This window comes from Quercus lobata, chromosome 5, assembly GCF_001633185.2.
Source record: "Quercus lobata isolate SW786 chromosome 5, ValleyOak3.0 Primary Assembly, whole genome shotgun sequence".
In the NCBI taxonomy this organism is placed as follows: Eukaryota; Viridiplantae; Streptophyta; class Magnoliopsida; order Fagales; family Fagaceae; genus Quercus; species Quercus lobata.
This window is the reverse complement of record NC_044908.1, coordinates 1,113,958-1,176,193: the sequence shown is the minus strand read 5'-3', so window position 1 is coordinate 1,176,193 and position 62,236 is coordinate 1,113,958. Positions and strand designations below refer to the sequence as shown.

Here is a 62,236-nt window from a genome sequence, read left to right as displayed (position 1 = left end):
CGGTGTCCTATTCAATCTTAGTAAATGGGGAACCCAAAGGCGATATTTCTCCTACTAGGGGAATCCGCCAGGGGGACCCATTGTCACCATATCTTTTCTTATTGTGCTCGGAAGGATTGAATAGAATGTTACAACAAGCTGCAAGGGATGATCTGATTCAGGGCTTTTCTTTATGCAAAAATGGACCAAAGATTACTCACCTATTTTTTGCAGATGATAGCTTATTATTTTGCCGAGCAAGGATGGAGGATTTGCAAGCTATCCAACACATTTTATCACTTTATGAAGGGGCATCCGGTCAACAAATAAACCGTGGAAAGACAACTCTCTTTTTTAGCAGAGCAGTGATGGAGAACAAGAAGAAGGAGATTCTAAATTTCTTAGGGGTTCCAGAAATTAAGGAGTATGAAAAATACCTTGGGTTGCCGGCTGTTGTGGGAAAAAAGAAGAAGGAGAGCCTCAATTTTATTAAGGAAAGGGTGTGGGCCAAGCTCCAAGGTTGGAAAGAAAAAATCCTATCTCAAGCGGGGAGAGAGATCTTGCTCAAGGCGGTGGTTCAAGCAATCCCTACATTTGCAATGAGTTGTTTCAAATTGCCAGTGGGTTTGTGCAAGGAAATAGAGATGCAAATTAGAAAATTTTGGTGGGGTGAACGTGGTAGTCAAAGAAAAATCCATTGGAAGAGTTGGGAAGTTTTATGCAGACCGAAGTTAGAAGGCGGAATGGGTTTTAAAGATTTGGTGAGATTTAATGACGCTATGCTTGCTAAACAAGTGTGGAAGCTACAAACAGACCAAACTTCTCTATTGTATAAAGTTTTTAGCACAAAATACTTCCCCACAGGCTCAGTGTTTGAAGCAAGAAGCAAGAAGGGATCATTCGCTTGGCAGAGCATTCTCAAAGCAAGGCATGTTATCGAGAAAGGGATGTTGTGGAGAGTGGGTGATGGGTCCAAGATTAAGGTGTTCCATGACAACTGGATTCCTGGGTATTTTCCAGCAAAGGCAGTTCCACATACACAAGGCATTGAAGATGATTTAACTGTTTACTCACTCATTGATCAGACAACAAAAGAATGGAATAAGCAAATGATTGACCAAAAAATTGCTCCATTTATAACTCACAGAATCAAGGCCATCCCTTTATGCAGAACGGTGCAGAGTGATTGCCTGGTATGGTCGCGGACTCGAGATGGCTGTTACTCGGTAAAAACAGGTTATCAGCTGCTTAGTGAAGTGGAGAATAGTGGGGCTGCATCGGGGTCAAACAGAAATGAGTTGAAGAATTTCTGGAAGGGAGTTTAGAGTTTGCGAATTCCGAATAAAGTGAAGCATTTCAGCTGGAGAGCTTGCACGGAGTCCCTCCCAACCTTAGCAAATTTATATCGGCGGAAAGTTGTTGACTCACCTTTGTGTAGCAGCTGTGGGAGAGTAAACGAAACGGTCATTCATGCTATTTGGGAGTGTGATAACGTAAGACAGTGCTGGGATCTCGGTTTTAAGAAGTTAAGGGACCAACACCTTCCGTTCAGCTCATTTGCAGACTTGATGTTCTTCGTAAGGCAGCAAGAGGAGAATGTTGAACTGGTCACGGTATTAGCGTGGTTCATCTGGGGCAGAAGAAACAAATGCCATTTTAATGAGCCTAGCTTGCCACCTGAGAAGCTTTATGAAGCAGCAGCAGCTGTACTAGCAGAATTTCAAGGAAGAACTGAAGCGAAACCAGGGAGGAAAAAAATACAACCTCAGCGCTGGACACCACCTGAACAGGGCGTTTACAAGGCGAACTACGACGGAGCATATTTTGTAGAAGAGGAAAAGGCTGGGATTGGAGTTGTGATAAGAAACGAGTTGGGCCAGGTAATGGGCTCACTAGCAGAAAAAATTGAAATGCCTTCAACAGTGGAAGTTCTTGAGGCGTTGGCTGCACGAAGAGCAATGATTTTTATGGAGGAGCTGGGCTTGAGACAGGCCATTTTTGAAGGAGATTCGGAACTCGTCGTCAAAGCCTTAGTGGGTGATGTTTCAGTCCGGTCCAGCATTGGACATATTGTAAAAGACTGCAAGTCTTTAATGGGTTTGTTTCAAACCTGCACTTTCTCTCATGTTAGGCGGCAGAGCAATGGTGTAGCTCATGCTTTAGCTCAGAGAGCGAGAAATTCTTCCCCATTATCGGTTTGGATGGAATCTGTTCCACCGGACATTTCCTACTTAGTTTATGTTGATGTAACTTCTTAATTTTTCATTGATCAATAAAGTGGTTCTATATTTCTTCTCAAAAAAAAAGAGATAAGTATAGAATATATTAAATAAAGGATAATAAATGAGATCAATTACAATATTTACATTAATGAAGGTCTTTTTTTAACCATTGGATTTACTTAAATCCAATGGTCTAAAAAAGGTGTAACTCTTTAGAGTTACACTGGTGTAACTTGAAACCTTCTTTGATTCAAGTTACAGCTAGTGTAACTCTAAACAACGTTATACCACCCAATAATTTCTTATAAAATTCAAAATTTGAAAATTTCACCATTGAATTGCATGTTTAATATATTCTTAACATTCATGTCAATTAGATGTTATTTAACATTCGATCCATAAACTCATCTTTTATGCAATATTTTAAACTACAAAAACTTGAATTTAAACAATTGATTGATAACATGACTATTAATCTTTGTTCACCTTAAAATTTTGTAAGCATGAAGAATATATGAAAATAATGTAATCTAACGATGGATTTGGCAAAATTCACGTCTAATTAAAAAAATATTGAGTGGTGTAATATTATTTAGAGTTACACTAGGTGTAACTTGAACCCAACCATATATATATATATATATATATTTATATATCATTGGAAACTCCTTTGGTGAGGTATCCAAAACATCTTATGATATGTTTTGATTTTTGAAATTCACATATCTTTGAGGAAATGTTATACTAGGCCTACTTAATTAAATACGATAACCCTGCTTAATGTTACATTGATTAATGCACATGACTATTATTCTTTGTTCACCTTGAAATTTTGCAAGTATGAAGAATATATGAAAATAATGTAATCTAATGATGAATTTATCAAAATTCACGTCTAATTAAAAAATATTGAGTGGTGTAATATTATTTAGAGTTATACTAGGTGTAACTTGAACCCAACTATATATATATATATATATATATATATTTATATATCATTGGAAACTCCTTTGTTGAGGTAGCCAAAACATCTTATGATATGTTTTGATTTTTGAAATTCACATATCTTTGAGGAAATGTTATACATACTTGAACCCAACCATATATATAAATATATATATATATATATATATATATATATTTATATATCATTGGAAACTCCTTTGTTGAGGTAGCCAAAACATCTTATGATATGTTTTGATTTTTGAAATTCACATATCTTCTGACTCTGGAATCTTGCTCATCATATCCCCATATGGGTTAAAGATCATCAAAGGACTGTCTTCTTGAAATAACCTTCACCAGAGTCCCTCAAGTCCTGTCTCTGGAATTGGTTCTCTGACAAAGTTTGATTTGGCTTTGAAATAGTTCTTAAATATAACACTTTTTTTTTTGGTTTAGAGATAGATAGATATAAAATATAATAAATGAAGTATAATTAATGTGATTCTAATCAAAATATTAGTATTAATGATGGTTTTTTTTTTTTTTTTTACCGTTAGATCTACTTATATCTAATGGTTTAAAAAATGTGCAACTCGAATCCATCTATATATATATATATATAACATTGGAAACTCCTTTGTTGAGGTAGCCAAAACACCTTATGATATGTTTTGATTTTTGAAATTCACATATCTTTGAGGAAATGTTATATTAGGCCTACTTAATTAAATACGATAACCCTACTTAATACTACATTGATTAAATTATGAATGCATACACATGGCTACATTTAACTAGAAAACTAAGCATTTAAGGAATTTTACCTAAATTTTGGGCATTCTCTTATAGTTGCAACTTGTTCGTTTTTATTTTTTGCCTGATTGCAAGTTAATTTTATGTAAGTCCAAATAATTCATTCAATTAATAACAATTGAGACTGACATTCTATCTCTTCCCTCTCCCAGTCTTACAATAAAAAGAAAAATAAGAAAGAGAATAGAAACTAGTCTACACACATAACTTGCGTTGAAGTTTTGAGATTCACTTTCTCTAAGAAAACTCCCCAATTTTTTGTGCTGAAGATGACAATAATATTCATTTAAAAAACTCTTACTAATCAACTTCATTTCCAAGTGAGCAATGCCGCACAAGACTCTAGCTCAAGTCTTAACTAGTATGTAGAAGATTTATAAGCCAAGAGAGAAAGGAAAACCAGTTGAACCTAACCAACTACTTCCAGCAATGAAGTTCCCAGAAGTGAAAGATTGAGCATCGGAAGCACCCATCACTTTGAAACCACCCCATTTCACCCTTTTAGCGGTTCCAGCACCAGCCCCAGTGTTGAGATACTCCCCATAATACAAAGTTTTAAGTGCAAAGTCCCCACTCCAAATGTGCCATCCCTCAGGGTGAATCACGTCACTTATAGATGTTTGCATGATAACAGTCCTAGAGTATGCTTTCCATGGTCTACCAAGATATGTTGGGAAGCGACTTTGTACTGGTTTCAAATCATTTGTGGCTCCAATCCTGCATTTTTGGATTACAATTCCAGTGTTTTGATTTGGGTCAAGACGACCTTGGGCTGTGACCATGTTCTTTTGGCCCGCATTTGGACGCCTTGCATGGATGTCACAATCTTGGAACACAGCTGCAGCATTGCCAAAGATGAAATCAACAGTACCTGCTACTAGGCATTTCACGTAAAATTGACGGTTGGAGTGTACATAAAGGGTGTCTTGGTGCGCAAGCACGTCACATTGGTAAAATGCTGAGAGGTCAGAACCTACACGGAGAGCTACAGCTTGGTGCTTTGAGGAACCTGCTGTGTTTTCGAAGGTTAAGTCCCGAGCTAGAAACCGTTCTCCAACCACGGCTGCAAAACCAAATGGAAAAATTACTTTATGTCAACCAATCTATATAAATTTAAGTTATTGACACAAAATAAAAATATTGAACACCTCCTATTGGTCTAATTGGTTTAGGAGATGCAAAATACAAATCCTTCATACTGCCTTTTGTACTCGTTTTTATATTCCACCAATCATAACTTATTATGCCTTTTTTTTTCCTAATAAAATTACTGAAATTTAAAATGGGAAAAAATCAAATCTAATAAGTAATAAACAGGAATGTTATAATATAAATAAAAAAATTTCACAACTATTTAAAGTGAAAATTTATTATTAAAACAAAATTATTTTAACATAAGTTTTATTATTAATTAATACAATTTTTATAATGAATCAATTACAATGTAAAAACTTTTTATGTTATCCACAATTTATCGCTACGTGAAAGTCAGAAAATCTATATAAATATATATATATATATATATATATATATATATATATATCTAAATGCAAATAAATATTTCTATTAAATAGAAGAAAGTTCAGCCTGTGGCCCATACTACGTACTTTAAATATGCTACCAGTTTAATTAATACTCCAAAAACCGAGAGTACAATATATGGTTGGCTTGGTTAAAAAAGCTTAGAGACTTTTCTACTTTTATTTTAGAAGCTTTGATTGCAAGTTGCAACCCCTTGTGAGCTGTGACCCAAGACCAGGACCAAAAACCACGTGCATCTAGTAGAATGGGTTGGGTTGGCCTGGCCTAAACCTAATAATTTGATTTTCGTATTGAAAAAGAGGTAAGAGTAAGAGTGAGAGAGAAAGCAAAAGACAACTAAAGTAAAAGGTTGCGGGCGCTGGAAGGAGAGAGATCTAGAGTAATTAATTAATCTGCACAATGACTTGTTGCCTTTTGGACCCCCCCTCTGCCTCTGCCTCTGCCTGGGGTTACCTTACTAAATAAAATTAAAAGATGCAATTAAAACGGGTAGGACCTTTACGGATATGGAGATTTCCTGCAACATCGGCATCTCATCTATGACTATGACTATATATATGATGTTGACATATCTTTTAAATTGGGCCATTGGGATTACTGTACGTCTTATTTATTTTGAGATGAGATGAGATGAGAGTAGTAACAGTGTGATTCTCACAATTATATATATGTTACATATATGTTGATTTCTCAAACTACGAAAATAATGTGAAAATGATCGGGCTGTTTGGCAGTCCTACTCAAACACAAAATTATATATTTTAAATAATATAACACATATTTTTACACATTTTTCTACCCACACATATATCAAAAATACTCTATTATCAAATATGCAATTTGCTCGTAACTTTAAAAATTGAAGAAAACAAATACTTGCGTACACCGTAGAAAAAGGTATATATGGCCAAAAAAACCAAAACGATAAAAAGTAAAATCTAATAATAGAAGGAAACATCCCGGAAGGAAGCTTCCTACTTTTTAGTTTTGGAAACTGAAAGCAGGGAACAAATTTTAAGGACACGTGAAAGTAGTACGAAAAATCAAAGTGTATGTACGTTCCTAATAAAAAAAATAATGTGAAAAAGACCAATCACTAAGAGCATCTCTATGGCTTTTTTTAAGCCAATTTTAGAGCATAAACATCTCAAAAATCCATTCCAATAGTTTGTCAATCTCTATTTTTTAGAGTAGAGTTGCTAAAGTGCTTCCCTACTATAATTTTTAGTATTCATCCTTCAAATATTTTTTTCTATTATAATAATTAAAAATTGAATAAAAAAATGTTGAAAGATGTGTAATTGTTAAAAAAATAAATAAATAATGAATAAAGTATTAATAAAGAAATAATATTTAAATAAAATAGAGAATGAGATAAAGAATCGGTTGAAAAATGCATTTAAAAAAGTAAGTAGTTAAAAAATAAAAATCACTGTTCATTCTCGTACAAAAATTTGAAAAATTTACTGAAGATGCCCTAATGTCCAGTTGTAAACCACACTTTTTTACTCAAAAAAGAAAAAAGAAAAAAAAGCAAGCTGTAAACCAAACTTTTTGTATTTATCTTATATGATGAATAGAAGAGCTAATAATAATAACAATAATAGTATACTTCGGCAAGATTCTTTTATTTTGAATGGTATATTATAAAGTATGAAGTTGATACTTATCAAAATAATAATAATAATAAAAGTATAAAGTTGATAGTTGAAGACTTGAAGTGAAGTCTTCAGAGGCATTAATAAATTTATTATTATTAAAATTAGTAAGTAAAAGAATTGAGTGTTTTTGTCTGTTTCTTTCTAATCTCGTGCTATACATACTTTTCTATGTTTCATACTACGACTACGTGACTTTTCTTCTACTGTGCAAATTATTGTATTATGTTCCGCAATTAATGTGGTAAAAAACGAAAGGCCATGACTCGGGAAGTTGGTGGTAGGTCCCATCATCTATAAGTTGATTTTGTTACATGTTTGACAACTTGACATGAACCATAATTTCAGTTTGAAAAAATGACTAACTTCATTATAATCATATACGTATATGGAAATTGGAAATGACTTTAAAACGCTGTTTACTTCTTAGTTAGGGCATAGAGACAAAGAGCATGCATGTGGATGTGGTCTCAAATTTCCAAATGAGAATTTAATCATCCATCATGAAAAGTCTATAAAAGATTAACAAAGATATATGATATGGACGCCTTAGCTATATAGTAGTAGTTAGAATCAGATTCATACTAGTCTATATATCCTCCTCCCTTTGTCTACTTGATTGGTTTGGGTGGGTCTCCGCAACCTGCGATTCTCTGTACTAAACACAAGCATATATAGAGGAGCACAGCTAGCTGTGGGCTGGAGCACTTGATCAAATTAAACGTTTTTTTGTTTGTTGTTGGAATTGTAAACACTACTCCAATTCTATCTCTAACTATACCGGAGGCTATATTATTAAGGGATCATGCCTATATTAACTCACAGCTGGGACACAAATTAAAGACATCTTTTAGTTTATCTTCCAAGCACAAGATATACGAATACATATATTAATTATTTATCTATTCTAACAGTTTTACTTTGGTCAGGCCAACAGATATGTTTCTTTAACCTTCCAAGTTTATACCTTGTTCTGCCATTAATGACCTTTTTTTTTTTGGCACTGACCCGATTCCATTGTCAGCAAACAAATGCATCTCAAGTTGCCTCCTTTCTCTACCATGTGCATCAACTAAAGCATGTGCAATTACCAACTCTAACCTAACATATAAATCGATGCAAGCCTCAACCCATCAGTCCATCACCACGACCTTTCCCAATTAGCTACAGTCTACAGAGTACAGTAGTTAAAGACACATATGTCCCAGTCCCTCACACTGGCTTAATTATATAATTAATATATCCGAATATGCTAACAGGATTTTTAATAAACTTAAAAATTATCAATTTTTTTATAAATAATTTCCACCTGATATTAATAAAATGTGGTAATCACCTCAATATGATATTTTAACAAATGAATATATAAATTATCATTTCTGATTTATGATAAATCAGATTTATAATAACTAAAATTTATAGTATAATTAATAAGAATAAGAGAATGGCTAAGCTAAAGAAAAGGAACATGGACTTACCCACTGTGGCAGATTTGAAGGTGGTGCTTCCATCAACCACATTCTTATTACCCGTAATGATGGTGTTAGATCTCCCATCTCCCAAAAACATGATAAACTTCTTCTTCTTTGTCACCTCCACATTTTCCCTATACACACCAGCTTTGATCTTGATTATGTATCTTGTTTTACTATTATCTGGTGCAGCCGCCACTGCTGCCGACACAGTCTTGTAGTTACCACTGCCATCAGCAGCGACCACCACATTTGGTGTCAAAGAAGAAGATTGCAAAAGCCTCCTATCCCCAGCTGACAACCACTCTGGCCACTTAATACTTTCATCCACACTATCCTCCTCCTCCTTCAGTTTCCGATTCTGCATTTTCATTCTCTGGATGGCCATATCAGTATCAGTCATGTTCTTGATCATGGCCAACGCATTACTACACATACGCTCCACATGCGTCTGTTACATTGACACAGTTAAATGATTAAATTAATCATTTCCGAATAAGTTAAATTTCTATATAAAAAAACATGATATCAAGAAATAATTTTGAGTTTGAATATTATTTACATTTGATCTTATATTTATAAAGTTAAAAACTTTAGAGAGAATTAGTAAATTTATAGGTACCTGCCCAGCTAGCAAGGCCTGGCGGACGCTTTTATCACCACCATCGTGAGAGAAGCCGTCTAGGCAAGTTTCTTGGTTGGTAATTGCTGAGCTTATTAAGGTTTTGAGGTCATCAGCATGTTGGGACAAAGATTTCTTTGTTGGGTACAAGTGGAGATCTTCCACAGCATCGTGAAGCTCGTCTAAGGTTTCATCAATGGTCTCAAGGCAATCATGGAGAGCAACCTTTCCACGCTTGGTGAGATGCTTTGTTTTTATGAGCTTGTTAATGGCTATGAAGTTTTGTTCGACAGCTTTGGTTGTGAGGTTCAAGGACTTTTCTATGACATCCTTTTTGCTGGCCAATTGAGCGGTGGCTCCAGGAACAGTGGCAATAGCTGAGTAACATAAATCAGGGTACAATGTGCTGCTACATGAGTTTTTGAGTATGGCATGGGCAGCAGCTGAGATTTCATTATGGGAGCTGTTGTTGTGGGACTTGGTAACTCCGGCAACAATGCCAATAACTGCCGCAACAACCAACAGAGTGGCAAAGAGAGCCAAGAACAGCTTCTTCTTTTTCTTGGAGATGGAAATGTGTTTGGTAGTGGATTCAAATTTTGTGGCCAAGAATTCCTTCAGGTGAGTCATTTTAATTTGTTGGTGGATAAATCAACAAGGGGTTAAAGAAAAAAGACTAGTCACTAGTGTATATACGAGTGTTGTCCGCTAAGTGTGAGTGAGTGGTGATATTTATAGACTTATAGCCATAGTGCCAGGCTGCTCAGATCATCAAACAGGATTCAGATGACCTGATCCAATTGGTATGGATGGTTGAGATTTAAAGTTGAAGTAACTTTAAATCTCAACCATTTAATATAAAAATGAGTAAAAGTAAAAAAAAATAAAGGTAAAAAAGTAAAAAAAAATAAAAATAAAAAATTGTGAAGGAATTGGGTGAATTGCACGGAATGCAATTACACCGATTCCAATTCCAACTTCAACTGCCATGATTTGTACAAAAATTCTTCCACCCCGTAATAAACCACAGATGTTATGTTGTGTTTAAATACGGTATTTCGGTGAAATTAAAAAATTATTGTTGAAAATATTGTAAATAAAGGTAAAAGTTAGTTGAAATAGTATAGTGGAATTATAAATAGTGTCAAAATGTGTCATCCATAAATTGTAGTAAAAATAAACTGAATAATAAAATAATTTTCATTTTTCATTCTAACCCAAATGCACTCTTACTACAAGTAACAAAGGAAAAAGTAATAGGTCTAAATGAAAATAATTAATTTGCAGTTAATTTTACACTACCGCATAAGATAGTTGTGATAAACATAGTAATTTTTTTAGGTGAGTACTATAATTTTGTTATTTTATTTTTTTGTCTTTACTTTTTGCTTTTTTTTACTTTTAATTTTTCCTTAACTTATTTTATTGCAGCAAATCATAGAAGCAGCCAAGCATGGGCTCCCTTACTACCGTATGCTTTTTTCTATCCATTTTTTATTATTACTTTTTCCTTTTTTAATATTTTAAAAACAACTTTATTTAATTTCTTAAACTCTGCAACTTGTAAAATTTTAATGGAAATAATGTGGGGACGCGATATGTGATATGTTTTGTCTTTTATTTACATGCAATTATTTCGTAAATTATCATTATATTTCACATATAACCTGTCACGCTACATGTTGCTTCTTTTGATAACACACGCATTCAAAATAACACGCCAACCCTAAAACTGTTAGCAACAATGGGAGACACAGAGCTGGTTATAAACACACACACCATGCATCACACATGTTGCTTCTTTTTTGTTCGTAATTAAATAAATAAAGCTAGTTCACAAGTTGCTTTTTTTTCGTAATTAAATAAAAAAGCTAATTGTTTTTTAGGGGAATAAATAAAGCTAATTATAAATTATAAGAGTAATGTTATTATTAAGAGTGATATAAATTTATCATTTATATCACTTTTTACTCACTAATAATTAATTATTTGTGAAATAATTTATAGGTCTAATATTTTTCAAATTATAATAACTCTTAATTTTTAATATACTCTGACATCCCGTGAGTCATGTCCACTTGTAAAGTCGCAAGTTGTTGAATGAGAGCTTATAGTACTAAACTATCAGTCTTATTAATTTTAAGATTTTTTTAAAAAAAAGTAGGATAAACTTTATTTACACTCACGCCACGCCAATGCCAATTAGGTTCAATAATTTTTAAAACTAACTAATTTGATCCTTAAAGTTAGTTTAGTACCTAAAATAATTGAGACTAACTATTCAAGGATTAAGTTGGCTTTAAGGACAAAATTGACTAATTTTGAAAAAATTTGGACCTAATTGACATTAGTCAAAACCTAAAAATATATTAGTGGAATATACCCAAATAAGTATACATCACATGATTTTAATGTTCCCTAATCAAGTACTTATTATCCTAATGAACTTTCTCTCCCAAGTAGGAGTTTCTCTCTCTGGACCGTGTGGCTCCAGCTTTTCTCTAGAGAGTTCTGTCTCTCCTTTCTCTCTGGACTGTTGAAGTTCCAGTTTTCCCTCTCGACGCAAGTCTTGGCCGGATCACTAGCAGAAGCTCGAGTCTTGTGGGTGAGTTCCGATTCCACTGTCAGCCCATCAATACCCCTTCGTGGGTCTAGTTCTGGTACTGGTTGGATTCCAAGTGGCTATTCTTAGCCATTTTTAGCATCTGTGGAGATTTTGTGGGTGAGATCCGAATTCACCCCTTCGTGGGTCTTGTTCTGGTACTGTTTTAAAGTCGCCAGAAGTTCATTTTGTGGGAAGATTTTCCGACAAGTGAGGGCTCCTCTTGATCAGGTGTGATTCGGCCAAAGGTGGGCTTTTCCAAACCGATATTAGTTGTTGTTGTTGAATAAATGCACCTCAGTTGAGAATCTAAGGAACCCAGAAGTGAGTAGTTTATTTGATTTAGTTTTTCCATATTTTGATAATTGGGGTTTAGAATTTGGGAGTGTTTTCTTCTGCTTTGGTTTGCTTGCTTCTTTGTTTGTACCCTTGAATCTTATTATTCCCTTTTGGATATGAACTGCTTAAGTTGGAACTGTCGGGGATTTGGGAACTCCCGGACAGTTCGAGCGCTACACAACCTTGTGCAGCAATATAATCCCAATATGGTCTTCTTAATGGAGACAAAGGTAGGTGCTAAAAGAATGGTGAATGTAAAGGAAAAAATTGGTTTGCCAAATGGTCTAATAATCCCAAGTGAAGGTAAAAGTGGGGGAATGACCCTTCTATGGGTCAGGGACTTAGATGTTGAAATTAAAAGCTTTTCAAGACACCACATTGATGCAATTGTAATAGATCCTAAGGTGGGATTTAAATGGAGAATGATGGGTTTTTACGGAAACTCGGAAACAAGTTTGAGAAAGGAATATTGGAGTCTTCTTCAGTTTCTCAAATCTCAATATCAAATGCCATGGATGTGCCTGGTAGATTTCAATGAAATTGTGTCGGCAACAAAGAAATCGGGAGGCCCGAATAGAGCCAAACAGTAAATGGAAGGTTTCAGAGAGGCAATAAATTTTTGTGGTTTCCAAGATATGGGGTATGAAGGACCGAAGTTTACCTGGTGCAATCAAAGACTAAATGAAGGAAGAATTCAATTAAGGTTGGATAGAGTGCTTGCTACAGTAGAGTGGGCAGAGTATTACCAAAATGCTAGAGTTTTCCATATTGTAGAACCAACCTCTGATTACTGTGCTATTCTATTGACAGACCGGAAACATCCACCAACTCAAAGGGGGAGAAAATTCCACTTTGAAAAGGCATGGACTAAATATGAGAAGTGTAAGGAAGTTATCCAAGAAGCGTGGACAAACTTCTCGGGTATACAATCAATGGTTGGGTGGGTTAAAGGTCTAAAGGAGTGTACAACTGAGTTAACCAGATGGAACCGAACTGATTTTGGTTACTTTCCTAGGAAAATCCAAGAAAAAAGGAAATCACTCCAAGCTCTTGTTCAAGAGGATAGAAAGGGCAGCAGAGGAGCAAAAATAAATGAACTCTGGAAAGAAATTAATGAGCTTCTGGAAGAGGAAGAAATGAGATGGCACCAAAGATCAAGAGTTCAATGGTACCAACAGGGCGATAGAAACACCCAATACTTCCACCACAAAGCGTCGCAAAGAAGAAAGAAAAATGAGATTAGAGGTTTATGGGACAAGGATGGGAAATGGTGTGAAGATGTGGAAGGCATAGTAAGCATAGCAATAGAGTACTTTAATGAGTTGTTCTCAACCTCCTGCCCATCCGGAAGTGAGGAAGTGGCCAATTTGATTCCAAGAAGTGTTACCCCAAAGATGAATGAGTAGCTCACAAAGGAATTCCAAAGGGAAGAGGTTGTTCAAGCTATCCACTCTATGCACCCAACAAAAGCCCCGGGCCCTGACGGTATGTCTGCAATTTTTTACCAAAAATATTGGGATGTTATTGGCAATGATATTATTAATACTGTTTTGAATGTCCTAAACTCAAATGCTTCAGTAGTACCCCTAAACCAAACAAATATTGCTCTCATACCAAAAACAAATAGCCAAACCAAAATGACTGAATTCCGGCCTATCAGTCTGTGCAATGTGTCTTACAAAATTATATCTAAAGTCCTAGCGAATAGATTGAAACCAATCCTGTCCACCATCATTTCAGAAAATCAAGGTGCATTTGTCCCTGGCCGCCTAAAAACAGATAATGTCCTAGTTGCTTTTGAAATTATGCATTACTTAAAAAAGAAGGAAGGAAAAGAAAGCTATATGGCCATTAAACTTGATATGAGTAAGACCTATGACCGGGTGGAATGGTGTTTTTTAAAGAAAATCATGGAGAGAATGGGCTTTAATGAAAAATGGATTAGCTTGATTATGAATTGCATAACTACTGTGTCTTACTCTGTGCTTATTAATGGGGTTGCTCATGGCTGTATCACCCCCACAAGGGGCCTACGCTAAGGAGACCCAATATCTCCATATTTATTCCTTCTTTGTTCATAGGGTTTTACAGGTCTAATTTTGGAAGCAACTAGAAATAATAAACTCTCTGGAATCTCAATTTGCAGAAATTGCCCTACTGTTACACATCTCCTTTTTGCCGATGATAGCATCATATATTGCAAAGCATTGGCTATGGAAAAGGGTGCTATCCTAGCTGTGGAGTTGGACTTGGAGAATGTCATTTTGGAAGGGGATTCTATGCAAACGGTCCAAGCAGTAAAAGACAAAGATTGTAAAGGTTTGGCTGGCAACATCATTTCTGGTATAATCCTTGAAATGTCCAATTTTAGGATGGCAGAAGTTAGGCACATAAGTAGGAATGGAAACAAGATAGCCCATGAACTTGCTCAACACCAGATATTGTAGCTGATCTTCTTGGTATAGATAAGTTCAACTAATGGAATTTGTTTTGTGGGCTGGTCTGCTTGTGGTCTGTCTTTTTCTTTTCTCTGCTGTCTTGATCTGTCAGTTCTGAGCTTTGTATTGGCTGTTTTTCCTTCCTCTTGTTTGAAATATTTGTTTCAGTTTCAAAAAAAAAAATTATCCTAATGAACTCAGTACCATGTGAAATAGTAAAATACTGCTATTAAAGTTTCTTCTTTTGGGGGGTATGCAAGATTCCTGTAAAGGCTGTAATTATAATTTGTCCCTAAGAACAACCTTTTCTAGAGGTTCAAAAACTCCAATGCATTATTGGCTTTTGCTAATTTTAAATTGTGTGTGTATAAATAGCAAGACAATTTAAGATATTGCAACAATATATATCATTCAATTTGAAGTTAATTCTAGATCATCTTGTTTTATTTTTGTTGCAGTTTCATCATTTCAAATATCACTTTTGAAATGAACAAACTTACAACAACAGAAGAAAGATTCGATTGGGTCCTTCCTTGTTAAAAGCTTTTCCATCCCATTGACCTGGAGTAAGTAAGAAACTGTTACCCTATAGCATCACCTTGAATGTTATATTTGGTATAACTATGTTTTTATTTATTTATTTTTAATTGTGAAAATTGTTTTTCATGTATAAGAGCACTCACAGCAGTGGAGTTAAATAGCTATATAATTATTTTAGCTCCACCAAAACACAAAAAACCGCCATCCAATAGTGGAGCTTTAGCTATTTTTTTAAGCTTCATTGCTACAGTGCACATCTATTTATAAATGTGTACTGTAGCTGAAAGCTAAAAAAAAAAAAAAAAAAAATTATTAAGTTTTTCTCTCCTCTTTCATTTAAAAAATGTTTTCTCTTTCTTTCTTTTTCTCTCTCCGGCTTCTCTTCTTTCTTACTTTTTCTTTCTTATTTTTTTTTCTCTCCCTCATCTACTTTCTGCTTTGCCGATTTGCTTCACCGCTGCCAGCCCACCCCCACACTACCGACCCACGCCACTGACCCATGCCACCGACCCACGCCACCAACCCATTTCGCCCTTACTTGGTTGTTTTTTTTTTTTTTTTCCCTTGCTATGGGCTGTGGTGTGGTGGTGGTTGTGGTTGTGTGGGTAGATCAGCGTCGATGGGTGGCTAGGTGGCTGGGCTGTGGGTGGGTTTGTGGGTAGATCGGTGTGTTCGTGGTGGTGGCTCGGGTGGATTTCGTGGTGGTGGGTGTGGGTGTTGCCTAGTGTGTCTAGTGGGTGTGGGCTTGGTTGATTTTTTTTTTCTTTGTTGTGGGCTGTGGTTGTAGTTGTGGCTATGATAGTTGTATGTAGTGAATATATTATTTTATTGTAGTAAGATAGATTATTTTATTGTAGTAGATATATTATTTTATTGTGATGTTTATATCATTTTATTATGTTGAAAGCTAAAATAGATCCACTGATATAGTATGTGTGTAGGTAAAATAGATAAAGTAACTTTTTGTGAAGTTAAATAGCTAAATTTTTAGCTCTCTTGGTGTGGATGCCTAAGTCAATGTATTTTGAAGTTAAAGGTAAGATGGCCTTTTGCCCCGTTCTTTATAGGCAAAACAAAAGGGAGGGATGACCTTTTTCTTTATTATGCAAGCTTCGGATACCAAAACAAGTAAAACCATATATTAAAATAAGATAAAGATAGACAAGCTTAAATACAGCCGCCCCACCATTAAATCATCTCCAGCTCTGCTTTATACGATAGGCTAGCTAAAGAAGAAAATCAATATCCAAGATTGGGGAATGGTTCTTATTGATTCTTTCAACTTAAAAAATAGCTAGCTCGTATGCTTTTTTGTTAGTAACTTGGTCACTTTGTCCCTACAATTTCAGAAAAGCTTTGCTTCACACCCTTTGGGCTTTGGCACGTTGTATTGCCAAATAATAATGATTCACCTTTCTTCTTTTTTTTTGAGAAAGCATTCATTCATTCCTTGCTTTCCACTAATCACACAAAAGTAAATTTAAACAAAGATGCTAAACCTTATTAAGAAAAACAATGAACATGTTGTTCCACAGAATTAAAAACAATGACAGATTAGAGTGTCGGCAGTCTTCCTTTTTGTGGGTTCGGGTACACGTACAAGGACTAGTAGTATTAATAGAACTATAATACATGTTATTGTCAATGAAAATAGTAAGGACCAGATAGTCTTTGTAGAAGGTAGAACCGGACAACAGGAGTTTTAGAGTAATGTTGAAATTTATATATTCTTAAATTATTCGATCTGTTTTTTTTTTTTTTTATAAATAATTTAAAAGTTTACACTTTTATAGCGAGCTACTCCGTTAATGAATGCAGATGTGTCTTCAGATGATGAGAGCCATGATGTGTTGGATAAGAATGAAGTTTGAAACGCAAGCCATGTGGGTGGTGCAATGATAAAAATGAATGTGCATAGATATGGATTGGTCAAACACGACGTGCTATTGCTATACCGACTTTTATTCCATCCGTGATCAGTAATTATCAATGGAAGGTTTAGCCTCGGTCAAAGACTTTGAGCTGCCAAAATCAACCCACACCATGCACCAATTTCCGCAAATTGTTTGTCGGTTTATATAACAACCTATAATATAAAAATGTTTAATTTTTACTATTATAAAAGTTTATAAATTATTTTAGGCTCTTATTATTAAAAGTGTAAATTAAACACCACGTAGGGTACCGATAATTGCGGTGTGCGTGTTTGTTTGTTGCGATGCATATTATGTAAAAAGGGAATGTGGATCTGTGGGAGATAGATTGATTGATTAATTATTATGAATCCAACAACCCAAAGTGGAAGTGTATAAGTATAACCCACCCCATGCTACTGCTTTGGTGTGGGGTGACCCCATACTACTGTCAATTTCAGATTGCCATGCCCATGCGGTACTTTATATTGACATTTCATTTACAAAGTCATGAATGCCACTTCAATTCTCTTTGTGCCGGCACTTCAATTCTCTTTCTCTTTGTGCCAGCACAAAATGTTTAGGTAAAGTAGTACAACTACAGGGGCGGCTTTTTCTAAAATAGATCCTTGAGATAAGATAGTAGATTATAGATTGAAAGACAAACAATTTGTACTACTTGATAATTGATATATACTTGATCATTGAAACCGTTCCCCGATGTTTTTTTATTAGGACAAATTACAACTTACTTATTTATAGTTTGAAATTTGACACTTTACTCACCTGATGTTAGTTCAATTAGAGTTCTGTAACTCACCTTTGTTAACAATTAGGCTAAATATGTATTTTTGCTCCACTTTTATGTCTCTCTCTTTCCAACACACCAAAAAAAAAAAAAAATTACAAAATACAAAATACAAAATACAAAAACAAGACAAAACAAAATAAAGAATGGAGTGTTTTGTAAAAATTAATATTTGGAACCTATATTCAAAACTCCTAACAACAATAAATTTGAGCACTTAGCAAACTCTGAATCCTTCTCAAACCTCCTCACTGCCCGCCTGTCCTTATTTAGAAGTCCCCAAGTAGTTCAAAATGAATAAACTAGAATAGAGTGAATTTCTGATTGCGATTAAGGACAAGACTCAGAAAGTTAATAATGCCACTAATTGATGCAAGAGGCAGGGACCATGAATTTATGATTGCCATTGATGATTGAATACAAAGTTCCAAAAGTTATTAATGTCACTAATTGAAATGACATTAATAAGTTTTGGAACTTACTAAACGGCCCTAGCCATGAGCTGCCATTATTTTGCAATGTTAGGAATATCTTACACCTCATCATCTCCCATGTGATCCTTATGCAAAGGCATGGGGAAAACCTTGATAATATTTGAATCTTATCTTAAATGGACATCTTTTTCTTTTGCATTTTGTTTGTTAGATTTTTTTTTTTTTTTTTTCGTTTGCCCCTTTTTCCCCTAGACATTTAGGAGCTTAACAGAATATACTCAAATTCGAGTGGAAAGGATGCTATAGCCTATCACATGCATTGCCTCCTTCTTCTGTAATATAATTATCACATTGATCTGTAATACTAATACTTTAAAACTCATTTTATAATTGCTCTTTAATTATGGAAGTTTTTAATATGTGACTATTGTTCTTTGGAATCTTAATGTTCTTGAAATTTTCCAGGCCCATTTCAGATCATAACCAAGGCAAACCACCCGTGGTCATTTCATGTGTTTGTCTTTATAGTTATTAGACTCATGCAGGCAAAAAAATTGTGTAAATAAGCAGTGGCAGTTTCAGGAATTTTTCTTAGAGTGTTCCTTAAGAAGCTTAGATTATACAATCTAATAAAAAGATAAATTCATATATTGACAACAACAACAATGAAAAAATACGCAAATACATAAAGTTTACAATTACCTTCTACGAATTTTCATATTTTGAAATCGTTGCATGATAATCTCATTATCAGTACTACAAGTTACATCTCTTTCAATGTACACAACCAAGCAATCATTCATCCACTGAATGTAGAACAAATTATGGAGAAAATTTTAATTTTATTGGTATAAAAAAAAACTAAGAGTGTTCCCAAATTTTTTTTGAAGGGTAGACAAATAAAAAAAATTTAGATTATTATATATAAAAATAAAATTCCAGGTCAAGGTGGTTCTGGGACCACCCTGGCCTTAACGTGGCGCCGCCCCTGTAGATAAGGTTGAACAAGAAGAACATATACTCAGAAAAATAAAATCCGATTCAACTCCACAAATCTATATTATCCTTTTCTCTCTTTTTGCTTTAAGGGTTTTTTTTTTCTTTTTCTTTTTTTCTTTTTTCTTTGTTTGAGGTTCTGGGTTGTGGGTTGATCTGATTTGAGGTCCTTTGTTTGAGGTTCATTAGCAACTTTTGACTAAACCATTACTTTATCTCCCCTTTGTTTAATTTTGGTGGGTTTTGTGTGCATTTATTTGTTTTTTTTTTTTTTAATTTTAATTTGGAGTGAAAGGCTTGGCAGTGGATGAACAATGCTTGTAGAAAGATTCATCTCTACCAAAAGCAAAGAAGTTCTTTTGGCTGGAGTTTGATGAATGAGATGTGGAGGAGAAGAGATTACGATGGTTCTTAATTTCTACAAAACCCTCCCTTTTTGATCTTGTTTTCTCTCTTCTTTTTTTTTAATGTGTTTTTTGTTTTGGGAAGATAGATAAATAAAAGTAGAACAAAAATAAAACTTTAGTCTTATTTTTAACAAAAGTGGGTTACAGAACTCTAATCGAACTAACTTCTTGTAAATAAGTGTCAAATTTTGAATCACATATAGATAAGTTATAATTTGCCATTTTTATTAACTTTCTCCTCTTTTCCATTTATTATTGATTCAATGCCCATAAAAAGTAGGGAAGTTTCCTACCATTTTCCTTTTAACAAAAAAGAAAAGGAAAAAGAAAAAAAAGAGCCATCATTGGATGGAATCTCCATAAAATGAGATTTGACTGTCCCTCACCACCTGACAAATACTATTCTCTCTAAATGTTGTTCATATGCTTAACTACAAAATATATTTTATTTTATTTTAAATCACTTGAAACTTTTGTAATAGAATTTCAATTTATTTTTTTAAGATAGTTATAATATGTTGCTACTAATCTCTTAATTCAAATATTTTTTTTCCTTAGACCCTCGAGTACTTTGTGCATGAGGAAACACCAATTAATTTATAAACCCATCACAGAATTTCAATTCAGGTATAATTTTTTAAATTCAATTTCTCGAAACTTAGGTAATAAAGTTTGTTGAGGGGAAAATTTTAATATTTCCAAATAAAATATGGGGTAGCCAAGCTGAAACTCGACGATGGGCCCTTGAAATAAAACCTAAAGGCTTTTGGTGTTGTGTAAGTCCACCCAAGTAAGAGATAGACCCTAACAAGAAGACAACAATAAAGCACAATAAACACATTACTGTTGTTAGTTTGTTATATTATTAGTCCTTTTATAGCATCATAGTTCAAATCAGTCTTCTAGTGGGATGGTATTATCTCTAGCGATAGGATAATTCTAGGTTAATAAGTGTGTTTACATGGTAAAAATCATATGTTTTCCTTATTATTATTAAGTCAACATAAGGGAAAACTTTCACAGTATCCAGAACATTATGGCCTTCATCATAATAATAATAAATAAGGATTAAAAACTCCATAGTTACAAATAAAAGAGGAAAAATAGGATGGAATAAAGGAAGAGAGAGATCCCAGCTCAATGCAGCAAATATTAAACTAAGATTTTGGTGAGTGTGTGTGCATAAGGCATGAATGAGGTAATGCATGCTGTTTTGAGTGAGTGGAATGAGATTAACATTGAGGTTAAGGCTTTTTGTGAGTGGTGGGCTGTTTATAATCAGTTGAGAGACATTTATAGGCTATGATTGTGTGAAAGGAGGAAAAGAGTATCTGAAATCAAATGAGTGTGGGCTAAAGATGATGAATGGTAAGCTTGAGGAAAGTTAAACCATGAGCAAAGTAGTAAACAAATCAAGAGTTTCAGAGAGGGTAGCTGTTTAAGAGGAATAAGTGGTGAGCTTAAGGAGAGCTAAACCACAAACAAAATGGCAAACCAATCAAGAGTTTCAGAGGGAGTGGCCGTCCTCCAGTGGGCTGAGGTGTTTATGTTTTTATAATGGAGTTTTAGAGAAGTATTAATTAACAAGAATCCAAAAAAAAAAAAACGTAGGACTAATCAGAGATAGTGAATCAAGGTTAATCTTCCTGGGATTTTTGGTCAGAAGTAGGAGATTTACTTTAGGGACTATCTTGCTTCTTTGGGTAATGATGAGATTTTGGAGTGTTTGGGGTAATCTTGCATTAAATGCTAAAATTGTTAAGATTGTGTTCAGCCAATGAGATTAAGGCAAGTATTAAGGAAGAATTCTAGTGTTACAACTGAGATTTGAACCCTAGGAAGTAGGATTCAACACCCCAAGTCAGGTGTCAAAGTTTAAGTCCACTTCAGAGGTTTTCACTGGAGATCTCTTTATGCCCTCCAAACCACATGTTCCCAAATTTTCCTCTTTAGGATTCATGGGCTTGGCACATGAATCATGTCTTGAACATTTTTTACATTTATAGCATCAATTTGTTTAAGGTTTGGATAACTTGGTTTCAGCTCTCCTTCTGTTGGAGGTACAATCTTAAGGAAGATGATGCAATTCCATCATCCTTCAGACTTCAGTTGATATGATAGTCCTCGGGTACTGTTCACGTCAGGTAAAGGGTGGCAGAAAATTGATAGGACAGCCCCTAGTTCATCCTCAAAGACTTGGTTCTCTTGTAGGGGTCTCTAGTTATTCTTTGGTTAGGGATAAATAAGGGCTAGTTGCCCACTTTCAAGCCTCTTGCTGGGACCTTTTTGGGTTGGAAATTTGCTCCATTTCAGCACTTTTAGTTGGGCCATATGGCCCTTTTGTTTGTTTGGGCTTGTTCCCTACTCCATGAGATTCTTGGGCCTACAAAATGGGCATTAAAGACATGCTTTGCCATGAGTTTTTTACTCCTCGTGGGTTTTAGTTGTTAGTAGAAATAAAATGAATTCATGAGTTTTAATAAATATTTATGATAGATTTTGGATATTAATTCTCATGGGTTTTAAATAACAACTTGTATAGTTTCTCATAATTTTTACTATGGATTACTTTGTAAATGATATTTTCTTTGGAGCTTTTTTAAATAATGACCTCCAATATTTTATTGAGAATAATATTTATCATGGTTTTGGAAATAAATATTATGAATGTCGTGATGTAAGATAGATAGTGAATATGAGTTTATAATATGATATGAAATAAATAAATGTCATGGGTCTAAGATAAATAATCATAATTTTCCATGGGCTTTTATAAGATGATTGCCATGGGTTTTGAGAAAAGATAATTTATAAAATCCATGAGCTTGTAATATTACAGTAATATGTTTAAGAATCTAAAGTATTGTTCATTATTGGACTTTTAAGTGAAATAACTATGATATAATATTTTTGTCAAGTATTAATAACCTTGGACTTTTGATAAAATAGTGCCAAAAAATGAGAATTGGGTTTTGATATTACCAATAAGAATTGGGTTTTGATATTGCCAATGAGAATTAGGTTTTGATGTTGCTAATAAGAACTGGACTTTGATGTAACCAATGAGAATTGGGTTTTGATATTGCCAATGAGAATTGAGTTTTAAATATTGCCAGCAAGAACTAGACTTTGATATTACCAATGAGAATTGTGTTTTGATATTGTCAATGGAAATTGTGCTTTAAATATTGCCAGCGAGAACTGGGTTTTGATATTACCAATGAGAATTGGGCTTTGATGTTGTTAATGTGAATTGGGTTTTAGATAAATAAATTGTCATGGGTTTAAATCATGGGCTTTGATTATAAATTTGAATTCCATTGATAAAATTGTTTTGCTATGGATTTGAATCACGAGCTTTTCAAATATTACCAAGCATAAGTATTCTTGGGCTTTAAATAGAATATGATGGGTTTATTGGGTTCATAGGGCCGGTTTTAAGTTTAGCTAAATAATGATAATAAAATTGGATAAAATATGAGTTTTTGGACTTTTTGTGATATTTTATATCATAACCCAATTTAGATAATGAGATATGAAACATTTGTAATTAACATAATAATAGAGCAAAAAATATTTGGGAAAACTCAATAACATATTAGCGGTATTTGAAAATAAATAGGTAGTACTTAAATAGAATTAGGTGTAAAAAAAAGTACCCTAACAGAGTTTAATATAAGGCAAACTATCTTAATATATAATAATAATAGTTAATGAGATAGTATGCACTTGTAGAGAATACAACTATTTAGTGTAACCTAAGACCCAACTTTTAATAATAGGTAGTGTTAACGGGCATCGTAAGGTGCCCGTTAAGAAACACCTTGATTATAAATTGGGTTTTAGATAAATAAATTGTCATGGGTTTAAATCATGGGCTTTGATTATAAATTTGAATTCCATTGATAAAATTATTTTGCTATGGATTTGAATCACGAGCTTTTCAAATATTACCAAGCATAAGTATTCTTGGGCTTTAAATAGAATATGATGGGTTTATTGGGTTCATAGGGCCGGTTTTAAGTTTAGCTAAACTAGTCGCTAACCCGTGCGATGCACGGGATAGTTAAATTTAAAATTACATATATTTATAAAAAACAAATAAAGAAACCTATATGAAAAAACTATTAATTAAAAGTTAATAGAAAAATTATTTTATAATTTAAAATAGTTTCCCATAGGTATTGTATGGGTATTAATCAAGTAGGATGCATTATTTAAATAAATAAATAAATGGCTGCTTTTGTTTTATTATTTATCCCAAAAAAAAAAAATGATAGTATATGAACAAATAAATTGTTGTAAAATTTGAATAGTTTCACATAGGTACCAACAAAGTAGGATGCATATTTTAAATAAATAAAAAAGACAAAATTTTGTCTTCTAACTCCTACATGCACCAACGCTACACTACCACCATATGTATAGAGGTTATCACATGTCCTTGTTTAGTTTCTTATCAATGTGAATTGCCACTTTTAATATGAATAATATACATCCTTACTCCATATTATTCTACTAATCAATCTAAGATTCCAAAATCTAGTAGGAAACATCTAAACCATTCCCATATGGACTATACTTCTCCTTAAAATTAATTTTAAAAAAAAAAAAAAAAAAAAAAAACCTATGGACTATATCACAACATTAATATAAAATTGATTATTGATGACAGGAAAATTGTGATTTTGATGGTCAGGAATAAGCTCTTCTTCTTGTTATTGATGACAATTTTTTTATAGAGTAGTTTTTTCAAGATCATATGAGGGTTTTATATATAAAATACATAGTAGTACAAATTACACCAAACTATTCTTGCACTCAGCAAAAAAAAAAACACAAAACTGCTCTTGCACTCGGCCCAAAAAAAAAAACACAAAACTACTGTAACAATTCCTTGCAAGAGTATTGTAATCACGTCAGTAGATTAATATCTATATCAGTTTTTAATCTGTGAACTTTTCTTTTCTATTCTTTTCTTTTCTTTTTTTCCTTGAACGAAACCAAGTATTGAGCAATATATTATATGTCTATATCATTCACTAAAAAAATAAACCCAGAAAAGAAAATTATCCAAAAGTATTTTAAGCGAGAGAGAGAGATCATACCTATAATGAAGCAGCAAAGTTAACTGTTTTTATTTGATACCAACTCTGTTTAACACACGACTATGTTGTAAAATAAAAGCTTTATATACGAAACAAACTATATCAGTTTTTAATCTGTGAACTTTTCTTTTCTTTTTTTCCTTGAATGAAACCAAGTATTGAGCAATATATTATATGTCTATATCATTCACTAAAAAAAAAAACCCAGAAAAGAAAATTATCCAAAAGTATTTTAAGCGAGAGAGAGAGATCATACCTATAATGAAGCAGCAAAGTGATCTGTTTTTCTTTGATACCAACTCTATTTAACACACATGACTATGTTGTAAAATAAAAGCTTTATATATGAAACAGAGTTATAGTTGAAGATGAAGAACGGAACCGACTTTACAGATTCAAATGGGCCAAGCTCAACATCATAAGGGCCCACCAGTCTGACTATAAAACCTAAAATAAAAAGAATCTAAAATAAAAAGAAAAAGAAAATAATGGTGACGTGGAAAATTGTGGGAGCTTCAGAGGCTTCCGTTTTATATATATATATATATAGATAATGATAATAAAATTAGATAAAATATGAGTTTTTGGACTTTTTGTGATATTTTATATCATAACCCAATTTAGATAATGAGATATGAAACATTTGTAATTAACATAATAATAGAGCAAAAAATATTTGGGAAAACTCAATAACATATTAGCGGTGTTTGAAAATAAATAGGTAGTACTTAAATAGAATTAGGTGTAAAAAAAAGTACCCTAACAGAGTTTAATATAAGGCAAACTATCTTAATATATAATAATAATAGTTAATGAGATAGTATGCACTTGTAGAGAATACAACTATTTAGTGTAACCTAAGACCCAACTTTTAATAATAGGTAGTGTTAACGGGCATCGTAAGGTGCCCGTTAAGAAACACCTTGATGTCAGTTCAGTACTATTTTCAGTTATTTTATCAATTTATACCAATTTTTTATTAGATGGATCCCAAAAGGTGCCCATTAACATTTCCCTATAATAATTTTCATTTTTTTGTCTTTACTATGATATGTAACATAATTGAAGTTAATTTTATAATGCATATTTATTTTACAACACATTTTTCACAAGCCCGATTCAATTAAACTAGACTTTTTTGTGAGTTCAATTTATGTATTATATTATATGTTATTCTTTTATGTATAGCCATGCAACATACTGGGCGAAACTAGGACAAGAAAACAAACATCTTGGATATTAATATTAGTACCCTCTTCAAAAAAAAAAAAATTTTATATATATATTAGTACCAAAAAATCAAGCTAAATCACAAACAACCCCACAACCACAAGTAGCCCCTCCAAAAAAAAGAAAAAAAAAACCACAAGTAAAACAAAAAGAAAAAGGTAACAATCAGCTCATCAAGCCCATTACAAAATCAGAATTAATATACCCAGATAATTATTCAAGCAGTAAACAACACCTAGAATAAGAAAACAAAAACCCAAAATCAAAAATCGTGAAGAAAGTCAGAAACAACTCAAAGTGTCAAAATCAAAATCAAAAGCTACTCTACAGTGTAAAGAAAATAGCAAATGGGTTTTCGAAAAAATTACCGCTACGGAGATTTAGAGAGCTTGGCTGCACATAGAGACAGAGAAGGAAGGTGAGAGAGGGAGAGAGAGTTGAAGGCGGTGTCATCCGCTGGGCTGGGCCAATCTTCTTGGGCTTAGTTGCATTTTTTACTATTGTGAAGAGGCTCAACTTTAACAACAGGCCCAAATGGCCCAACTATAGCTTGTTCCACTTGGCCCACTTTCTTTAAAACCACAAAATGAATTACTAGTTTTTTTTGGGCTTGTTTTATGGCAAAAATGGCCCATTACCATCAATTTTGGAAATAATTTGCTCAGAAACACTGTTTCCGAACTATATAGCAATCTACCACTTTTTCGGACCTATAGCGGCGTTTTCCTGAAAAAAATTTTTATAAGTCCCATAACAAGTTCAAGGGGCCCTATAGTGGCGTTTTTAAGCCCTATAGTGACGTTTTTGGGCCCTATAGCGGCGTTTTCCTGCAAAATTTATAACAGGTTCAAGGGGCCCCTATAGTGGCGTTTTTTAAGCCCTATAGTGACGTTTTCGGGCCCTATAGCGGCGTTTTCGGAAAAAGTGGTATTTCCCTAATTATTTCCGAAACAGTGCTCTGTTGCTAAATATTTCAAAAATTAATGCTAATGGGCCATTTTTGCCCTTGTTTTATGGCATATCTAGCACGATAGAAATACGAATGTCTTTTTTTGTTTCAATGTTATCAATTTTTTTTTTATATAAAAAAATAGTCATTTAAAAGAAACATTTTAAAAAAAATTATATCATTTTCCTGTATTTGATAATAACCTTAAAAATGAATTATAAAATGTTTTTTTTGGTGTTTGGTAGGCACAAAAAAAGAAATTATTAACATTCTTAGTATAATTCAAAACATGTATAACATTTATATGCGTACACCAACTAAAGTAATCAATATATTGAAAGAAAAGGTATGCATTTCATTTTCCAACTAAAATTTTGAAAGAAAGTTTATTGTTCTTCTTTTTTTTAATATACAAAAAGTTTATTATTCTAATGCTGTAATAAATTTGTAAAATTTAATCAAATTTAGTTGTCCAATATTATTGTGTAGACTCCTACTAGTTATTCAAATTTACAGCCACGGGCGTTATTCATGATCTTCATCTTCATTTCCACGGGCGTTATTCATGGAAATGAAATCAATTGTTGTTTTAACTAAAAATCAATTGTAGGTATCAAAAGGTTATGAGTCTATGATTCTAGTCACTTTATTTTGTTTATCGTTTACAATTTTTATGCTTTTATATATATATATATAGAGAGAGAGAGAGATCTTGCCACTTTTTTTTTTTCAATTTTTACGCTTCATATCTCTCTTTGTCCAGCTATTTTTTCTTTTCTTTTTTTTCATTTACAATGTTTGAAGTTAACTAATAATTAAATTGAGTGATAGAAAGAGTTACATGGCTAAACCCGTATAGCTCCTGGCTTCGTTTCAATAATTTCACATATTAATATATTATTTTTGGCATCTTTTATTTAGTGTGGTGTGAAATAGAGTTGTTTTTTGAAAAAATTTAGTGAAAAAAAAAGTAATACATTTAAAAGGGTATCTTATTGACCAAATATAGCTTTCATAAGACCTATTTTTCCTGATGTTACCAAATAAAGAAAAATGTATAAAACTCTTTTCACATAAGTTCTTCCATCAAAATAAACGGATCGTATAGTTACATTTGTTTCACCTCAAAATATAAGAGCCCTGTAATTTAGTAATATTTTTTCGATTTTTTTTATAAGGAGAAACAAAGTTTAAATCCTATGCCTTGACTTTTTGTAATAATTATATAAAAAATAAATAAAATAGCACACAATTTTACACCTCAATGAGTGTATTATGGACTAATTTTATCTATTAACTAGTTGTTAGCCCGTGCTCCACATGGTTTTTGTAAGGACACAATTCTCTAGCGGCCCAATAAGGATGTTGGGCTCGCGCATGAAAGATCCCTCACAATATGATTTGTAGAGAGTGGGCTTGAAAAGCTAGCCGTTGGTCACGGGGCGGTGCCCGGTCCTGGTTTTAGAGGAGTTCGTGTAGAAAAAGAATTTGGGCTTGAACGTTTAAGCTCTACGGCATCGCATCCTAGGGGATGGGCCTCCTCGGACTTGATCCGAGGACCATTGGGGTCTTACCCCGGTTACCCGACGATGGGTTTTTTCTGTAATCTCAGGTGTTGTTGAGATGTTCTCACCCAGATCCTCTCCCTCCCTTGGAGGTGGGATCCAGCGTCCCCTTCTAGGTTCACTTACTTTTTCTTTTATACTAGTTTACGTCCGCTATCTTTCGTCCACGTGTAGGGTCAGTCTTTACAAACACTGACATTTGTCCCATCAGTCCAATCCCGGAATTGTTGGGGATGGTTTGATAAAGCTGCAGAGTACGGCTCTGTCAGGCGCTGGGTCTTATCTGGAAGGGTAGTAAGGATAACCTCCCCAAGGTATCTTAGATCTCCTTACGAATTCGTCTCTATACCAGTTTCACCCCTTTGTTCTGGTGGGATTATGGATCTGCCGAGGACTACACTGTCCTCGGCTGCCTCCCAAAATTCTTTTGTGCTCTGCGTTGTAGAGCTTAGGCCACAGCTCTCCTCGGATTGGGCCTTCGGACTCTCTAAGGGCAAATGGGCCTGGTCCACGAATTGTTGGGCCCCACAATTTTTTTTTTTTTGTAAATATTATAAATAGATATGTTTAAGAAAGTATGAATTTTTGTTAATAATATTGTTTATTATTACATAGAGTTTTATATTATTACTATTATTTTTTGTTGTTCTATTTTATGCTAAAATTTTTTAGAAAGTGTTTTTTTCTTACAGGTAATATTTGTTAGAAAGCTTTATCCTCCATGAAAGGATAAGTTGTAAATATCATAATGCATGAAATTATTATTTGTTAGTAGCCTTAGAGCATCCTTATCAGATGTTGCAACAAAAATGTCATTTTAACACATCAAAAGCCTACTTTATTATTTTACCACATCATTTTACAACATCTCATTTATCAGATGTTTTATCATTCAATTCTATACATTAAAATAATATTTACTACACATTAAAATAATATATTATCTCCTCTCTGTCATCACCATCAACAACATCAACAACAAACTATGAATAAAAAACTTTTTTTTTTAGCATTCTTGGCCGTACCATTGCAAAATGCAACGGTACTGTTCATATGTGGCAAAAGTTATAAGATTTAGAACATTTGATAAATAGGGTTTTTTGGTATTTGGTGTGCCAAATGTGCCAAATATTTGGCATTTGGCACATTTAGCACATCTAGTGTGGATGCTCTTATTAAATAAAAGTCTATACCAAGGCCAATTCAAAATTTAATGTTTATAAGAAAGTATTAATTTTTGTTAACAGTACTCTTTATTATTTTAAAGAGCTCTTTATTGACTATTATTTTTTGTTATTCCATTTTAGACTAAAATTTGTTAGAAAGTTATTTATTTATATGGGTAAAATTTGCAAGAAAATTTCATCCCATTTGAAAGGATGAGTTGTAAATATCATAATGCGAAAAATTATTTGGTGCACTTGAGGATCAAGTTTTTTTTTTTTTTTTTTTTTGGGGGGGGGGGTGTTGTGCACCTGAGGATCAAGTTAGTAGTGTTCAATGATTTTTTCTGCTCAAAAATATGAAGTATGTCAATACTGTACTAAAGATTGTTTTAAAATTTGGCTCAGAAATGAAATAATTTTTGGTATCAGTATATATTGGTATACTAATTTGATATATATATCAAATTAATACCAAGGCGAATAATATTTTGGTCCAAGTTGACCACTTAATCAAAGCTGGCCATGAACAAGAAAAACAATTTCTAAACAACAATAGTTTTTATTTTTATTTTTATGAATTAAACAACGATAGTTAGTAATAGTAAATTTCAAGAGAGAGATCTTTAGCTACAAAATGATCATTCAACTTGAAATTTCATATACAAATAAAACAATCTATAAAACACAAAACATTAGAACAAATCAAAGATCAAGACTATAATAAAAACAAAGGGTTATGCTAACGAGTGCCCTAAGGGCACTGGTTAAGAATCCAGTTAAAGAAAGTTTTTATGGGAAAAGAAAAAAAAAACAATTAATGTTTTACTAATTTTTTTCATTTCCCATAAAAATGATGTCAAAACTTTCTTTAATTGGATTCTTAACTAGTACCCTAAGGGCACTCGTTAGTATTTCCCCAAAAGAAATCTATAAAACAACCTTTTTTTTTTAAAGGTTGAGTGTTTTTTTTTTTCATTTATGAGTGGCACATGAGAAATATATTAAATGTATTGACACATGTCAAAAGTGTTATATCATGGACAAATTGTTGCTTGCCATACGACATTATTTTTCCATTCTCTCTCCATTTTCAATCCCCCACTTTTTCATTCATTTAACCAAACAGGCCCTAAACTCTATAATAATATCCTATCAAATTCTATCATGTTATCTAGTCTAAAATATGTTTTTTTTTTTTTTTTTTTTGGCAAATATGTGGATATACTTGCACATAGTCAAAAGTTTTTTTTTATTTTTTATTTTTTATTTAATACAATATAGTACCAACTTATAATGTTTGCTCTATGATAATTGCTCTTTATCACAAGATCAAAACACCAATCAATTTTTTACGTAGGTGGGATTCAAACCCCAAATCTCTTATTTGATGACCAAATGTTTTACCAATTGAACTAATGAAACCATCACATAGTCAAAAGTTGAGTTGTCAATTAATTGTCAAATCATAATTTAGTCTTGGTTAGAGTTCTAGTCTTTGATAATATTTACTGATAAACCGCATTTTCTAGTGGTCATAGGCTCATTCCTAAGGCTTCGTTTGGGAGTTCATAAGGGAATGGAATGAAATGATCATAAGAGAATGAAAATGAATGGAATGTATTTAAGCAAGAGAAAAGAATGAAATAGAATATAATTAAATAACCTTGATTGAATATTTTAAAATAAGCAAATAAAAAGAAATAAAAATGAATGGAATGTAAATAATCTTGTTTGAGAGTAACATAGAGGGAATGAAATGAAATCATTTTATGACAATATTACTATTAGAACCCTATTTAAAAATAAATGGTTGAATATATAGAGGTATTTTGGGAGTTTTAGTTACAAATTCATTAAATCTAAATCCAATTCCTCCCATTTTTCCCAATTTCAGGAGGAATGAAAATTTGTGGTTTTAAGGGAATAGTAAGGAATGAGTGTTTCCTCCTACCCATTCCATTCCCTTGCACTTAAACTCCTAAATAAGGGAATGAATTTTTCATTCTCTCCATTAAAACTCCCAAAAAATGAAAATGAATAATATTCTAATTTTATTTTTTTCATTCATTTCCATTCCCTCCTCCCAAACGAGAGCTAAGGGTTTGGAAGGTGGAGGTCCCAGGTTTGAATTGCGCAATGAGAAGCGCTTGAAAAATAACTCCATACTCTTGGCTCATGCTCACTAGTGTCCTCGATGGGGCTGTATGCATAACTATAACTCATTTGGATCTAGGATTGTCCAGAAGACTCGGCAACCCGCTCAACCCGGCCAACGTGCCCGCATCCGACCCGCTGCCACCCGATCCGACGACTCCGGCGGTCGAACGCGAGTTCCAGCGAAGCTAACCCGACCCCACACGGGTCGGTTGTCGGTTTTTAGTTTCTAAACCCGTGACACTCGACCTGAACCGAATCCTTATCCTTTCCGGCAAAGTATTAAGATTTTCCGACTAGATCCGGCGAGATCTCGCCGTTATCCGATGAAATCTAGGCCAGATCTCGACGAATCCGGCCAGATTTCTATCCGATCTCGACGGATCCAGCCAAATTTTGGCCAGATCTTGATGGATCCGGCCAGATTTCGTCCCTAGTGATAAACCCGATACCGACCCGAATCAACCTGAAACCGACGAGACCCAAACTGAAAAATCTGACCAAGTCTCTGGGTCGGTTTTAGGTCAACTTTTTATTCACCCGCCCCAGTCGGGTCGAGTCTGGGTTGGGCACAAACCCGACCCATGGACACCCCTATTTGGATCCCTTGCTCCTATTGGCCTGAGTCCAATGGGTAGAGTGTCATCATACCCATGCCCAAGTAGAAAATGATAACTTAAGTGACCCCCTACCCATTTTTTTTTTCATAAAAGAAAAAAAATAGTCTAATTCACAGAAGTGGATTAACAATTAGTAAATTTTGCTAAACTCTGGTATCAAAGGTAGTATTAATTAGGATTGAAAATTAAACCAAAAAAAATTGCTTGAATCAAATCTAATTTTTCCATTTCTTTTTCAGTCTGGTTTCAATTTGAATTTTTGAAAAATAAATTTTTTAAGTTTGGTCTCAAATTTAGAACATATTAATTCGAACCAAATCAAAACCGTTCAATATGTATTAAATATTAACATGTACAAAATAGCCTTTATCTCAAGTTTTTGTTTTTGGAGAAATTTATCCTAAGTTTGAGTCAACAAAACTTAGGTACAATACGTTTAATTCCCCAATTAAATTATTCTATGTGTTCACTTAATCCACATTAGCATTAACAGTGTCAAACACCTAACGTGATGGTCATTTAAAAAAAAAAAAAAACCCAGTAGCACTATAGCCATGAGAACCCAACCATCACACGACAGTGCCAAAACACCACACCGGCGGCATCAAAACCACCTCACCAGTGGCACCAAAACCATCACACGGTGTTGTTGTTTTTTTTTTTTTTTTTTTTTATAAATTAATTAATTAATTTTTTTCCCCTGATTTCTTTTAAAAATAAACACACACAATTTTTTGTTTTTTTTTCTTCCCCTCTTGTCGTTTTGGGTTTCTCTTCTTATATCAAATTAAACCTACGTCGTTTTGGGTTTCTCTTGTTATATATCAAAACTACGTCGTTGCCGTCCTCGCTTCTCTCTTTCATTCGCTTCAGCCGTTGTTGTTCTCCCAAGACTCTTCTCTTCTCTCTCTCTCTCTCTCTCTCTCACGCGGACGCCGCTGCTTCTCTTCATTGTTGCTGGCTTTCTCGACCTCTCTCTTTATTTTGGGTATGTTCTCTTTTTTACTTAATTGAGAGTTATTTGTTTGCTGAAAATACATGATTTTGAGTTTATTTTTCTTGTGTTTGGGTGCTGAGAAAATATGGCAAAACCAGACAAATTTCGATTTCTTTGTATTTCATTTATATTATACTATTGTCCCATATTGATTATTTGTGATAATGTTTATTAATAGCACTTTAAAGGTTGCGTCTTTTTTCTGTTTCTCTGCTTATTTGTGATACTTGAGCTAAATATGGTTTCTGGGGTTTCTTATTTCCTTTTATTATTATTGTCATTTGGAACAATGGAGCATGTATTTATATAAATATTGCGTCTTGAGCTTGTGTTTTATAGTTTGTTGCAATTGAGTGAGCTGCAGTGATGTGGGTCCTTGTTTGTTGCTCAGTTTATTTACTTTGTTAGTGATGTTGTACTAATCAGCGATCACTATCTGAGTGAAAATAGTTTTGTTGGCTTGTTTTATAGGTAAAATTTAGTTACAATTTCTTAAGTGTGGAACCTTTGATATCCCGATTAAATTCAACTGTGTGGTATTTAACTATTTATTTTTGAACCCCAAATATGCGGTCTAGGAAGCTTTAACTATACACAAGGAACTGCATTGGCCAATAAGTCATATGGTTGAATTTAATAGGAGAATTTAAGATAAAGCACCTAAAGAACTTTACTGAAGTTTTCTTCTTGTTTTATTAGGTCCTAATCTGATGACTTATCAAATGTTTAAAAAGATTCGTGTGTGTCTGTAATAACTCTCACTTTTTATATTATTTTCAGAAACTAAGCTGAGCAAATATTGACCTCCTTTTGTTATAATTGCAGTATTAAAAAAATAAAAATAAAAATCTAGGTCTGTAGCATCAGTTTGTTACAATGCCGAAAAAAACTTATTCTAAAAAGGCTAGGCAAGTGCAAGAAAATAATAATGCTGTGGAAGAAGAAAAACCCTCTCCGGTGACAAAGAAGAGTTCTTCCAAAAAGGCTAAGCAAATGCAAGAAAATAATAATGCTGTGGAAGAAGAAAATCCCTCTCCGGTGACAAAAAAGAGTTCTTCCAAAAAGGCTAAACAAATGCAAGAAAGTAATAATGCTGTGGAAGAAGAAAAACTCTCTTCGGTGCAGAAAAAGGCTGTTAGTGAAATCGATGAAATCTTTGCAGGAAAGAAAAGGAAGAAGTCTGAATCTGAAAAGCCTAATGAAGAAGCAACTGGAAATCCTAAGAAGACTAAGAAAAAGAAGAAGGATAAAGGTTCTAATGATAGTGAGTTCGCTGAGCCACCTTCCCGGCCTAGAAAAAGAACAAATGATGGGTTTACTGTTTACACAGAAGAGGAGTTGGGTATTAATAAGTCTGATGCTGGATGTACCCCATTATGTCCATTTGATTGTTCTTGTTGTTTTTGAGGATACATGCAAAAATCTGTTGGGTGTAGTTGCTTCCTTTGATCCAGTGAATCTCTGAGATTTTCATGCAGTCTTGTACCTTTTCATTTGCTGTTTTGTTGCTATAATTTGAGGGTTTTGGAGCACAGCTTTCTTCTGCCTTGTACACTAGAACTAGATTACATTACTTTTTATCTTATTCAATCAATTTTGAGCTTATGATTAAGTATGACTTCTTTGAATCCAAGATATGAATCATTGTAAATTTCAAGGAAGAATTCAACGCTGATAGAGCCATGTAGTCTATCTGTTAGTCAAACTAATTCTCTTACACTTTCTTTTTTTTTTGGCTGAATATTCTCTTAAACATTTAAAGTAGAACATTATATAATTATTACATTTTTGCAGTCCTGAATTCATAGTGATAATACAGATATAGATATGGATTTTCATATAACTCATTTACTCGGTTCTTATAGTTTCATTTACTTGTGTAAATTGTGTGATGCACTCATTTTATTGCTTGGCATCCGAAAGCCTTTTTTACATTCTTCCAAAGTTGATCTTGGAAATGTCTCGCAACAACTAATATATAACACTGTTGTACATTTGGCTGATACAGGGTTCAATATCATATACTTGTTATTATTGTTGTTGTTTGTAATTAAAATGGTAGTAGCTTAAATCTCTGTTTGGGTTATTGGATAATTTTCTATAAGAAAAAGACAGCCCCTGAATGAAAAGGGTTTCTGTACCAAAAAAAAAAAAGTGTTTAGGATATTTTTTTCCCTTGTATTTTTGGGGTCTCTTCAACAGCCCATTTGGACCAGAGGGTCAAATTTTGCTCCAAAAGGGTCTAGTGTTATTGGGTTTCCACAACAAGGAAGGCTCAATTTGATGAAACCTTGTAAATCTTCTAATGTTGAAGGAAGTTTGGTTATTGGGAGGCCGCCTTCTTCTGCCTCTGTTCCTGTGCCTGAAATTGGAGGTATCAACTTTACATTGATTGATTGGTTGTTTCTGTTGCCTTGAGTTCTTATCTGGATGGTAGTGAATTCCTCATGTCTCAGTGCTTAGTGTCGTATTTTTTGCTCACATCTGGTCTGAAACCTGGAAAAGTGGAAGTTTTGTGCATTAGGTATGACCTTTTATCTGGTCCCAAGTCCGGACAAATGAGGGTTGCGGTGGGTTTATGGCCAGCATAAAATCTAGTTACTTTTCATGAATTGATCCTATATATACAGTAGTTGACCCTCATTAGTCTGTTGAGGATCCATGGTTGACCCCAAAAGTTTTGGGACTAAGGCCTTGTTGTTGTATTGGGATGGTAGTGACTTTATACTATCTTTTTCACATGGGAAGTATTTTTGTATGTATGTGCATGTGTTTTGAGTTGTTGGAAAGTGGCTCAAGCCCATTAAAATGCTTTGTTAGGTGTCAAGGTTTGGAATTTAAGTTTGTATTCATCTAACAGTGACATTATACCATCTGTAGAAGTAGTGTTTAGCGTGGACATTTCTTTGCCTTGATTGCTATTGGTATCTTCAATACGATTTACTAATGATGTGTACTTATTTGTCTGTATCTTTTCCAAGTTTTATGTTACCAATGAGTATTGAACCTTTGTGATAGACTCAATATTCATGTCAGAAGAAGCATAAATTACTCAAGGCAGTTTGATGTTGGATACTATCTATATAACAGTGTTTTGTTGAGTAATATATAATGAGAAATGACATTAGGATGGCGATATTACTGGCCCATCACAACCTTCATTCACCCCCTCACAATGCTAAGTTTAGAAACTGAGCTTAATTGTTTTGCCTTTTGCATTTCTATTTGTTTTGACTACTTTAGGGTAGCTTTCAATTCTTATTCTTTTTCTTTAATCTTGTTTTATCTCAGTTCAGAGAATTTGTATATTCTAATTTTCTGCTTGTTAAACATCTGCTTCTGCTTTGTCTGCATAGACAAGCGTAGTGGTCATTTTATTGCAATAACATTTGCAAACTCACCTGTAGAGCTTCCATAATTATTGCTTATTCTGGGTGTGATGTTAATTTCCATTACAATTTGTGCTATTGCTATGGCCATGAATCCTACAGAAACATCAGAATGAGTTACTTGTGTTATTGGAACTAATAAATAAATAAAAAGTAGTTATCTGTGTTTTTGCTTTTGGGGAAAATGGAAGCAGTGTAGAACAATAAGCTTGATACCTTTTCTTACTCTCTTGTTATGCACACAAAGCATTCTTTTTGCATAGAATCATATAAACAGATTAATGCTTATGACATTAAATATATCACCAATTGTCAGAAGCAGGACTTCAAGGCTGATCTGTTTTGCATGGAATGATCTGTTTTGCATGGAATTACTTGTTATGAAATGTAGGTAGTGGAAGTAGCTTTGTAGACTATGGTCTGACTGAAGCTGATCCTGAAGTACGCGGAATTATTGACAAGGAGAAGGCGCGGCAGTTCAAAAGCCTTGAGCTAATTGCCTCAAAGAATTTCACATATATTGTGTAAGGACACGAAAATCTGGCGGCCCAAACCCACTTAGAATAGTGAAATTTGTGTGACCCAGCTAAGCCCAAATCAATAGATATTTGTAAAGAGAGTGGGGTAAAACAAGGGAGGCTTAGCCCGAGGATACAAACAGGGAAAGAATGAACAAAAGTCCAAGATTAAATATATGAAAAGCTCTTTACAAGCTCGCCCGGGGACGAAATTTTTATGCTAGGAGATACATTGTTCTCTTTTTTTCTTTCTATCACTGTTCTTGCTCTAATCTCTCTCCTTTGATTATTTTTCTGGATCCCTTTATCTGGAAGTTCTCTTTCTTTATATACTCCTATGCCTATTACATCCTAACCCTCCATCTCCACTCGTCTAGACTCTCTTTAGGACACTTGTCCCCTTAAACTTCAGTTGAAGGTGGTAGAATGAGCTGCTTAGCTGTTAATTCCACTATTCAGGTCACTTCCCCATCAATGTAGTTGATAAAACTGTTACCAGTCATTTAATGTAGAGGCAGTAGGTGAGCTTTCACTGGAAACTTTCTTCACCTACCTTGACTCTCTCTCTAAACCCCATCCTCTTCATTTGGACTTCTAGGAAGTATTTTGTCTCTTCTCCTCCTATCCTCAGGTAAATCCCCTCTTCGGGCTTAGAATGCCTTTATAGTGATAATCATAGTTTGTTGTATCCTTTCTCGGTCCTCGGGTCCCCACATATTGTAATCTTAAATTAAAAATTAATACCAAGAGGAATAATATTTTGGTCCAAGTTGACCACCTAATCAAAGCTGGCCATGAACAAGAAATACAAATTTCTAAACAACAATAATTTAAAAAAAAAAATTATTTATGAATTTAAAAATGATAGTTAGTAATAGTAAATTTCAAGAGAGAGAGATCTTTAGCCACAAAATGATCATTCAACTTGAAATTTCATATACAAATAAAACAATCTATAAAACATGAAGCATTAGAACAAACCAAAGATCAAGACCATAATGAAATTGAAATGAGAGAGAGATTACCTTTGATAGTAGAGATCAAAAACCAAATTGCAATGGAAAAGAAAATTTTCCCATAACAAATGCTAAACTTTTTTTTTTTTTGAGGAACAAGTTGTAACTTGTTCCCCAAAAAAAAAAAAAAAACTTGTTTGTTATAACAAAGATAAAAGAGTACATACATAAACATGTAAATATGGAGAGAGAGAGAGAGAGAGGTGTTGAGGGAGGGGAGAAGTTGGGGAAGAGGAGGGGACCTTGTATGTTTTTTGAGGGAATGCTCATAAAAAAATCAATTTTTTTTTATTACTTTAATTGTATTATAGGACCAACCAGTTGCCATACAGGCATACAATTATTATTATTATTATGTTTTGGTTTCCACTTGGAAACCTCCATGAATGCACACATTAGTGGAATTAAAAGTGAGCATTTCTCTCTCTTAAAAAAAAAAGTGAGCATTTAAGGTTGAGTTTTTTATTATTTCCATTTAGTAGTAACACATGGGAAATATATTAAATGTATTGACACATGTCAAAAATGTTATATCATGGACAAATTACTGTTTTCCATGTGGCATTATTTTTTCATCTCCTCTCCATTTTCAATCCCCCACTTTTACATTCATTTAACCAAATGGACCCTAAATTCTACAATAATATCCTATCAAATTCTATCATGTTTTCTAGTCTAAAATATGATTTTTTTTAAAAAAAAATTTTAATTTTTTTTTGCAAGTATGTGGATATACTTGCACATAGTTAAAACTTAAAAGTTTTTTTAAATTATTTTTTTTAATATGATATAGTACCAACTTATAACGTTTACTCTATGATAATTGTTTTTTATCATAAGGTTAATATACCAATCAATTTTTTATGTAGATGGGATTTGAACCCTAAATCTCTTATTTTATGACCAAATATTTTACCAGTTAAACTAATAATACCATCACATGGTCAAAAGTTGAGTTGTCAATTAATTGTCAAATCGTAATTTAGTCTTGGTTAGAGTTCTAGTCTTGATAATATTTACTAATAGACCACATTTTCTAGTGGTCATGGGATCATTCTTAAGGGTTTGGGAGATGGAGGTCCCAGGTTCGAATTGTACAATAGGAAGTGCATGGAAAATAACTCCATGCCCTTACCTCATGCTCACTAGCACCCTTGATGAGGTTGGATGTACAACTATAACTCATTCGGATCTCCTGCTCATACAGGTCCGAACCCAGCGGGTAGAGTGTCACTACGATTATGTTCAAGTAGAAGATACTAACTCAAGTCACTCCCTACCCATTTTTTTCATAAAAAAAAAAAGTCTAATCCGCAGAAGCGAATTAACAAATAGTAGAGTTTGCTAACCTCTAGTATCAATGGTAGCATTAATTAGGACTGAAAATAAAACCAATCAAAACTGCTTGAATCAAATCTAATTTTTCCATTTCTTTCTCAGTTTGGTTTCAATATGAATTTTTGAGAAATAAATTTTTTAAGTTTGGTCTCAAATTCAAAACATATTGATTTGAACCAAACTGAAACTGATCAATATGTATTAAATATTAACATGTACAAAATAGTTTGAGATTGTACCATTAGACTTTATCCCATATTTTTGTTTTTTTGAGAAATTGATCCCAAGTCAGGCAAAACTTAAAATAAGTACCTTAAGTTCCCTAATTAAATGATTCTAGGTGTTCACTTAATCCGCATAAGCATTAACGGCGTCAAACACCTAACGTGATGGTCATTTAAAAAAAAAAAAAAAAACAAAAAACAAAACAAAACTCAACCACCTAACCAGCAGCACTATAACCATGAGGACCCAACCATCACACGAACACGACAGTGCCAAAACAACACACCGGTGGCATCAAAACTACCTCACCAGTGGCACCAAAACCATCACGGTGTGTGTGTGTATTTTTTTTTTTTTTTTTTTTTTTTTTGTTTTCTCCCCTAATTTCTTATAAAAATTTGACTACCACACCACGTTAAATTATTTAACATCGTTTGTTTGAGTCGACAACATAATGAGCCCCTACAGCCCTACTAAACTAAATACATATTTTTTCTTCTTGTCGTTTTGGGTTTCTCTTCTTATATTAAACTAAACCTACGTCGTTTTGGGTTTCTCTTGTTATATCAAACTACGTCGTTGTTGTCCTCTCTTCTCTCTTTCATTCACTTAAGCCGTTGATGTTCTCCCTCTCTGTGACGCGGACGCCGCTGCTTCTCCACCTCTCTCTTTATTTTGGGTATGTTCTCTTTTTTACTTAATTCTGAGTTATTTGTTTGCTGAATATACCTGATTTTGAGTATATTTTTCTTGTGTTTGCTTGGTGTTTGGGTGCTGAGAAAATATGGCAAAACCAGACAAATTTCGATTTCTTTGTATTTCATTTATATTATACTGTTGTCCCATATTGATTATTTGTGATAATGTTTATCAATAGAACTTTAAAGGTTGCCCCTTTTTTCTGTTTCTCTGCTTATTTGTGATACTTGAGCTAATATGGTTTATGGGGTTTCTTATTTCCTTTTATTATTATTGTCATTTGGAACAATGGAGCATGTATTTGTATAAATATTGCGTCTTGGACTTGTGTTTTATAGTTTGTTGCAATTGAGTGAGGTGCAGTGATGTGAGTCCTTGTTTGTTGCTCAGTTTATTTACTTTGGTAGTGTGTTGGCAAATTCAAAGTATTTGATGGTTCCTATGTTTTTTCTTTTCTTCATTTAGAGTTTGAGTTGGAACCCAATTCCCAACACTGTGCTAGGATGGATGCTACAACTTCATAGCATTATGGTTTTTTTTTTTTTTTTTTTTTTTGTGGGTGTTCTCAAAATTTGATGTTATTTGGACCTGGGTTTTAATGAATAAAAATTTAATTGTCTAGAGCCAGAACACTATTGAATTATTGACCTAAAATAGCAATGTTGCTGTGTTTCCAACGGAACTGCCCATGGTTCAAATCCCCTCTCCCCACTATCAAATCACCAAAAAGAAAAAAAAAAAAAAAAGTTCCTGGCTTTCACATTCATGGTTTTAATGGACTTGGTGAAAGTTAAGATGAAAAATTAGTGTTCAAAGGGATTCTTGACTTCAATTAGTTCCCTAATGTGACTTAAAAAAAAAAAAAAGGGGACATTAGATGATTTGCTTGATGCTTAACTTCCCTATATCTTCTATCAGCTTGCTGCTAACTTTAAATTTGTTTATGGTTATGTTTTTTTTATCATACCATAGATTACAGTAAGAACCCATTGTCAATTTGTTGACACAGTGCTTATGGTTTCTGTTGGTTCAAAAGCATTGCCGTTGAGAAGACGCAGGACCTGTAACTTTGTGGAGGATAGTATAATGGGTGAGGACAATCAATCATATAAACAGGGAAAAAGGAAAAAGGGCATGAACAGAAAGGCTAGTGGAGAAAGACATGGCTTTGATGGGTACAATTCCAACAAAAATGCATCTGGAAAAATGAGTGATGGATCCATGAAAGCCAGAAAATCCTCAGAGCATCAAAATACCTCGGTATCACAAACAACTCATGTCAGGTATTATAGCATATTTTATAACTTTGTCACCTTATTATTGCTTATCTTTTGCTGGTGGATGTATGGATTGTCTGACCTGACCTGACCTGATTTTGTAGGAAACAGGTTGACCCTGAAATGGCAAAGTATTTCTTGGAAATTGCAAATCTTTTTGAAAGTAGTGAGGTAGACCTGGAGGAACGTTCAGTTATATGTGGTAATGCTCTCGAAGAAACCAGGGGAAAAGAACTTGAAGTTGCAACAGATTATATCATAAGCCACACTTTGCAAACCCTCCTTGAGGGCTGTGATGTGGACCACCTTTGTGGTTTTCTTCGAAGCTGTGCAAAGGACTTCCTTTATATTGCAATGGATAGATCTGGTTCTCATGTAGCTGAGACAGCTATTAAGTCTTTAGCTAAGCATCTTCAGGACAATGATGCCTACTCAGTTATTGAAGAGGCTTTAACAATGTTATGCAAGGTATCTATGGGTTTTGGGTTTCTGTTGGCTCTGAGGAGTGTTTGAAGATGTCCATTGTGGAAATCAATGGTTTAAATGGGAAAAGTTCTAATGTCAAAAAATTAAAAATTGAAAGAGTAGCTTATAATTAAGATAATCTTGATTGGAATTATAAAATTGTTGTTCACTTTCTCTTCTTTTCATTTTGTTTTTTCCCCTATCAGGTTGTTGTAGCCAATCCTGTTGATTTGATGCGTTGCTGTTATGGATCTCATGTCCTTCGAAGTCTTCTTTGCCTTTGTAAAGGAGTAACAATAGATTCTACAGAGTTTCATGTCACAAAGTCATCGACTGTTCTTGCTGAACGATTAAATTTTAAAGCATCCCAAAGGGATGGAGACGATCCTCCACAACTTCAGCAGGGATTCCCAGATTTATTAAAGTTCCTCGTGTCAGGAATGTTGAATTGTACCAGAAAAGACATTATGACCCTGCAAGTTGATCAGTTTAGCAGTTTTGTTTTGCAGGCATGTTTCCAGTTTATTTATTTATAATTAATTTTTTGTTTGATAAGTTATCTTTTTAATTATTTCAAATGAATAAAGTTTTGGTAATTTGATGAGTCAAATTTTATTTAGTGAATTTATTTTCTCATATTCTTATAATTGACTAGCCTGATTGGATAAGATGAATTAGATGTACCATATAAATGAAGATTAAGCTATTCTTTCTACCTTCAAAAGAATTTGGTTGATGAATCTAGATTTCTATACTTGAGCAAGTTTATGAAGCTTCAAAATTGTTTTTTAGATAAGATCTTTATGTGCTTTATGGTGTGCTGAAATAGAAGATTTATTTATTTTTTCCTTGACAGACAGCTCTGAAGTTATTGGTGGGAAATGATGAAGAGTTACTGCATGTAATTCTTATCCTTCTTGGCTGCACCAAGAAAGATTTTGTGGAAGGAAATTTCATAGAAATGGCTGTGGTGCGAGATGTTGTAGATTTGATGAAAGAAACTTCGTTTAGCCATTTAATGGAGGTGAATGACTTATTGGATAAGACTGAAGCATATGTGCATTTAACATATATTAATCGCAAGTAACTTTTCATGATGAGTTGTGTCGTTGACTCTCTTAGCTTGTATTTCAATGCACTAATAAATTGATCTTTTGAAATAAAAGCAATTAATGTAACACCATAAGTTAGTTCATCATGATAACTTTACAGGTGGATGTGCAAATGCTATCTAATTATGCCATTATAACCATATGACTTACTGCGAGTGATCTCCCTTGAACAATTCATCAATGCAGTCACATTTCATTCATTAAAAAATTTGGCGTTTCTTTCTAATTGTTAATGATAGTAGCTTTTGCTAGTTTTAATTTTCTTTGAACTGTATGTAACATTTGCAGGTGATTTTGGAAGTGGCTCCTGAAATCTTGTACAATGAAATATTCACAAAAATTTTCAAGAATTCATTGTTTGAACTTTCATCTCATCATTGTGGAAACTTTGTTGTTCAATCACTGATTTCTCATGCGAGACATCAAGATCAAGTATGTATCAAAATTTTATTGACATAGACACTTATTCTCTTCAAAATATTCCTTCCTGTTTCAGATTTTCTATTGTAGGTTGTTAATTAAGAAAATTTTAATTACCCGGTCCTAGTCCCAACATAGATATGCTTTAGTTACATGCATTTAGTAGTTTAATTTAGTGGATTCTAAAAATAAAGTAGTTTAATTTAGTTACATGTATTTGTTTATGTTGGTGTTTTACTATTGTAACTTGTAAGCTACCTTGGCATATTTATTTTTTAACAAACTTATGCATTGTAACATCTTCTTGCAATTATTATTAATTTTTATTAACATGTCCTCATTTTGCTGTAAGATGGATTTGATTTGGGAGGAACTTGGTCCAAAATTTAAGGATCTTCTTGAAATGGGAAGATCAGGAGTTATTGCTTCACTCATTGCAGCAAGTCAAAGGCTTCATTGTTACGAACAAAAGGTTTATAACTCAATTTTCCTTTTTTCTTCTTCTTTTCATATGTTTTACTCTGTTAATTTTTAATTGAAATTATGAACTAAATATATATGTCAAGAAAACTCTCAACTTTCTTTTATCAAGATATTTGAATAAGATGGTTACTTATGATTATGATAACGGAAAGTAATGTCATAGCAGACTTTTTTCTTTCATTATTTTGGCTCTATTTTCCATGTCCTCAATCTGATCATGGTTGTCTCTCATTTTTGTTTTGCAGTGTTGTCAGGCCCTTGCTGCTGCAGCATGTTCAGTAGATGAGGCTCCCAAATACATTGTTCCTAGAATACTATTCCTTGACAACTACTTCCGCAGTGAAAATAAGGCCCTTTGGACCTGGACTAGTGGTGTCAAAATGCACGTCATGGGTTCTCTTATTCTGCAGGCAGTTTTTCGATATCAAAGTGTATGCAAACATTCTTGCATTTTTTATGGCTTCATAAATTGGTTTCTATAATTGTGGTAACTCTGCACCTATGCTTACATTACATCATGGTTCTGCTCAACTCAAACAACTAAGCTTTAAAACCTTCTTATTAAAAATGGCTATTTACATATTGTAGTTAGAAACCATCTAATTGTTTGAATCTGTTTATTGGGTCCGTCTAATTTTGTAGTTTTGCTTTTGTTGGCTGCCAAGTCCTTTTCCTGTCTTAGGGGAAATATCTCCCTCATATGTGTTTTCCCCCCTTTCTGCACCACATAATTTTTTTGTTTCCCATATTTTTTTTGGATCGGTAACGTAAAATTCTATCCAAAATCAAAGCCAACCCAAGTACATTGGAAATGTACTATAGGGGCAAAATAATCAAGAACCAAAATTACAATGATTAAGTAAAACAGGAAGGGAAAAACAAGAAAAAGACTGTAGAACTAAACTCCATTCAAGGAGAGTATGAAATAAAAAAAGACTTAATCTCAAAACCTGTACTCTTGGCTGGCTTCCAACAGACTTTGTTAGGACCAACACCCGCATTGTTTCCCATATTGAAAGTCATGTTGAGCTTCTAGTGCTGTTATTGGCATTTTAAAAGAAGTTCCTTTCAATTAGAAGAGATTAGATTAACTTGACAACAAATGAGCTGTTCTTTAGTGTGCTTTTCATTGTTTTGATTTTGGCTAATAATCTCCCAACTCTAAGTCGTGATGGACAGACAAAATATCAGTTGCATTGTGCTGATGCTGATCTTTTGTCTTTGGTAACTTCTATTGTGTGAGTTGTGAGGCTGTTTTGTTAGAATTAACTATATCAAATGGGAAATTCATATTTAGCGTTTTGTCACCTGTAATATCTAGGCCTTGCACCTTCTAATCATGTTGGGTTATATGATATTGCAGTAAGGTAATGACCCTATATTTCAGGCATTAAAAAGAACAATATATTATGTAAACTGTGATGACCATCTTATAGAGTTAAAAGATCAGATTATCTGGATTATCTTATATGGTTTGAAATTCGCAAAGAATCATATCTTTTAAAATGTTTCATATTTTAAACTACAAATGTATCACAAACTAGCATCTTAAGCTTGTTCCTCACGGTTGTTTGAGTAAGAAACAAAATAACTTTCTTCAGAAGTATTTTTGCCTGTTCTGAAGAGTGACTGCAATTATAATTTATAATTCAACTTTTTTTCAATATGTCGAGCAATTTCAGCATAATATATTTAATTATACAAGCACAACATATCTTGGGTCTGTTTCACAGGAATATATTCAGCCTTATATTTTGAGTATTACAATCATGGAAGCTGATCATGTACTTGAAGTAGCAAAAGATGCTGGGGGAGCACGTGTTATTGAAGCTTTTCTAAGTTCAGATGCTTCTGCAAAACTAAAGCGCAGATTGGTTGCAAAGTAATGTCTTTTAACTGTATTGGAAGCTTGTATTTCTATCACAAAGTTCTTATTTTAACGAAGGTCATCTTTTTCAATGGAATTGCTTAGAAAAAATGATGACCTATGTGCTTTATTATCTAATTTGCCTCTATATGTCAGTGTTAATCATTGTATAGGCCAGTCTCAAGCTTTGACCATTGTTGAAATATGTTTAAAACCAGAAGCAGTAAAACAAGTGGAAGTACTTTATTGTTTGAAACCTAGGATTGAACTGTCTATGCTGTGCCACAAATACGGATTATGTTATTATCATGGGTGGATTGTAATATAGTGAGGACTAGTACTTTCAAATAAAAATTTGAACTTTATTAGTGAAATTTTATCAACTTGGCAATATGTCTTTATGTGAAAAGATTAGATATTACAAAGATACAAGTATGACCATATGTAATAAAAATTTAATAGACTTCAGTTGTAAGTAGTAAATCATTACCAAGGCTAAGATATTGCTTTTATAAAAACTCTTTTTGTTTTTGTTCTGTTTATTCTTTTTTTCCCCTCCCCCTTAAAATATATTAAATTAACTGTTACCCTAGACTAATTTAAAGATGCAGGGTAGTTTCACCATTGAAATTCAGTTGTTTCAAATTGAAGTTTTTACTTAACTTCTCGCCACAATTAATTCAACCTGTGTTAAGAGTTGGAACCTTGGGGATAAAATGTACTTTGATGACTTCAACTAATTGTAATGTTCTAGGACTCCATTGGTGGTGCTGGGGCATGCACATTTCCCCGCAATAATTGGTAACAGAGGCTAAGCATTGATAGAAACCAGTAGAAGGAAAGAAAATGTCTGTTGAGGCAGTAATTACTCATTGCAGCACAATCTCTGATGTCTTTCTCCAGAAGAAAGCATAGTTCTGAATATATTGACAATTTGTAATATTAAGAACAAGGTTAAACTTACAAATATTAGACCTGCCTCATCCCACACTTGACAGCTGATATATTCTTGGAGACATCATCTTTGTTTCAATCACAATTCAATTTGGCCCTTGTCTTTATATTCCTTTGAACTCTGATTTACCCTCTGGTTAGCTCTTATTTCTGGAATTCAAATTGAAAAATGTTGGGAAACAATTTTAGTGCTTTCAATTTCCAATTTGCTACTGTATTTACTCTCCCCACACCCCCCCCCCCCCCCCTTTTTGGATATTTGGTTTGTAGGCTTCGAGGCCATTTTGGAGAGCTTTCAATGCAGTCATCAGGTTCATTTACTGTTGAGAAGTGTTTCACTGCTAGTAACATGTCACTAAGAGAGGCCATAGTATCTGAGTTGGTAACTGTGCAAAGTGAACTTTCCAGGACAAAGCAAGGCCCTCATCTCTTAAGAAAATTAGATGTTGACAGGTAAGCTTTTGGATATATTCATTGTTCAAGAAAAACTGATTCATAACTTACTGTTCTTGTAGAATTAGAAAACACAATACTAGAATTGCATTGCTTGTGCTAGTACCTCTATTTCACACTGGCAATTATGTTATAAGAAGGGAGAAACTTCTGTTACTTTTAATACAAGATTCTAGATTCATTTTCACTGAAATCAGATTTTGGCAGTAGCTTTTTCTTTTTAAGCTATGGTATGTTGATATCTTTTGGCTTATAACAACAGATTTGCTTCCCGACCTGATCAGTGGAGGTCAAAACAAACATCAAAACAATCAACTTACAAAGAGTTCTACACTACGTTTGGATCTAGTGAGGCCAAGTCGTCCAAACATGATGGTTTTCTTGTTGATACGCCCAAGAACTCATCACACCCAAAAGACTTGAAGGAAATGAGGAAGGAGATTGACCATCACCTGTCTTCTGGTGTACCATTTTTGAGCATGTCAGGCTCTAAGCGCAAGCCAAAAAAAACAGATCAGCGCAGTGGGAAATATCCAAAAAATTCAGTGGATGATGATATCACCAAGGCAAAAAAGAAAAAGTTGGACAAGAAAAAAGGTCATGGTGGGTCTGAGAATGCTGGAGCAGCAGTGAAAAAACAGAAGACATAAGCACAAATCAAAAACTATGACAAGAGGACACAGGAGAAACTGCAAGGAAGGATGCCGTGTTGAAAGCTTCCAAAATATGTAGAAAACATGAAGATCGGTAAAATCTACTTTTTGCTTTCAGCACTGTAAATTTTGACCTTAAGCTGTGTAGTCTATAACTTAAGTTGAGAAGAAACTGCTGAAAAGATCGCCTGGCTAAAGCCTTTGCAACTGAAGTTATAAACACGGAAGTGTACTTTGTGATTTTGATTTTTGTAAGATTAGTTGCATAGACTAATAAGTAATTACAAGCTGATGGAGTAAGAGAGGAGGTTACTATAGCCGTTTAGTTTTAGTGTCATGCTTGTACTTTCAATTGAAAGAAACTTTTTAATTTTTATTGAGCTTTTTGGTTAAGACTGGAAGTTATGTGCCTTTACAGTTTACTAAACACAATTGGAAGTTATTCTACTTGAACATCCAATAACTATAAATATTCATTCAACACCAAAACTGAACAGCCTGTGTTAGCTAAAAAAAATGTGAATGCATTACAGGGTGCCAATACACAAACACTGTTGTAGTCTGAGTAAAACACTACCGCCCTACTTCTAACAAATGAAAAAGAAAACTTAATATTGTTGAGGATCTAGTATTCCTTGTTCTGTACTTCAGCTGCCGTCAGATGGAGGAGTGGACCTGGAACAAAAACATGGCGTATAAGTCAGCTGTCGATGGCTAAAAGACTTGAAACTGTTGGTGGTAGAAATTACTTATTCTGTGTGGGATTTGAAGTAGATGGAGGTATCTTTCGAAAGCTCGAGTCCAGCTGCTTATCGGGAATCTTTCTTTTCCCTTGCAAGTCTTTAAGAGCTTGAGAAGATGATACTGAGAAGGAAGGTGGTTGTGTTAGTGGACGAGCATTTGCTTGGTACCCATTAGGCAAGAATGATAGTATGAGTGAAAGGGCCATAGTGAGAGCTGCCAGTGCTCTAGACCAAGCCTTCATGGTTTCTTCTGGTATCCCTGCTTGTTCAAACTGAGAGTGTTTGATTCTTTGCCTTATTGGTGAGGAAAGATGGCTTTCAAGCCTATGATTAAAGATATTATATAGGGAGTCTTCCTAAATCAAAAGTTGTAAAAATCTAAGTATAAAATAGGAATCTGAGGTCAGTGGGATCATGTGCTCAATGTTGACTGTGCTCTGTGCGTGTTACATGTTGGAACTTGGAACTGACTCTCAGATTTATTGGAACAGTGCAATATCTTCAGAGGGTCATGTGATAAGGCACGTGATATATAAATATTAATAGTGGTGTTTTTTGGGGGAGAGTTAAAAAAGGGTTAATACTTAATATTATAATGGTTCTTAACAAGTGTTAGCAAGATATTGTTGGATCCACAGGTTAAAATAATATGTCGGTAACAGCTGTTGGGGACGTTAAGTCCAGCCGAAATGAAGTTTGAACTGTTTGACTCTTCCTATCCGGTTGCTCCTTGAGGGCTGACGCATGTTACTTCTGTATGAGTATGACAGTATAAAGGCTGTGTGAATAATAACGCAAAGTTGGCAGTCTTTTGATTTCTTCAAGGGGAGGGGACTTTGGATTCTAATGTTTTGGCCAACGATGCCAACAACAAAGCTTTCTTTTTGGCCAATTTATACACCGTCCCACTACCAACCTTTTTAGATGCTGAACAATTGCGCCATGAATTTCTATTGCGCACAACTTCATGGCATAAGTTAAAAGTGTGTCTTACGTGTTTTATAATTTGATGATTCTATCCTTAAAAAAAAAAAAGCTGTACACTGGGGGCCTAAGGATCGAATCATTCAGATTAGTATCAATCGAATACCACAAATAGATGACTGAAGTAATTAGGATAGGTCTACTTGTGGCGTGTTTGGATGTTAGGTTTTAGTTAATGTTAGTTGGCCACTTCCACCTCAAAATGAGAAGTGTCTCAAGGAAGTTTTAGGGTCTGTTTGGATTGAGCTTATTTTTGCTGAAACTGAAAACACTGTAGCAAAATAATTTTTAAATATGTGAATAGTATCGTGGGATCCATTTTTAATGAAAAAGTTGCTGAAAAGTGAAATTTGTGGGTCCGTAAACAGTACATGAATGCACTGTTCACAGTTGATTTAGTCAAAATGTGCGGCTAAAGTAAAAAAAAAAAAAAAAAATTTCAGAAAATGCAGCTTGGATTCAGCGGAAAACGCTGAATCCAAACGGCCTCTTAGTCTATCGAATTTACATTTATTGCTTAGGATAAAACTTAGGTACAGTACTTTAGGTGTTGTTTCTTAAGTTCCCTTCTTAAAATTCAATCATGTGGTTATTTAACTAAGAAATATACTTCTATCACATGAAAAAAGATCTACAAAACAAGATCTTAAAAAAAAGAACATAAGCAACAGTACCTAAATATTGTATCTAAATCTTGTTCTATTACTTATTAGTCTATTGTTGAGTTTGCGCCAACTTAAGGGAATGGAGAATTGTCATAACTTTCTCACTTAATGAAAAGATGTCAACCAACCCAACTAATAACTACCTATAAATACCCATCTCTATAATCACATGAGGGTAGATCCCACGTGTAAATCTATAAATGGGACTTGCGTTTATGCATGAGGGAAGTGTAGTACACTAAGTGTGATTTGGCAAAAATGATTTTTGCCAACTTATTTTACTATTTAGCTTATTTTTGCTACTATTCATAAGTTTCACTACACTTTTTGATATTTATCATGGGTCTCACTATACTATTTCAGTTAAGTTTTATTTTTATTTATAGTACTTTCAGTAAAAAATTTTCAATTTTAACAAAATAAGTGGATCCCAAACAGACTCTAAGTGTACTTAATGGTCATTGTGAGGAGCATCAAATAGCCTACAATCCATGTGTCAACTCAATAGCTAGCTACCTCACCAAACTAATGGGCGGCCTGACCCAATATTGTCCAGGCCTGTGGGTAGCCCAGTAGCCTAATGGGGTAGGTCATGGATTGATTTTTCTACCCATGGGCGCCTAGGCCAGCCTATTAACTTAGAATTTATAACAAAATAATTTCATCTAACTACTAGGATACTTAAAGTGATTATGCTAAATTATACTTATTAAATATATATTTTGCTAGTGGCTTGGTAACTTTGAATATATTTTAAAAAGAAATTTTTGTCATTTTATTTATTAAAAGATAAAAAAGAAAAAAACTATTTAAAACCTTAATTAAGAAAAAAGTTATTTACTATAAAAAATTAAATAAGTTTTAAACTCTTTGATTCTTTCCTTAAATTTTTATTATTATTTTTATTTATTTTTATAATTTCCTTAAGGAAAAAAAGAAAAAGAAAAGAAAGGAAAGCCCATTAAAAGAGTCCATGTAGCTCTTTTGGCTCAGTCCTTTAAAAACAAAATGGGCATTTGTTATGGGTTGAAGTTTTCCCTTGTGGTCCAGCCTAGCCCATTGATTGGTCAATGATTGCTTGGCCTTGGCTCACTAGGCCCATAGGCCAAGTATAAATGGGGTGAGTTGGCCAAGCCCATTGTTGAACTTTTAGGTCATTGATATTCTTAATGGTATGGTGTGATTGGAACTTGGAAGGATAATAAACTTAGTGAATTCAATGGAATTTGTTTACCTAATATAAGCTGGTAAAAAGGAGACTATTTAATTAAAAGATAGGATTTAATAGCATATAAAGTGGATAGAGATTTAAATAAGATTGTGATTGTATTTGTGAATACCTATTAGTTTCTTGATATGATAATAAAGAACGATTATTATAGAGCTGTGAGATCAAAGGTAATTATTGAGTATTCCTAAAATACCATAAATGCATATTTTCTTATTTCGCATAATTGTAAGTCCCACTAATTAAATTTATGGTGAGGCCTACAATTCATGTGATAGAGGGAATACGCATTTATGATACTCTTGGAGTATTCAATAATTTTCCGACATCAAATCGAAATTTTATCATTGTCTATAAAAAAAAATTCAAAATTATTCACTCCATCCCTTATTATTGATATATTTAGTATATAACTTTTTTTAAGAAAAATGTAATTTATTGTATTATATTTTTAAATAAAAATATAAAAGTTTGCAAAACCACATTCTTTAATTGAAACTCAAATAAATTAGAAAGATCAAGTATGTATTATTTTTTTAAAAAAAGAAGAAGATATTTTGAAAAAAAAAAAGAACCAATAACTAGAGAGGAAAGAAAGCAACATCTGTATTCAATGTAGATTGTAGAATCTAGAAGGAAGCTAGCTATATAGCGGAAAGAAAAGTGAAGTTTCCCAAAACTGTCCTAGCCAACGCGGAAGATACAAGAGCTGGGGGGGCAAAAACGTAATTAAGCCAAACAAAAAGGCAAAAAGTAAAACCCGTCTTCAACGCCATACCCACACCATACCTGAGAGGCTGAGAGAGAGAGACAGAGAGAGAGAGAGCTCAATTTTCAATTTTGAGGTCAGAAAGCTTCAGCTTCTGCTTCTGTTTTTGCTTTTGCTTTTGCTTTTGGCTTTTAGGGGAGAGGAGAGAGGTCACTCACTGTAAAAACGAGTTTGGTCGGTCTGACCGAGTCGGCTCAATTATCAAGCACCAATCTCCAATTTCTCATCAGATCTCACTCCAGGTTATTTCTCTTTCCCTCTCGATTTTCTCATTATAATTGATAATTCTTTTAGAGCTGTTGATTTTCCATGTTTCTAATTTTTTTTTTTTTTTTTTTAATTTCATAGCTTTTATTTATTTTTTGCTTCGATCCGGATGTGTATTACAAGCGAAGATAAATATTTGTGAATTTTAAATTAAATTAAATTAAATTGAATGAACCTGAAAATTTGCGATTTTTAGCAATCTAACCTAAATTAGTATTCCCTAAGACAAATTAAATAGAGTTTGGGGGCTTTTCATGCCTGTTACTTCAATACTCTTAATCTTACATGTTTTGCTAAACTGTTAAATATATATGTAATCCTCTTCTGAGGAGCCTAGATATTACAATGGAATGATTGTCTCTTGGGTGATGTCCACATAAATGGCAGTAATTTATCCCAAAAAAAATTCTTTTTGCCAATGAACTCTGGGTCAAATGGGTGGAGGGCAGAGTCATGGGTTCAAAATCTATTCATTGCAAAATTAGTCATTTGCAAAATTATATTGTTTCATTACAATCTAGGGCTTCACTAGGGTCTTACAGAACCATCATATTCGCAATAATTTCTAGTTTTATTGAACACACCAAGCGATATATGGTTTCTGCGGTCATTTTAGATTGTGGAGTAAGGTGATTTTGAGGTCTTGTCAGGAAGATTAATTCTAGTTATTTGTGAGTAGAGTGTGGCGAGTGCTCCTTACTCATGATATTTCTCCCTTGGCTTTTATCTAGTTACCTATTCACTTCCTTTAAGATGCTCCCATTTAGGAGGGATGGGTTTGATATATGGATGGAAAATTTGATGCATTTAAACTTTGCTCTGGGTTTTGAAGTGATAATGGCGTAAAAATGTGTAAATGGCCAAGACACTTACTGCAAATAATGGATTCTAAACAATTTTATTGATATTGGCGGTGGTGGATGAGATACCATTTTAGTAAAATTCAATTATCTTTTCGCCCTTTTTAAAACTCATAATGATGAGGGGCATTTTCTTGATACTTGATACAAAGCAATATCCATATTGTTTTAGATAATACTTCATATGGGCATTCATTTGAGATGTGTGTAAGGTTTGCTCTCCTATCCAGTCTGGGGGTCTAGCAATTTGGAATTTAAGACATTTTAATGGAGCGCTATTGGGAAAATGGTTGTGTAGATTTGGGTCTAAAGAGAGAAGCCTTATGGAGAAGGGTTATAAGGGTTAAATATGGAAGTGAGGAGGGAAGTTGGTGCTCTAATTTTGTTCCAGGCTCCTTTGGTGTGAGTTTATGGAAGACTATTAGTAGTGGCTCGTCTACTTTTTCTCGCCATATTCAGTTTGAGATTGGAGATGGGACTAGAGTGAAATTCTGGCCTGATATCCGGTGAGAGGATAATCCTTTGAGTGTGTGTTTTCCGGAATTATTCAGAATCAGTAGTGTTAAGGAAGCTTATGTGGCTGATCTCATGCAATTCCCTAATGGGGTTCTTTATTGGGACTTGGAGCTCGTGCGAGCAATTTAAGATTGGGAATTGGAATCTTTGTCTATTTTTTTGGATGTTATATATGGAGTCTTGTTGAGGGGTATTGGTGAGGATAGGATGTGTTGGATTCTTGCTAAGAGTAGGGGCTTTGAGGTGAGTAGTTATTATTAGGCTTTGTTGGGTGTATTTAGTCCTTCCCTTGGAGAAGTATTTGGAAGCAAAAGGTTCCTTACAGAGTCGCATTTTTTGTTTGGATTGCAGCTTTGGGAACTATATTGACTATTGATAATTTATGTAAGAGGAAGGTAGTGATCATGATTGGTGTTATATGTGCAGAAGTAAGGGAGAGTCGGTAGATCAATTTTTATTACATTGTCCTATTGTTTTTGAGTTGTGTTCCTTGGTGTTCACCTTGTTTGGTATATACTAGGCAATGCCAAAGATTGTGGTTGAGCTCCTAGCATGTTTGCAAGGAAATTTTGGTCATTATCATAATGGTGTTATCTGGATGGCTGTCTCTCATTGTTTGATGTGGTGCATTTGGTAGGAGAGAAACAACTGGTGTTTTGACATTAGCCGACTTAAAACTTCTCTTTTTTAAAACACTATCGGATTGGATGTCTATCATAGGAAATCATTCTATTTTTTCGGTTTCTGATTTGATGGATGCTTGTAATTTGTGTATTTGATTGTTTTGGTCCCCTATTGTATACTTCCTGTATACTTGGGTGACTCCTTTTTGTAACTTTGAATAAAATTTTCTTTACTTATAAAAAAAAAGGTTTTCATTCAGCTAAATCTGTAAATCCATCATAGCATTTCAGTCTTCACTTTGAGGGATTTCATTTATTTTTATTTTAACTGCATGGATATGTGAGAAGAACATCTTTGTAGAGAGGACTAGTCTGCAATTTCTGCACTAGTTTTATGCCATGTTAGAAATGCCAACATGCATAGTGGTGGAAATTGTTGTGTGTGGAAAGCATCTTGTGTTTTATCAAAACTTGATATATGTCTTCTCATATCCATTATAGAATCAACATTGTTATTTTGTTTATTTCCATAAATATGCTGTTGTCTCAATTGCTTTCCTTCATTATACATCTACTTAGACTTTACTTAAATTCTTTTTGGGTTTCATTTAATATCATTTACTGTTTCAGAAATTATGGGCTGCATATTCTTTTTTAACAATTTGATTTGTTTTCTCATTTTATTAGTTATTTCTTTAACCTTTACAGAGGTTTATAGTATTAAAATATTTGAACATATTTTTTTGTAATGATCTAATTATTGCCTTCATCTTCTATTCTGTTTTTCAGGAACACAGTAATTTTTGTATAGGAAGAAAGGATTGGGTAGGGCTTGATTTACTAGTTTCAGAATTTATTAGATGGCAGAGAAGTCGTGCATCAAGCGCCTTCAGAAGGAATATAGAGCACTTTGTAAAGTATGTCTTCTTTTGTTACATTAATTTTTTATTTAACTATTATTTTCAGAGGTTTATAATACGTGAATCTTTACTGGGAGTAACTTATCAAAAGAATGTTGTCCCTCAGTAATATACTATTTTCAGCTTAATTCTGGCTTGAGTAAGTTGGATCACCCATGTCTCAAATGTGTTTTGGCCTGGTGGTGATCCACACCATGGAGTAGATGCCATATGTTGAAATCCTATTGTTTGCCTTAAAATTGACCAAGAAAGGATTAAAGATATCCTGATTAATTTAAGATCATCTGTCAGACCTTTGATTTGTCTTCCTTCTTGGATTGGATCTTCTTGGATGATAAATGTGCATTAAATAATGCATAGGATGGCCCTTTTTTTTTGGCTTTTTTTGGCTTTGCCGGAACTAATTCCACACATGACGTTTAGACAATGCTGATTGTGTTTCCTTTGAACTTGTAGGAACCAGTTTCCCATGTTGTGGCCCGTCCTTCCCCAAATGACATTCTTGAGTGGCGTAAGTGTATCCAAATCTTTATCTTCTTCTGCAGAATATCTTTAAACCCTCAACGTTATAAATTGAAAATTATTTCCCTAAAAATAATTGGACTCTGCTGCCGCATTTGTTTTTCTCTTTATGCATATGAGATAAGGAATTATTTAGACATTTAGGAATTTTGTGTAACGACCTTGCCCCAATTGTGTAGATATTGTTTTCTTTGGGGCCCATACCCCTCACAGTTTTGTTCTCCCCCAAAGCACACAACAAGGAAAAGGCCTCTACACATTAAAGAGAGGTCACTCCTTATAAACACATCCCCATATGCTTCCCTAGGTGATGTGGGATTCCATGGATTGCAAGACCCCTTTTTGGGTCTCGACATTTTGGCTGATGCTATAGTAGATAATAAAAATGAACTGTGAGATTATTGGTCATATTTTCCAATTTTTTTTTTTTTTTTTTGGTCATTATTTATATAAAGAACTTCACTCATTGGTGGCCGATGGGACTAACCTCTACCTCATGCGAGGTTGAAGAGTCATTGCTTAACATATCAAGCATTTTGCATGGTAAACATTTACAATGTGTTTGGATGAGAGTATAGGGAAAGGGTAACCATTCCCCTCCCCTCTCCTCTCCCTCCAAACTTCCAAACACACTTTACTGTTAGTGTTCAGTTCAATTTCACCCAGGTTTATTGCATGTGCTGACATGTGATGCTTCTTTGTGCATAAGATGGGGTCATATATCTACATGATATTCCTTATCTCCTGATCTTGATTTTGTCTTTCTGCTCTCTCAGCTACTTAAGTATCATTATTTTGGTTGGACATTCTTAATTTTGACTTTATGTTCCAGATTATGTGTTGGAGGGAAGTGAAGGAACACCTTTTGCAGGTTTGTTATCAGTGTTTAGTATTAGTTACTGAACGTATTTTGTCCTATCTCTTTTGTTTGTCCTGATCATATAGTATTCTGAGACTCGTTTATCTGATTTTGTTACCGGATAAGGTGGATATTACTATGGAAAGATCAAGTTTCCCTCAGAATATCCCTATAAACCTCCTGGAATTAGGTAATAATCTATTTTTCAGCTGCCAGACTTTTCTAATAAATCTCTTACTTGTAGAAGCAGTATTTGGATTTGTTAATGCATTTATTTTTGTCACTTCTAATTTTGATTCACATTTTCCTGCCTTGTAGCATGACCACTCCTAATGGACGATTCATGACACAAAAGAAAATCTGCTTATCTATGAGCGATTGTAAGTTTTTCAGGTTACTAGTTGAAGAAAACCATTTCTTTTCTTTGACAACTGATTTTATGTTTGACTTGACTTTTTTATTTGCAGTTCATCCTGAAAGTTGGAATCCGATGTGGTCTGTATCAAGGTAGGACAGATTCTAGTTCTGAAGTACTCTTTTTTGTGTATATGTTTTATATTACATTCTGTTATTTGCATTCTGACAAGTTGTTTTTAAAAGGAATAGTTATAGTACTTTTTTAGCCTTTCACTAAAATTTTTCTTCCTCATGAATGCAGCATACTCACAGGGCTTCTTTCATTCATGGTGAGTTATTGTGACCCTTTCATATTCTAGTTTCATGAACAGTATCTCACATTTCCGCAGTTTGGATAGTGGGCACCTTCTGATTTTGTCTTTGTTTGCAATTTTTTACAAACAATTGTTTGTAAAAATGCAATTGTACTAATGCTGACCTGATTAGTTTATGAGGATCCATAGTAGACCTTAGTTTTGGGACTAAGGCTTAGTTGGATTGAGTTGAAATTGAAATCCACTCTTTCCAAGAAATGTGAAATTTTCTTTAATGGGCTCAAAGATTGACAGCAACTTTTATTGGCATATACTTGAAGCATATCTGAAGTTATTATTGATTCTTAAAATGTGCTAATGTGAGGATACATTTCCTTCCTGCAGATGGACAATAGTCCTACCACTGGCAGTGTGAACACTACTGTTGCTGAGAAGCAACGTCTAGCAAAGTCCTCCCTTGCTTTCAATTGTAAGAAGTAAGTACATTGCATCATCAAGACAGGATTTTGTCATTTTTTTTCCCCAGTTCTAAGTTGAACCTGTAAGTAGTTTTTTACGTCCATTTTATGCATATACTGGTGCCCATTCTTGCCCATGACATATGGATGAATGGCCTATGAGTTATATCTATCCGTGTGTGTGTGTGTGTGTGTGGCTCATTACCAGATGTCTAAATATGTTCCTGTTATCTCTTTCCAAAGGTCTTGTTGACTAATATTCAACTTTAGCTGTGGTAAAAGTGGTTTGCTTTACTTATAACTTTGTTTGCTTGAAACTAGGCCTGAATCTATGCAATAGAAGTGATGAATAGAATTTGGCTTTGTAGAACGGCGCCACAATTTTTTTAAGATTTAATATTAAATTTCTTTACCTTTTACTTGCTTTCAGACACAAACAACTCCTTTCTATCAGTATGGTCGGTTGCAACAACCGTCACCTTACATCATTTCTTATTTTTCAACTGTTTTCAGCATCTATATGGTAGTTTCAATCTTAAATTCTAACTGGATCTGACTTTCGTAATCACAACAGCGCAACATTCAGGAAATTGTTTCCTGAGTATGTGGAGAAGTATAACCAGCAGCTGCTTTCTGAGAAGCTTGCTGCAGAGCAGGTGTCACCAGAGCTGACCCAAGAAGAAAATTCCTCGCTCATGTTGGAAAGAGTTCCCAAATCTGTGGGAGAAGATGTAAAAAGAGTAGATGCAGTGCAAGATAGGAGGAAAGCCAAGAAGGAGTCATTCCCTACTTGGATGATGTTCTTGCTCGTTTCCATCTTTGGCATCGTAATGGCACTGCCCTTGCTTCAACTTTGATATCTAGGCAACAAAAAATATATTCATAGGATCACTGAACATACAGGCATTTGGAAGTCAAGGGATGCATTCTAAATGCTTCTTAAGTTTGTCAAGTGTCTAACATAATTTTTGTATAGGGTTGATGCTGGGGAGGTTCAGTTGGATCTTCCTCTTGTTGATGTTTTCTCCTTTAAGTCAATGTTGACTGTCTGGTAGTCGATGTTCAAACATTTACATGCCTGTGATGTTCTCTTATAGTAGTCAGTTTTGTGTTGGTACTCTTAATTTTTTCCGTTTCTTCTTTTCTTTAATTCTCTCTATACTCCCACGTTGACTGCCTACACTGAAATCTTACAGCCTGGAGGTGGTGATTTTTGGTGGGAGCATGTTTTGAATTACTGAGTTTTGTCCTGCACGGGTGTGTTTCTGTGGCTACTTAGCACGAATTCTTGAGCTAATCAAAACTATTTACCCATTAGACCGTTTATGATGGCTTTAGATCTCTGCAGCTTCATCTCATTTAGAGATTGATTACCCATTAACGTGTTCCTTGCTGCCGTTGATGCCAAGGCCTGTGCCCGTTTGGAAGACAGTTGGAGAACCATTTGCAGATGTGTTCATGGGATTCTTAATGGCTTTTAACAATAGGGATGGCCAACAGGGTGGGGTGGGGTGGGGTGGGTTGGCGTTGGATCATGGTTCTCCCATTTGTGCCATCTCTCATCTCTTCAGGGGTAGGAGTGGAGTTGGCTAGGGCAGGATAAATTTGACTTGGTATTGCTATCTTTAATGAAAGGGACGGGTCACTGTGAGAGTGTTCTAAGAGAGTGTTAAGTTTTTTGGGGATGGTAAGATGATATATATTTATATAGATATAGAATAAAAAAAATATCTCAAAGTGTTGATCTTTTATTCTATTCTAGATGTCCCAAAGTGTAATTCTCTTTGAAAAAAAAAAAAAAAAAAATCTGTCATACCGTTTACTTTATTTAGAAAGTTAATATCATGATATCTAATTTAAATTAAAAAGAAAGTTAATACTATGATATCTAATTCAAATTAATAAGAATAGTTTTGAAAAATTGTACTCCCTCCGTCCCAAATTGTTTGGTCTGTGTTTTATTTTGGAATTTCCCAAAATTATGTTTTATTTGAAAAGTCAAACATCATTAATTTATTAACATTCCTTTTATGCCCTTAATTTATTTGTGGGAGCATTTTTTTAAATTAAAAAAAATTAAAAACTTAAATTTTGAAATCCACTCTATATGTCATCTTTATTCAAATTATGTAAAAAATGTTTTAAAATATTATTTTGATAAATTTGTTTAAGGGTAATTTAGGAAATTTATAATTTTTTTTTTTTAAGAGATAAGGCAGTTAATGACATTTTCCTAAATAATTGGACTTTTCTAAATAGGCCAAACAATTTGGGATGGAGGGAGTACTTTTTTAGCTTATAGACAATGCAATAAAAAATGTTCTCTTTAAAAGTTAGATTTTCTAAATAGGATCAATAATTTGGGGCATAAGTGGTATATATATATATGTACACACACACTTGAGATGGGGTGAGGTTGTCCCTTCTTTGGGGCGGATGAGGTGGGATGTGACATTTTTATTATGCTTACTTCCATACTATCTGTAAAAGGCCTTGGATGTCCTAATATTAATTAATCATAAACATTTTTTAATGAATAATAAAAAACCTGAAAGAAATTATGACAGAGGGAGATTGATACCATCTCTTTTAAGTTTGTCAAGCAAAAATCAAGGATAAAGGTGATGGAGATCTTTATTTCACAATTACTCAAAAGAGTTCATCTAGCTCTATTATGGGCAACAAAGTTTGTTACAGTCCAATCAAAAGGATTTTAAATACACCCAGTCCTAGCAATAATATTTACAATAGACCAATGAGGAGAATTCACAAAGCTTTGAAGTGGTTAGATCACAAATGGAGCATTTCCTTCACAAATTACATGGGTGGTACCCGATTCTATTGCCTTTTTTGCTCCTAGAAGAGTTAGCGTATTATATTTTATTATTTTGACCAATTAAGCACAAAAGATCTATTACTTCCCTCTAAGATTGCTTTAGGACGTGGTTTCTTGTCAATCATATTATGTCACATTATACTACCATAAATAATATGAATTTCATTGCTTCTTCCTTTGGAACACTCAACTTTTCTTTTGGTTGGATCATAGATATAACCCAATCTTTATTTATTTATTTATTTTTGAGAAGACAGATATAACCCAATTAGTAATGAAAGTTTAGTTTCTCAAAAAAAAAGTAATGAAAGTTTATTTTATTTTAATTTTTTTTATCGCAACCGTCAGTAATGAAGTCAAAATGCGTATAAAAAAATCTAATAGGCCTTGGGAGTCACTCCAAATGAATTTTGTTATTAGGCAATGCATTTATATTTAGGGTATGTTTGGATACTGTTTATTTTGTTGAAAACTGAAAATTAAAAATACTGTAGCAAAATAATTTTTAAATATGTGAATAGTGCAGTGAGATCCATTTTTAATGAAAGTTTTGGTTAAAAAAGAGGTTTGTGGGTCTGTGAACAGTGTACAGGACACACTAAATAGTGCAATTTCAGTGGAAATTTTACCGTCAAAGAGGTAGTGGGTCCCGTGCACAGTGCACGAGACCCACTAATAGACAACATTCCACATGATGGAGCGCTTCTCAATAAAAAAAAAGAAAAAAAAGGAAAACGCAAATGCATAACCGCTAGTTGCAATCCAAACGCATACTTTAGTGTCTTTTTAGCAAAGATTATTTTTGCCAACTTATTTTACTATTTAGCTCATTTTTGCTATTATTCATGGGTCTCACTGCACTTTTTGTTACTATTTATAGATCTCACTGTATTATTTCAGCTCATTTTTACCTTTATCTTCAGTATT

The 62,236-nt window shown here is 33.8% G+C and overlaps 5 protein-coding genes across 8 annotated transcripts; 4 read left to right on the top strand and 1 right to left on the bottom strand.

Moving 5' to 3' along the window:
• Positions 1-1,547: 1,547 nt before the first annotated feature.
• Positions 1,548-2,237, top strand: LOC115988978. The gene has a single exon (XM_031112622.1). It carries the CDS (start codon positions 1,548-1,550, stop codon positions 2,235-2,237), a length of 690 nt encoding a protein of 229 aa, XP_030968482.1.
• Positions 2,238-4,062: 1,825 nt separating this feature from the next.
• On the bottom strand, positions 4,063-9,954 carry LOC115991790 (pectinesterase-like). The gene is made up of 3 exons (XM_031115709.1): positions 9,254-9,954; positions 8,638-9,082; positions 4,063-5,022 (listed from the first exon to the last, which is right to left on the bottom strand). The coding sequence occupies exons 1-3, from the start codon at positions 9,881-9,883 to the stop codon at positions 4,334-4,336; spliced, it is 1,764 nt and encodes a 587-aa protein (XP_030971569.1). The 5' UTR covers positions 9,884-9,954; the 3' UTR covers positions 4,063-4,333.
• A 23,466-nt stretch (positions 9,955-33,420) lies between these two features.
• LOC115992289 (translation initiation factor IF-2-like) lies at positions 33,421-35,219 on the top strand. The gene is made up of 2 exons (XM_031116441.1): positions 33,421-33,510; positions 34,345-35,219. The coding sequence occupies exon 2, from the start codon at positions 34,396-34,398 to the stop codon at positions 34,924-34,926; it is 531 nt and encodes a 176-aa protein (XP_030972301.1). The 5' UTR covers positions 33,421-33,510; positions 34,345-34,395; the 3' UTR covers positions 34,927-35,219.
• Positions 35,220-40,561: 5,342 nt separating this feature from the next.
• On the top strand, positions 40,562-48,768 carry LOC115989769 (pumilio homolog 23-like). Of its 3 annotated transcripts, none has more exons than XM_031113631.1 (11): positions 40,562-40,684; positions 41,741-41,987; positions 42,086-42,449; positions 42,653-42,955; positions 43,303-43,470; positions 43,847-43,990; positions 44,331-44,450; positions 44,707-44,892; positions 46,195-46,343; positions 47,553-47,735; positions 47,998-48,768. In XM_031113631.1, exons 2-11 carry the CDS (start codon positions 41,791-41,793, stop codon positions 48,383-48,385), a joined length of 2,202 nt encoding a protein of 733 aa, XP_030969491.1. In that variant the 5' UTR covers positions 40,562-40,684; positions 41,741-41,790; the 3' UTR covers positions 48,386-48,768. The 3 variants fall into 3 exon arrangements, with proteins under 3 accessions (XP_030969491.1, XP_030969489.1, XP_030969490.1); XM_031113629.1 differs by having other exon boundaries at positions 41,714-41,987; XM_031113630.1 differs by having other exon boundaries at positions 41,677-41,987.
• Positions 48,769-52,655: 3,887 nt separating this feature from the next.
• LOC115991948 (probable ubiquitin-conjugating enzyme E2 33) lies at positions 52,656-59,790 on the top strand. 2 transcript variants are annotated; one of them, XM_031115941.1, is made up of 10 exons: positions 52,663-53,019; positions 55,833-55,960; positions 56,420-56,474; positions 57,318-57,356; positions 57,471-57,534; positions 57,663-57,724; positions 57,812-57,851; positions 58,003-58,030; positions 58,400-58,491; positions 59,048-59,790. In XM_031115941.1, exons 2-10 carry the CDS (start codon positions 55,904-55,906, stop codon positions 59,328-59,330), a joined length of 720 nt encoding a protein of 239 aa, XP_030971801.1. In that variant the 5' UTR covers positions 52,663-53,019; positions 55,833-55,903; the 3' UTR covers positions 59,331-59,790. The 2 variants fall into 2 exon arrangements, with proteins under 2 accessions (XP_030971800.1, XP_030971801.1); XM_031115940.1 differs by having other exon boundaries at positions 52,656-53,019; positions 57,663-57,851.
• Positions 59,791-62,236: the final 2,446 nt, after the last annotated feature.

What these genes read in the sequence shown, in the direction of transcription:
- LOC115989769 (XM_031113629.1), top strand. Translation starts at nt 41,719, where the DNA reads ATGGTTTCTGTTGGTTCAAAAGCATTGCCGTTGAGAAGACGCAGGACC. An exon ending in CTTTAACAATGTTATGCAAG is followed by an intron (nt 42,450 to 42,652) that starts GTATCTATGGGT and finishes TTCCCCTATCAG; the next exon opens with GTTGTTGTAGCCAATCCTGT. An exon ending in ATGCGAGACATCAAGATCAA is followed by an intron (nt 43,991 to 44,330) that starts GTATGTATCAAA and finishes TTTTGCTGTAAG; the next exon opens with ATGGATTTGATTTGGGAGGA.
- LOC115988978 (XM_031112622.1), top strand. Translation starts at nt 1,548, where the DNA reads ATGTTCTTCGTAAGGCAGCAAGAGGAGAATGTTGAACTGGTCACGGTA.
- LOC115991948 (XM_031115940.1), top strand. Translation starts at nt 55,904, where the DNA reads ATGGCAGAGAAGTCGTGCATCAAGCGCCTTCAGAAGGAATATAGAGCA. An exon ending in AATATAGAGCACTTTGTAAA is followed by an intron (nt 55,961 to 56,419) that starts GTATGTCTTCTT and finishes TTGAACTTGTAG; the next exon opens with GAACCAGTTTCCCATGTTGT. An exon ending in CCGATGTGGTCTGTATCAAG is followed by an intron (nt 57,852 to 58,002) that starts GTAGGACAGATT and finishes TCATGAATGCAG; the next exon opens with CATACTCACAGGGCTTCTTT.
- LOC115992289 (XM_031116441.1), top strand. Translation starts at nt 34,396, where the DNA reads ATGCCGAAAAAAACTTATTCTAAAAAGGCTAGGCAAGTGCAAGAAAAT.
- LOC115991790 (XM_031115709.1), bottom strand. Translation starts at nt 9,883, where the DNA reads ATGACTCACCTGAAGGAATTCTTGGCCACAAAATTTGAATCCACTACC. An exon ending in AGGCCTTGCTAGCTGGGCAG is followed by an intron (nt 9,083 to 9,253) that starts GTACCTATAAAT and finishes TCAATGTAACAG; the next exon opens with ACGCATGTGGAGCGTATGTG. An exon ending in CTTCAAATCTGCCACAGTGG is followed by an intron (nt 5,023 to 8,637) that starts GTAAGTCCATGT and finishes TTGGTTTTGCAG; the next exon opens with CCGTGGTTGGAGAACGGTTT.